This window comes from Camellia sinensis, chromosome 4, assembly GCF_055761805.1.
Source record: "Camellia sinensis isolate YWXY chromosome 4, ASM5576180v1, whole genome shotgun sequence".
Classification (NCBI taxonomy): domain Eukaryota; kingdom Viridiplantae; phylum Streptophyta; class Magnoliopsida; order Ericales; family Theaceae; genus Camellia; species Camellia sinensis.
Genome location: NC_138964.1, coordinates 145,489,425 through 145,550,372, shown reverse-complemented (window position 1 = coordinate 145,550,372; position 60,948 = coordinate 145,489,425). Strand labels below are relative to the sequence as shown.

At 38.3% G+C, this 60,948-nt stretch overlaps 1 protein-coding gene and 1 pseudogene across 3 annotated transcripts; one reads left to right on the top strand and one right to left on the bottom strand.

Annotated features, from left to right (window-relative positions):
* The first annotated feature begins 6,044 nt into the window (after positions 1-6,044).
* On the top strand, positions 6,045-6,153 carry LOC114293666 (small nucleolar RNA snoR74; annotated as a pseudogene).
* A 5,487-nt stretch (positions 6,154-11,640) lies between these two features.
* On the bottom strand, positions 11,641-15,730 carry LOC114263453 (Transducin/WD40 repeat-like superfamily protein). Of its 3 annotated transcripts, none has more exons than XM_028203992.2 (3): positions 15,420-15,730; positions 14,491-14,831; positions 11,641-12,583 (listed from the first exon to the last, which is right to left on the bottom strand). In XM_028203992.2, the coding sequence occupies exons 2-3, from the start codon at positions 14,816-14,818 to the stop codon at positions 11,838-11,840; spliced, it is 1,074 nt and encodes a 357-aa protein (XP_028059793.2). In that variant the 5' UTR covers positions 14,819-14,831; positions 15,420-15,730; the 3' UTR covers positions 11,641-11,837. The 3 variants fall into 3 exon arrangements, with proteins under 3 accessions (XP_028059793.2, XP_082722556.1, XP_028059792.2); XM_082866430.1 differs by having other exon boundaries at positions 15,079-15,717; XM_028203991.2 differs by lacking the exon at positions 15,420-15,730 and adding an exon at positions 15,104-15,409.
* Positions 15,731-60,948: the final 45,218 nt, after the last annotated feature.

Below are 60,948 nucleotides of genomic sequence, written 5' to 3'. Positions count from 1 at the left end.
TGTCAGTGTCACCTTGGCCACGTATTGGTACTCAGAAAATATATCCCCACACATTTAGACGAAGGAGACAAAAATAAATAATAATGTGTGGGATTTGAGCCACCTTTCTAAAACATTTATATAACTTAAAAGGAAAAAGTATATTGCCTACCCCAATAACTCTTTTTTGGCGGACCTTCCACCAAACAAGGCACACGAAAGGGGAATTGTTTCTTCTCGGGTTGTTAACCTTGTTGGAAGTTGGAACTCTCTACAGCTCCTCCTCCTCCTTGATTAGGCTCAAGTTTTCATATTGGTTGTAAAAAATGAATGGGAGTATTTTTTTTTATTTTTTATTTTTAAAGTAAATCTCATTCTTAAGATTTATTTTCTATTTAATTCATAAGTTGGAACTCTCTACAGCTCCTCCTCCTTGATTAGGCTCAAGTTTTCATATTGGTTGTAAAAAATGAATGGGAGTTTTTTTTTTTTTTTATAGTAAATCTCATTCTTAAGATTTATTTTTTATTTAATTCATATTCTTTTTTAATATTTTATTAGGTTTATTTGGTGTAATATGATCAAATCATCTTTGCAACTTTTTGTGCTTATTTCTATTTTGAAATTAAAATACAATTAAAAATAACAATAATTTCTTATTTCATGGAGAAAATATCTCCCTTATTCCTTAGAGAAAATCTCTCATCATTCTAAAGAAAATCTATTCATTCCAAGGAGAAAATCTCTCATCATTTTAAAGAAAATCTCTTCATTTCAGGGAGAAAATCTCTCCATTATTCTACGGAGAAAAACTCTCCCTCATTCTAGGAGAAAAATTTCTCCCTTATTTCACAGAAAAAATCTCTTACATTCTCAAAATCCTAAACTGTCTATCTTTTGAAAATCTCACACTAAATGTTGATGTGAATTTCCACATTACAAATGAATGTTGATAAATAATATCTCCTCATGGAACCAATCACACACTCAATGTTACATGAGTGTGTGAACATTAATATTACATGTGACTACCTATTTGTATTATAGAATTAATGTGAACATTCACATCTCTATGTACACACTATATTTGTGCTAGTATGACTACTGATATACAACTAACCTTCGAAAAAACAAAACACATATTAAAATACAATGTAAATGTTTACAATAAACAATAAACATACAATTAACCTTCAAAAAATTATAATTCATATCAAAACACAATATGAATATTCACAGTTTACAATTAACATATAACTACCCTTAAAAAATTGTACTCATAGCAATGTGAACATTTACACTGTAACGTGAAAATATAAAACAAAAGTGAAAAAAACAAAAAACAAAAATGATTATTTAATCAACAAACAAAAAATAACAAAAACAACAAACATAAAGCTAACATTTGAAAAAATAAAATTCATACCAAAATATATTGTGAATGTTCCCAATTTATAATTAATATACAAATACTTTTTAAAAAAAAAAAAAACAAAAGAAAACTCATGCCAATGTAAACCTTCACGCTGTAATGTGAAAACAAAAAACAAAATTAGAAATGTAAAATTGACCATTTTAATTGTTCAATGACAATAAAAATGATTACTCAACCAAAAGGTATGGACAAATTTCAAAAAACAAAACCCTACGACTTCGTGTGTCTTTCAAATTAAACCCCATAATTTCAATTGTATCAATTTAAATCTTGAATTTTTTATTTCGTATTAATGTTAACTATCTGTCTATTACAGTTAACTTATTTGATAGAAAAAAAAATTAATGCACACATGGCATATTATCATTCACTCATTTCTCTTTCTCTTCTACCTATCCACACCATAATCTCTTTTCTCTTTCCTCCATTATCTACCATCTCTTTTAATCTTTTTAATAAAATTAAAAAAAAAAAAATGAATCCCACCATCTTTTCAACCTTACTGTTGCCTATCGCCACCAACAAATTGCCGCTACCCGCACTATCGACAGTCTTCTTCTGCAACCACTAGCCCTCAAGTCCACCACTCCATACCTCTCCTGCCACCACTTCTCTCAGATCCACCATGGTTCACCCTCACACATCACCGCTTCACTCAAATCCATTGGTTTTCGCCCTCATATCTGTCATTGCCTTCACCACCTCCTTTAGAATCGTCACTCACACATTTCTATTTCCTCAGATCTGCCATCTCCCTTTGTACCTCTCTCAGATTCATTACCCCCCTCTATCGTTTCAAAAGGTGGGGAGAGAGAGAGAGAGAGACGATGATCGGAAGGGATAGAAGATCCATAAGGGTGAGTGATGAAGCGAGAGAGAATATCTTGAGAGAGAGTGAGAGATAAAGATGAGGCCATGACTGGCTCACCTGTAGAGAGAGAAAGTGTAGATGGTTGAATCTACTGCCAAAGACTGGTGTCGTGTTTGGTTTGATGTATGTACCCAATTGAGAGAGAGAGAGAGAGTCTAGTTTGGTATTTGGAGAGAGACAAGAAGGTGTCTGGTGTGGTTGACCATTAGATCAGACGAAGATTAGATTAGGGCCATTCACTGAGGGTAGGAAATGAATCAACCTGCTTGTTTTTATTTTTCAGAAAATATTTTTTAAAAAATTTTATTTTTTTATTTTTCGCGTTTTTTTATTTTTATTGATTTTTTTTAATATTTTAAATAATTTTTTTATTTTTTAGACACACTTAACATAAATATATCTAAAAAACAAAAAAAATTATAAATTTTTTTTAAAAAATTCACTAAATACCAAAAATATAAAAATATATAAGAATTCAGTATATTTTTTATATTTTTATGTATTTATTAATTTTTTAAAATATTTTTTCACAATTTTTTTACTTTTTAAATACATCTAAAAAAGTAAAAAAAAAATATTTAAAATTTTAAAAATATTCACTAAAAATAAAAAAATATGAACATCAAAAAACTCTATTTTCAAAAAATTTAATCCAAAAAATTCAAACCAAATACATTGAATGCTTTTGGCGATCATTAATTTCCAGAATTCAAAAGGAGAGAAAAAGAGAGAGTGTGTGTGAGTTGATCCCATATGTTTAATGTACTGTAGCTTTCATGATGGGTGGTCTTGATTTATTTGATGGTTGATAAATCTTGGTACTGATTTGGTGTCGACAAAATCAAAGTTGAGATAAAAATAAAATTAAAAGAACCAGTAAAGTAGTGCCACGTGTTCTATTAAATTTTATTCTATTAAAAAAGTTAACAGAACTGGATAGAGGATAGGAATTGAAATTTTATTGAAATTTTAGGGTTTAAATTGATACAATTGAAATCATGGGATTTAATTTGAAAGACATGCGAAACCCTGAGATTTTTTTTGTAATTTGCCCAAAAAGTACAGTAACAATTAATATACAACAAATTGTCAAAAAATATATATATAAAATCATTAAATAGTTCATATATATTGACACACCTTTTTAGAAAAATCTGTATATAATCAATTCCAACATAATAATGTCAAATAAACTACACAATATCGGTGACTACATAAATCGACGAAGAAACTATGATTTATATATTAAATGGTAAAAAAAGATTGTTCATCGCCGGTTTGCCATCATCTCTATTGTGAGTCCATCATCATCTCTATCACTAGTCTACATGTATAACTAACCTTCTCTTCGAAATGTTCTTCTATGGCATCATTACTAGAAAATTGACTTTTTGCGTCTATTTTTTTGCGACTGCCTATTCAGCCATGGGAAAAAATATATTTGGGACAACATAATATGAGACAAAAGTAAGTGATAGTACAAGGTCCTAATTTATGAGTGATTTTAGACCTCATTCAGCCCGTAGGAATGCAAGGCCCAATTTATTTCTCCTATTTCTTTTTAGGGCAAATTACATATACACCCCTCCAGGTTTGAAAAAATTACAGATACCCCCCTGAGGTTTGAGAAATTACGAATTCCCCCCTGAATGCTATATTTGCATAAGAAATTAGGGGGTAATTTGTTATGAAATATAAACCTCAGGGGGTAAATCGTTATGAAAATACAAACCTCAGGGGGCGGGATGTAATTTCCGAAACCTCAGGGGGGTATCTGTAATTTAACCAAACCTGGAGGGGTGTATATGTAATTTGCCCTTCTTTTTATTTATTTGCTCCATTCTCAATTTTGCCCTAGGAAGGCATTAAAACCACTAGTATCCGACATCGCTCTCTTTCTCTCGTCATCTAAAGAACACCAGTATGAATCTCTGTCTCTCTCGATCTCTTAATTTCTTACTCGATTTCGATCTCTCAATCTCTCTCTTGATCTTTGTCTCTCTCTTGTACAATCTCGTTCTCTTTGTAATAACCCCGACCTATGATTAGCCAATAAACCATGATTAATTATGCCTAATGAGTAAGTAAGATGAAATTTTGAATTAATTAGGTCAGAGGCCTTCGATAATTCGAGGATTACTGGCCGGTTACGACGTTAAACCTGTAGGGGTGAGTTTGGGTCATGACACTCTGTATATTTGCGTACGCATTATCTGACTTTTTTTAGATAATTTTTCTTCTAAAAATTTCTCTATACAAGTATATATATGAATTTATATATGTATCTTTATGTATTGATTGAATAATCATCCTTATTTTATTTTCAGGCTCTCGACTAATCCAATCATTAATCAGCAGCGGTGGAAAAATCAACTCCTTTGAGAAAATAAACCCTAACTTTCTCATTGGAGGTGAGTTCTAATCTATTTGTTTATATGTTTGTTCTGGTTTTGATCTTGTTTAGATTTGTATTGAACAACTATTTGTTAGCTTTTTGTTTACTGTTTGGAAATTGATTTCAATTTGTTAGCTTTTGTAGTTTGAATGCCATGTTTATTGACAAATGTGTTTAGTTAAAATATAGTTAATGTGTTGATTATTGTTGATGTTGTGATTAATTGCTGCAAATTTCAACATAGACGAATGGGAAATTAGTTTTTGTTTCCAATTCCAAAAACAATAGGGGTATAAACTCTAATTATTTGATGAATATTTTTCCAAAAAAATAAAATAAAAATGATTAGATGATTACAACTAAGAGCATATAGTTTATGTTAAAGAGTTGCTACAGTTTACATCTTAGAACTAGAACTAGAACTAGAACTAAAACTAGAACTACAAGACAATTGGGAATACATTATGCCTCCGTTTGGGAAGTTGGTTGGCTTTTTGGCTTTTTTGGCTATTTTAGCCTGGGCTAAAAAGCTTGGTTTGGGAATAACTTTTTGGCTTTTTGGCTTTTTTGACTTTTTTTGTGAGAGAAGAGTGTAATGATTATGGGTTGGATGTGATGTTTTGTTTGTTGTGGCTAAAATAGCCTATTTTGTCTTTTGTGGCTATTTTAGCCCAATCTTGCTTGCCAAACGAACCCTATATAATATAAGCAAAGACGTTGTAGGGTCTTTATTGATGAAAACTTCAATCTATTTTTCTCAAATTTTTGAATTTTTATAATGTAAAAATCTATGTGTCATATTATTAGTTCTAATCAATTTTTTTTCTTTTTTAATTTTAATTATCAATATGGCAATACCTTTCAAATTTTGTCCATTAATTACAGAATCTTGGAAATTTTCAACAATATGGAAACTTTCTATTTCTTAAATTGATGATGAAAATCTCAATATATGTTTCTTAAATTGTTAGTGACAATTGATTTGTAAACCACTTGTTTTTTTCTTAATTGGATAGTAAATTGAAATAAAAAATAAAATTAAAAAAATTGAGGACTTCTTGCTTTTTCCTTTGTAGATTTTTGGGTTTTTGCTGGGGACTTCTTGTCTTCCTTTGTACTTCTCTTTTCTCCTTTTTAATAAAATTCTTCTTTTATTGCTGATCCAAAAAAAAAAAAAAATTGAAATAATTTTTTTTACAATATAATAATAATAATAAAGTTTTGGCTTTTGAACAGATTGTTTAAGAGAGGATTTTTTTCTTAAACTTGAGTCCTATTTCCTCTTCTTCTAGTAGCATTTCTTCTTTAAACCACTAGAAATTTAGCATCAGCTTTGTGCTGTCTTTAGATTGTATTAACCTGATGAAAAAGCAGGGGACTGTTGCCTTCTTGTGGGAAATCATTTTTTCATTATTATTAGGTGAACCTCTTGAGTAGTTAATGACTGAAGGTTCAGTAAATGATGGGACATTATAATCAATTAAAGTATCAGGGGTTTTATTGCTTCTGTAGCCATTATCTCTGTACCCATGTCACTTCTAATTTTCCTAATTAGTCAAAGATGTTTTATTAGATCAAATATGTTGGGCTGAGTAATGAAACGCCATATGGTGTCATGAAGTTTCTCCACACTGCCAAATGTGGCCCTGGTTTTTCCTAAGATAGTATCTTTACAAGTATTATATGGTCAATTCTAGGTCAGAAATTAGCAACCCATCATTGGTGTGTGTGTGCATGTGCTATCTGCAAGCTGAGGCTAATTTGTAACTCATTTTCTTTGTTCCAGAATTCATCTAACTTCTTTGCTGAAATTTTGAGTGTGAGTTGGCTGAATGCTGTCATCATGAGAGGTATATTGATTAGTAATGGTGCCTTACAATTTTAGTAGTATGTTGTTTTCCTCTTCTCACTGTTAGACCTTTTTCTGGGTAAACTTATGGGCCTATAGCCCTCTGGCAATGGGCATACTTTCTAGAACATATTTCTCGCTTGATGGGGGTCCAGCTAATGCTCATTTAAATCTTTTTGAAGGTTGAACACCAACTTGTTTAAATCTTGCAACCTCTTGATGAATATATCTCATTGCTCCATTTCTTTTGCCTAATGAGCTATTCGGAAGAGAGTCCAGATACAACATGTCCAACACTCTTGTAAAAAAAGCTACCGAAGTAAGCAAATTGTTCACACTCTGTGTTTTAAAAGCAACTTAAAAAAGAATGAATTCCAATTAAAATTGTGTTTTAGTTTTTGTATTGTTATAGCTATCATTTGTACATGTTGAATCAATCTTCAAATGAAATGAAGTGTTTCTTGATAGTTTTGGAAGCAGCCACTTCAAAATGAAGTGTTTCTTGGTAGTTTTTTCTTCTTATACTTTGAGTTGCTATTCCAAGCTGTTTTTTTATTCACTATGTGAAAAACATTGAATTTGTAGGATATAGATTAGATAGACAGGCTGGTTTTGCAACATGTTAATCTCTGTGTAGAATATAGATTGTTTAAAATCAAGGCTCTCCTAAAAGCCTTTTATCTGACCTCTTCCTAAAGATTGTTCCTCTTATCGATCACATTAGAGGTAACCCTGCTTCTCTTATCTTTTCCAGCATGGAAGAACATTTATGGCTCAATAGTTCTGATATATGCACCTTAAAAAATAGTGAATTCATATAGTTTTTAACTAAGTTAGATGGTGAAGTCTAGAAGTGCATTAATTCATGAACTGCAATCAATGCCCATAAAGGTATTACGCATCCCTGTGTAGTAAATCCCATCTCCTACTAAAAGCAAAACAATTTACTTTTTTCTGACACTGTATTCTCTAAATGTTGTGCCCTCTGTCCTTTAATCTATTGCTATATATTTTGTTGATAGGGAAATTTTTCCAAGTTAAACTTTGACTTTACACAAGTGTGACTACTATGGATAGTCCTAAGAATGGTGTACAAATCCATTGGAGTCAAAATGTGGTAGTAACCTTTTTGTGTGGTATAGATAACTTAGCTAACAAAAGAGTCTCTCTCACTTTAGCATGCAAAAGCACGACACCAATAGAGGAGTAAGGAACGTGGTCGAAGAAAATGCGAAGAACAATGCAGAATATGAAGAAGAATAAGGGTAATAATAATGAAGAAGTTCCAAAGTAGAAAGAGCGTCACATAGTTTCATGGTCTCAAGAGGTCACTTCCTTCTCCTGTACTTCCTCTATTTTGTTCTCTTAATCGCTTGACTGGTTGGTTTGTTTGATATTTAATGCATGGATTACTTGACTTGCAGGAGGATGATATTCCTCGTGAGCAAATTCGTATTCATGGAACCGAAAAGTATAGATCTTCTAATCAATTTTCATTTTTGTCGTATTGATATGATAGGAGGTCAGTGTTAATGAATGAAATTGATGAATTTTATTAGAATATATGTTTGCAGTTCGCCTATCATTGCATCAAAATTCAAGGATAAAACAACCAAACAATGCCGAAGAAGGTTTAAGCAAAGCTTTACCTATGGCCTGCATGCAAGTTATTAACTTAATATTCCTATATATAAAAGGCATATTATGTAAATCTAGTTACATGAGTTTGTAGAGGCATGTACTTGTATCATGTAAGGCCCCGGTATCCCACATCGGGAATGGAGGGGGAGTTCCTGGGCTATAAAAGTAAAAACCTGGACCCTCATATAGCATCGAGGCCTTTTCCCAAGTGGTGAAATCCCTATTAGAACTCCCCAGTTAAGCGTGCTTAGGCTGGAGTAGTTCTAGGATGGGTGACCCGCTGGGAAGAACAAATCCGTGCGGGCGTGGCCCAAAGCGGACAATATCGATGACATGTAAAGGGTCGGGGTGTTACAAATGGTATCAGAGCCGACTCTCCGGAGTACCGAGTGTGGGCCCCTGGCGTCTCTCGGTGCATGTGGGCGGGCTTGCGAGCTGGCAGGCTACTGCACGGGGACGTGCAGCCTTATGGGGGGTGGATTGTAAGGCCCCGGTATCCCACATCGGGAATGGAGGGGGAGTTCCTGGGCTATAAAAGTAAAAACCTGGACCCTCATATAGCATCGAGGCCTTTTCCCAAGTGGTGAAATCCCTATTAGAACTCCCTAGTTAAGCGTGCTTAGGCTGGAGTAGTTCTAGGATGGGTGACCCGCTGGGAAGAACAAATCCGTGCGGGCGTGGCCCAAAGCGGACAATATCGATGACATGTAAAGGGTCGGGGTGTTACATATCATGGCTTATGAAAGGCATATTATGTAAATCTGGTTATGTTATCTAGATTTTTTAAAGAATTTTGTTAGGTGCTTGTATTTGAAAAAAATGATGTACGCTGTTTATAATAAAAAAAAAATTTGCAACAACAAAAAATTCATTGCTAAAAAGCTATTATTGTACTATTTATAAATGTCATTGAAAACTATTTGCGACGGTAACAAAATGATTGCCAAAAAACATGTTAGTATTTTTTCTTTGTTTTTTGTGACGACAAAATAACGGTCGCCATAAGTAGTTTAGGTGGTCGCAAATAATTTGTGACCGCTGCTTTGTCGTCGCAAAAAGTATTTGCCACCCTACATTCGCGTCCCCCATTTGCGGTTGCATGGGTCGTCGCAAAAGTTCTTTTGCGACTGTATTTTTATTATTTGGGACGGTGTGTTATGATCGCAAAATGTACTTTTTCTAGTAGTGTTTATTGTAAAATAATGGTGAAGGAAGATCTTTGATCAAGTGAATCCCTCAAATTTAGGCAAAGAAAATACTAAGAATAATAATTTTATATATTTACATACAATATTTTATATATATCATAAATGAAATATATCTAATAATAATTTTCTCTCTCCTAGATATATGGTATAATATATGTATATATTATAATAAAAGTTTATAAGGGTAAAGTAGTCCACATAATACTCTAATATGGAAAAAAAGGACATATTGAAATATAAGTTCAAATGTATGGGATTAGGTGGAACATAAGAATACTTTGTGAACTTATTGGGTTATAAGTCTTCTAAATGAGATTTAGGAAATTTTTTTTAGGGTTCCTGGTATTAAAATTTTATAACATAAAGGACATTCAATATTTTCATAATGTCTAATGTCTCTCAACATTGATCCAGAGAAATTTCAATCGAGAGAAATTCTTCCCAAATAAATTCTCTTAAGAGAAATTCTAGATTTTCCAAAGAATTTTTCTAAGTTCAAATCAGAGAAAATTCAAATTTTTCTCAGTTCAAATCAGAGAAAATTGAACAATACAAAGAAATTTAAACAGGGCAGAGAAAATTAAAATTTCTTTGAATTCAAACTAAAAAAATTTAGAAAAAATTGAAATTTTTCTGACTTTATTCACAGATTTCTTTGACTTTGTTCAGAGAAAATTGAATTTCTCTCCAGAGAAATTTTGGACTTTCTCAAAGAAATTCCTAACTCCAGTCTTCAGATCATCCAAAGAAATTCTGGAAACCAGAGAAATTCCAAAACAAATCATCAACACCTTCATGTACATGAAACTATACATACACAATCATATACACATATACACAATTCAATTACACATATACATATATATATATATATATATGTATACATAGAGAGAGAGAGAGAGAGAGAAATTTAGGGAACTTGTGGTGTTAACGACATAACCTACAGATGCGACGGACAGCCAAAGCTCGACTCCAGAGCTTCACGCTGCCCTTCCTTCTCTCTCTCTCTCGCTTCTCTCTTCTCTCTTTCTCTCTCTACATGGAATTTCAGAGGAGACTTGAATGAGGAACCGATGAATGATTTTCACTCTGCGTGACAAGAGGTGTATATATATAGGTTGTGGGCTAAGATCATGTTAGTAAAAATTAGTATCTCTGCCACCACTAGCTCCGCCTCTTTTACCACTGCTACTCCTTATCGTCGTCGTCTTCGCCGCCTTCTTAGCGGAAACTCCTGTTGCTGCTATTGCAGAGGAGGAGGCGGTGGCTGATCTTGTTGCTTGCGGTGGAATTGATGGAATTGGTGGTGATGAAGACTCTGATTCTTGGAAGCGATCAAATCGACTTTGGAGAACAAGCCTAGGTCATTGTCGTACATGGATTTCTTGGCAGAATCGGAGAGGTCTGAGAATGGAGTAGTTGGTAGAGAGAGAGAGAAATGATGTTTGATTTGGAAGAGTCAAATTTATCTGTAATACATGAGTGTGAGATTAAGGGACCTTAGATATCACAAAATATTATTGTGTATATCTTTCATTACTAAAAATAAGAGAGTAATCTTATACTAATTTTCTCATTTATAAACAAACCTCTCAAAATATAAAAATATTTTTTGTATTAAGATTTAACTTTGACTTAAACCTTCTTTTTCATGTCAAAATTTGACAATTAAAAATTGGTTTAGGAAAACAAATTGTATTTTTATTTTGTTTTTTACCACGTTATTATAAAATTATTACTAAAAAAAACTGATAAATTTGACAAATGCTAAAAAAAAACTTATTGTTATTGAAATAATTCAAGTGGAATTTGAATTTTATTTATTTATTTATTTTTAACTTTTAGATCCATAGTCTAAAAGGACACGAAAAATTTTAAATTTTTCTTCAAGACAAAAAGACAGTTTGAGAAAACGTGCTTTTTCTTTAGCACTTATCAAACATGATAGGCTAGGTTAAAAAGCGAATTTTTTCCCTTTTGTCACCTAAATCAGTTGAAACCATACAATAATAGCCAAAAAATTTTAATTTAAACAAAAACCACAGAGGGGTGTGAGTCACTATTCCCATTAGTTTGGACGAGTAACACATTAAATCAAAATCATATGAGATTATTTTAACTATTTTTAAATATATCCGACACATGCTGGGAAAGTATCTAATAAGTGTTGATATCCAACATAGACGTACTATCTTCTTAGAAGCGTCCATGTGTCTTAGTTCAACACTACGTGGCTTGTTTACAGGAAAATGAACTCCAATGTAGAGCAATAAGACATAAATGTTTTTAGTTTTTCCAATAAAAAAAATGTTTCTAACAAAACAAACAGCAGCAAGAGCCTTCTTCCACACTGCATCAACATCAAGAGAACACAAGTCACAAAGACTTATGGCAAATACATACCCGATCAGTACAAATACATGTTTTTGGGACAAGGAAATCAGTTCAAATGTGCCAGTTTACGCAACTATATCACTTTTTGGCATCCATATACGAACAAGCTGGTCATAAAACGAGCAAGTAGCTACCACACCGCTCTTCCTTTTGCCTTCTTGACATATCTCCCCTCTCTGCCAATCCGCTCCATACGCAAGTGATTCATGTTTACAGTAAGTTTCAATCACCTCAGCTTTTTCTCCTTCAATCTTGACAATTGCAAAACCATTATGCATACATGCCGCCAATACCAGGTCTGGCAGAGAGGGATGGTGCTTAATTCTCCAAACTCCTCCTCCTAAACAAATTGATGTTTCATTTACCGGCTTTGAAATTGACCTCACATCCCACACCCTTAGGTATTCATCGTAACTGCCAGTAAATAAGGTATGAGGGTCACTCGGGCTCTTTGTAATGCAACAAATACCCATCTTATGGATTTTAGAATTTTGGAATGCCAAGTTTGAAGGACAATCCCGTAAATCCCAACAACTCAATTTACAGTCATCTGAACCGGTGTATAGCAGTTGAGGTTGGTGTGTATCAAAAGAAGTAGCCCAAAGCTCAAATTCGTGCGCTTTCCATTCTTGTTGTATTTCTAGTTTGGAGTCTAGAAGAGAGATTATTGATACTGAACCATCTGAAAGCCCCACTGAGATGGACGTAGCTGAGGGATTCCAGTCCGTGCACAGGCACATGGAGGAACTAACTTGTTTGCTAGTAACCTCTTTCAGAAAATTCCCCGCATCAAGGAGAGCATCAGATTGTTCTGCAGATCGTAGAGAAGTGAATTTCAATACACATGATGCATATAAAGGGGTAAAAAGAAATAAAAGAAAAAAAATTTGAAACATAAGCGTTTAGAATGTCATAAATGTTATAGCTCATATATTGCTCTACAAACATATTATCTAGGCTTAATACAACAGCCTCTTTTTTGTTTTGTTTTTTTCCTCGACAGTCCTGGATGTTTCAATGAGATGTTATATGAAAAAAATTAAGAGGAAACCAAAAAGAAAAAGGGGAAAAATAAAATAAAAACAATCAAGTACATATTATGTGTCATTGTTTAATTTATATATAACATCCCCTTGTGATCCTTGTTAGCCGTAAGGTTAAATTCATGATATGAAGTCTATGTAAGTGCTTCACTTTTCATTCATATTTGACAACTTTGTCATCTCCCAGATATTACTAAACTCAATTTCTTGTTGAGCCTCTGAAATATCTCCATATTGCAAAACACAAACACATGCATATATCTACAAATAGAGAGAGGATTAAGAACAGCATCTTTATTAAAAGGCCATGTTAGGCTCACAGAAAAACAAGGAAAAAGAAAGGAAATTTCCTCATAGTGCTTACAAACATTAATCATGGCATGTTTTACAATATTTTCTTATCCTCTTTTGGCCGTACTTTTTGAGAATCAAAATGGAACCTAGTTGTACAATAAAAATACATGGTTCAATGAAATTTAACTTCGAGGGCACACAATTTTATTTTTACTTTTTCCTGTAAGCCAATTAGAAGTTTCACATGAAAAAAAGTTGATTGAAATTCCAAAGTTGAAATAATTAAATCAAGTTGATCAGTCAGTCTATCAATTAAGTCGAACTCATGAAATAGTAATCCTCAATCGTTTTGACAGTAACATAGCAAGATAATATGGGCCAATACTAGTTATGCTTTGGTTGTTTTGGTGAAAAACATTTTTCGCATTTCTAGCATTTGGAATGATGAAAAAGGAGTTATATAGCCGGAAAATATTTTTCACTTTTAAAAGGTGCAAAACATTTTCCACAAGTCTTACCAATGTCACCACTACCACCATTACCACCATGGCTGTTTGGTTAAAATGTACCAAGAAATAATTAATTTGTCTTTTTTTCCCCCCAATTTTTGTTAAGATTGAATACATACTGGTTTTATTTTTTCCATCGCTAATATATCTATCATGGTTGAACTTAAAAGTACGGAGGAAAAAAAGTTTAAAATGTAATAATTATATCAATAAGTGAAAATTTATTTTCTCAAGTTTTGGCACCGCTCAAAACAAAATCTTGGTTCCACCCTTGTTGTTGGCACTAGTTATGCTTTGGTTGTTTCGATGAAAAATGTTTTTTGCATTTTCTAGCATTGGGAATGATGAAAAAATGAGTTTATATAGGCATAAAATATTTTATACTTTTAAAAGGTGCAAAACATTTCCCAAAAGTCTTACCAATGGCACCACTACCACCGTTGCGCTGTGGTCATTGAGTAAAAAAGTACCAAGAAACAATTAATGTCTCCTTTTTTTTCTTTTTCTTTTTTCATATTTTGTTACAATTGAATACTGGTTTAATTTTTTCTTTAGAAATTGTCTTCATTCCTAATATATCTATCATGGTTGAAGTTAAAAGTACGGAGGAAAAAAAAGTAATAATTATATCAATAAATGAAAATTTATTTTTCATGTTTTGGCACCCCTCAACAAAATCTTGGTTCCACCCTTGTCGTTGATATTGATGCCACCCGATCACCACAACCACTACTATTATAATCGCTAGCACATCAGTTTCAAGATCATAACTAAACATAAGAAAAAGTTTTCTACAGAAGCAAAAGGACTGTTAATATATGATAGTTATCTAGTGAAGGACTAAAAACCAAAGAATTGGCATATGGACATACCTCCAGCTGCTGATCCATCCGAACGGCATTCTAGGTGATGAAGCCTCAAGTAACCATCTGCATCGGCTTGAGCAAGCAACGGACCAACAATGGCTCCAACCGGGCTCCATTTTATATCAAAAATTCCCGCTGTCTCCACACGGTGAAACAGTTCAAGCCGTCCAGCATCAGCATCTACATTGAAGAGCGATATGCTTCCTGATCTTCTGGGCTGATCACCCTCTTGCAGCGTATAAGTCGAGGCAGAAAGGATACGGTGGAACGAGTCATGAGGACAGAACTCCACGGCATCAACATTGCCATCTAGATAACAGTGTGCCACATCCATAACAAAATTATCCCTGTACAGTTTCACACACAAAAAGCTAAGTACCACACATGTTATCAAATTGTGAATCGTTTTGCTAAAATAGTGAATCGTGAATCAAAATATTCACTTTATTTAATATAATATATAATTTTATATATGTATTTATATAAACACTCACGTAGCGTTTAAAATGAAGTAAATAACAATATAATTATATTACATATATGTATTTATCTCCTTTTATTTCTTGATTGTGCAAACAAAAACAAAAACATAACTGAATTGCAGTGAACCACAATGTACCGTAGTGAATTGTAAATTGAATAACCCGATTCACTCAATTTTCGATTCAACAGCACAGTTAAAATCGTCATAGTCAAAACTCGAATCGAATCATGAATCATACAATTCTAACAACCATGATCTCTCTCTCTCTCGTAGTCAAAACTCAAGTTAAGATCAGTTGAGCATTTCATCGAACAGTTTATGGGCACAAGCTGAAACTGAAAGGTTTTCCAAATCTAGCATTCACAATGTGGGTTTGACATACAAACTAGTGTTATAAGAAAAGAAAGTAATAGAGTATATAAGTGACAGACCAGAGAAGAAACATAGTTACCGTTAAGTTAGTTGGAAATTACAAGAGACAACGAAAGCTCGTGCACTTAGGTCTGCACTAAACGTTGGTATATAATTACTTTACATTATTTAATTTTACTCTTATATAAACGTACTATTAATCATGTAATAAAATTATTTATAAAATTTGAACTATTAACTTTAAAAATATTAAGTAGACACCCAAATCATAAATTAATTATATTTTTTATTTTAAAATATAAAATTATTTATATTAAATAATATCATAACTATATGGGCTGGTTGGAGAGTTTTTATATTATCTATGAACAGGCTTAAAAATGAAGTACAGGCTCGATCCTAGCCATTCTATTTGAACTTAAAAAAAAATAATTTCAGGACACTTAATTCAAATTTTAAAATTTTAATTCTTATTATATTTTAGGGGAATTTTTTTTAAGGTCCCTGGTATTAAGATTTTACAGCATAAAGGACACTCAATATTTTCATAATGTCTAAGGTCCCTCAAGTTGATCCAGAAAAAATTGATCTAGAGAAAATTGGTCCAGAAAAAATTTTCTCCAGAGAAATTCTGAAAATTTCTCTAGACTTCGGAATTTCTCTCCAGAGAAATTCTGGATTTATCTCCAGAGAAATTTTGAATTTCTTTGACTTCGGAATTGTTCGGAATCTGTTTTAACCAAGTTTCTCTGACTTCGGAATTTATCAAATGTGTTTTCATAATGTGTTTTAACCAAATTTTTCTGACTTCGAAATTTATCAAATGTGTTTTCATAATGTGTTTTAACCAAATTTCTCTAACTTCGAAATTGGTCTCCAGAGAAATTTTGAATTTTGTGTTTTGTGCATGTATGCGATGGGTCTGTGATAGCTGTATGTGTGTTGTATGTTTTGTGGTGTGTAACGTGTATCCATCTTCCTCTCCCTTATCCGAGTGTGCTGCTGTGTGTCTATATCAGTGTGTGATGCATGTGATATCTGTGTCTGCAGATGAGAAATCAACCCTCCTCAACAATCCGAGCAAGAGAGTGCATGTGTGTGTGAGTTGTCTGTCTGCTAGCCGTGTTTGTGTGTGTTATGTATCATAGCTTTGACACCTCTCTGTTCTCTCTCTCCCTCTCTCTCTCTCTCTCTCATCTAGCCGGAAACAATGGTGGTTTGCTGAAAAGAGAGGAGAAGCGACGGTTGATGGCAGCGGTAGTGGCATGTGGTGATGTTGGGGTTAAGGCGATGACATATGGGTTGCTTTTGGCAGTGTGTGTGGTGGTTAATGGAAGCAGCCAGAGGGAATGAATGATGCAGAGGGCCGGCAACCATAGACGAGAAGCTAGGAAGGGAGCGATGATGGCAGTCAGCTGACGATGGTAGTGATTAGGATATATTGACTTGAGAGAGTTAATTTTCTCTGTGATATATTGGTATGGAAGTTGAGGGAATTTAGACATCATAATATAATATTGTAGATCTCTTCCATTACTAAAATTGGAAAAGGGACCTTAGACCAATTTTTTTCTATATTTTAATGTGAATTTATTAATAAAGATAAAATTTTAAATTTAATTTTTTTTTTTTTTCATATTACACCCTAATCAATTATATGTGTTCTTCAATTTCTATATCTTCTTCTTAAAGTTTTAATTATTTTCTTTTCTTTTTTTCTTTTTTCTCATTCTAAAATTCCAATCCACCCCATTAAAATTCACAATTATCATCAATATTATTATTTTTTATTATATTGTTACTTGTAAATAGAAAAAAATTTAAATAAAATTAAATAATGAATGAGAACAATAATAAATAAATAATCAAATTTAAATAAAGAAAGAAATTCAAAATCAGGCCACAAATCAAGTGAATTGATTGACAAGACAATTTACAGGATGTTTCAATCCAGCTTAATACCTATAAAAATAATAATAATTAAGTTCTCATTTATTAACTATATATTTTAGTTAAAAAGTTAATATAAGTTGTCACATTACTCTCTTTACTTTCTATATATCTTTTTATAAAAAGTTAAAAAATTATTAAAATAACATATTTCCAAATAAAACCTAATTTAGCACATAAATCTCTGACATGCTTTCAATTAGAAAACTTGCAGCTTTGAATGATCACAAAGTAGAAATGGCAACAGGCCAGGATGGGGTTGGGTATTACACTCCCTATTCCCGATCTTCAAAGGTATAAAATTTCTCGTCTTCGTCCCCGATCCCCCCGCCCCTAACGGGTATCGAGTTTCCTCGACCCCGAAAAATCCCCGACCTTTTTTTTTTTTTTTGAATTTTGCATATCCCATTTTATTTCTTTTTTTTTAAGCAAATAAAAATAATATATATATATATATATATATATATAAAAGCATAATCCAGCAATGTCCAAACATAAACATCCAAACAACAACAACAACACCAACGCGACAAATAAGATACAAAACAACACCCACACCACAAAAAATAATAACAACAACAACAACATCCAAACAACACCATCCAAACAACACCTATTTTTTGCTTAAAAAAAAAAAAAAATACCACTTGTGAATTTTGCAAAGTAGCACGTACAACCAACATTATTAACTAAGTTAACTTCTAAAATCAATAAGCATCTCTCAAAGATATTCTATGGATCCATACCCTCAAAATAATCCATGTAACATAATATCTTGACTCTCAAATGTCCAACCAAAAAAAAAAAAAAAAAATAGTACCATTAGTCTATTATAACATGGAACAATAGTTGTTCAAATAAAACATATAACATCAATATCACAATAATAAAACAACATTGTTTTCCCAAAAATCTGATATAACCACAACTTTCATCGTCTCCTTTAACTTGAATTTATGTTAAATAACAAAAGGAAAAGAAAATCAATACTAATAATAAGATGTAAAAAACGTTAACAATTAAAACAAAAATAATGACAACTACCACAAAAGTGCCACACGGCTCATCCAAGTCGATTTCATCATCATCATACACTGATTCCAATGTTGAAGTTCCTAAAAAGTAAAGAATATAAATTAAGTATTGAAATTATTCCATAGTAATATAAAATTGAAATAATAATATATAAATTTACTTGAGTACTTTTCATCTCTATAACCCACAACCAACTTTGTGCACACATTAATGTTTCTAATGTGTTTGGATGAAGTCTACTAAGATGTGGACTCACCAACCTTCCACTAGTGCTAAATGCTGACTCAGAAGCAACGGTGGATACATGAATAGCTAAAATATCTCTAGTTATTGCCTGTAAGATCGGATACTTTGGTCCATTGGCTTTCCACCAATTCAAAACATCAAAACCTGAAGTTCTTGGCAAAACATCATCTTCTAGATAATGGTCCAACTCTGATCTTACATTCTTCATTTTTTTACTTCTCTTTCTATTAATAAACAAATTATACTCTGGAAGGGTCTCTGTAATAATTTCTGGATGAATAGAAAATTCACCAACAACATCGGTCTCCATACCAACTCGGTCCTGATACTCTTACAACAAATCATAACAAATCTGACGAACCCTATCAATTTCCTCTTCAGCTTTGTCTCCATAAAATTTTTTAAAATAAAACTTCAATACACTCATCTTGTACTTAGGATCAAGTACAACAGCAACTCCAATAACACCATGTATCACTAACTAATATTTATCAAAAAATTTCACCATTTTTGATGTCATTATTCTAACCACTTCAATTTTACAAGAGAGGCATTGAGACAGTGCCATCCTAATCTCACATAAGGCTAGGAAACAAACATTGGATGTGAGATACTTACTACCAGAAAATAACTCTGTGATAGAAAAAAATATCTTAAACCTCCCACTGATCTCTCTAGCAAACTCTCATTCTTCCTCACTTGGCACGGTCTTATATTGGAGCTCTCTATTTTTCAACCGAGAAAAGACATTCTTATACAATAAGGCAGTTTGAAGCATCAAGTATGTTGAATTCCACCTAGTTGTAAAATCAAGTCCTAATTTCTTAGTATGTGGATTGCACAATTGATTGACTGTTTCTTTAATTTTTTTCTTGTCTTTTAGGTGTTGCGGTCTAATAAGCTACACTCTCCCAAATTTTCTCTACACCCACTTGTATGACATCCAGTTCATCTTTGACAATCAAATTCAAAATATGCACACAACAATGCATATGAAACAAAGTACCACCCAACAAAAGCGATGTATTACTCAACTTATCCATCAACATGGTAATCATGGCATCATTTGTGGAGCAATTATTAACAATAACAGTAGAGATTTTTTTGTCAATATTTCAGTCCATCATACACTCAAGCAAAGTATCACAAAGAATTTCTTTTGTGTGTAGACATGGAACGTAAATAAACCTAAAATACAATATTCATGAACAATTATTAATAACATGCAAATTGGATTGAATAAGATAGAACTTTTGAATGATTTGCAAATTTACAAATATATACCTCAAAATGTGACTTCGCAATGCCCATGAATCATCAATAAAGTGTGATGTGAGAGTCATGAATCCTTTCTTTTGATTACTAGCACTCCATATATCAATTGTAATTGTCACCCTACTTTTATTATTCTCCACCAAACTCAATGTCTTCACCCTCTCAAAATCATAAATCTTTAAAATATTACTCTTTATCGTATTTCGAGAAAATACTTTAAACAATGGTTAGAGTGCTGCTGAATACCATTTAAAACCAACCTGATCTACGATAGAGAGGGGATATTCATGCAATATTATGGCACATGACAACTCTTTCCTAGCAAAATCTTGATAAAAAATATAAGAATTCATTTTTGGACTCTCTCCATTAAAGTTGTTAGTTAAAGCTTTTTGCATCATGTCCATTACTTTTTTCCTAGTACAACTCTTATAGTGATCATGCAAATGCCTAGTTCCATTTTTGGAATCACCTCCAAGATGCTTATTACAATAATTATATATTGCCTTCCACACTTGTAGCTTGTTTTTCGTGCTCTTCGGGGGGTTTTAATCTCCTCAGATATGATAGCCCTACAGTTCGGACTCCCATGGTTCTAAATCTGATTTCACAAAGTGCAATGTAAAATAGATTAAACAAATGAGAGCCCAAGTCCGATAAATATTAGAAAATCCATTTATCATCAGAGATGCCAAAAATGGACTGCATTGCCAGATTTCAGAGTCACTATCTAAATATTTTTAAAAAATTTAGGAAACTCGTGACTCGTGCCAAAGGTCACTTGTCCGTCATTACCAAAGTGTCTTGGCTCGAGAATTTAGGTATGAGAGGGGAAGGTCATGAATTGAGCACCCCACTCACCCGATCAAAGATCGGCTTCTACTTATCATAATGTGATTTTTATGTATAGTATATGCTCTTGTTTTGATTTATTATGCTAATATTACTATGTGAGACACGCAAGTATAGACTAATTCGCCCACTTTGGAACGTTTTGATTTCATGTTTGTTTTGAAAAGAATTGTGATATGTGCTACTTTGAAAGAAGCTCACATTTAAGCAAATCATCCCAACTTAAGTGAAAAAAGCCTTTATCCACCGGCATTCAAGAGGTATATCAAATAAGCACTTAACCTCATGGTAATATGCTTGATATGGTAACATTAACATACATGCAATATGTTAAAGTGATAAATGCTCACCTAGTATTCAACCGAGGCAAGCCAAAATAGAAGAAAATTGTTAGAAAAATGTATGCTTTAATATGCAAATGACTAGTGCAACACATACAAAATGCAACTAATAGGCTCGGTTTACTAACATGACATATGGCCTAACTCAAAGCATGCAATAGCGCATGCATTCAATTAAGTAGTAATAACAAATTTAGGATAATGAATCGAACCCAATGTATGCAAAAATGGGTATTTACACATGGTAATGATATGAAATCAAAATATGGATGCAACCATAGTAAGCAAGTAAATAAAAGGAAGAAAGAAATGAGGGTTAGAAGACATACACAATATTACAATTTTGCCCTCATATAAGAGGGTCTGAACAAATGTCCTATTTAGTTAAATATTACAAACAACAAATGAATGAATAAGCTAAATTTAACTAATTGTACAAATTACAATACACTAATTAATCTAAGAGCTACAAGCTAATGAAATCGAACGGGAGTAGAAGAACCACACGTGCAACCGAGAACATCCTCTCGGAAACTTCTCTGTTTTGCTGCTAGATTCTGTTCTATTTGCAGTCAGAAAATAATTTCATTTTTGCCTCAGCTTCTGCTATGTTCTGTCATGAAAATGACACTGTTTGTCCAAAATAGGGTGGCCGATCGGTCTTGAAAAGTGGTCGGCCGGATGGAAGGGTGGCCAGCCAGCCACTGTTTTTAGGTATGCCTTGTTGTCACAGAATTAAAACAGAGCAAAAAAAGAGTGTTTCCAAAGGATATTTATCCTTTCTGCCTCTCCCTATCATAAAACTAATCAAGGGATGAATATAATCAGTCCACAAATCATCAATTGTCGCAAAGTCGTTGCGTGATGATCTATGAACCAATGAGATAAAAAGATCAATGAAATGAAGTGAAAGACCAACAACACCTCTTCTTGTCATGGAGTTACCTCAAGTAAACAGGTGGACATTACTTCTTGAACCATTGAATGTCACAAAAGAGTACGCAATGAGTCAAGACACAATAGGTTCAATATAACGACCGATTGAACCCGATTTAATTTTATTACATCTTTCACCATTTTTAATTCCATTTATTAACCCTTTTCATTACCTTTCCATTCTTTATTCATTTTTGTCCAAAAGTGATAATTACGTCCACTAATGAAGAGAAGTGTCAAACAAGAAGTTGTGCTTAGCATGAGAGAGATGTAATGCCCTAATAATGAACCTTTGAAGAGATTAAACCATTAAGCATGGAAGGTCTCTTTCTCATGCTTTAAACAACAATCAATTGTTTGAAACAAATCTTAAACAAAGAAAACCAAAAAAAGAGAGAGGTTGCAGAGATGATTATTACAAGTGTGAGTATATATATGAAAACTATGAAATAAAAGCTATCAACTCAAATAGATTGGTGTCTAAGGCCTAAATCACCAAACCTATGAGGACTTACAACAATACAAGCATAATAGGCAAAGCATAAACTAACACACTAAAATAACCCCAAAACTTAACAAAATAGTGTTGAAAAAGTAGTTTGAAAAGCTAAAAAAGTGAGCAAAAATAGGAGAGAATTAAAGCTAGTAAGCAAGCCAAAGGAATAGTGGCTAACCCCTCCACTTTTTGGACCTTGAAATCACATGTTTTAGCCTCTGAAAATTCTTAAAATCAGTGGCTAAAAGTTGAGAAACAAATGGGAAACACAAGGATACAAGCTAAAGAATAAGGTTCAAGGAAGGGTAGTTAACCCCTCCACCTTTGGTAGCTTTTAATAATCACAAGTTTTAGTCCACAAAAACAGTCCAAAGACAGTGTAAAAACAGCAAGAAAAGAGAAGGAAGAAGTAGTGTAAAGATGGAAAAAGTTATACTTTTGAAGAGAAGATACTCTTTTGTTCACAAACCACAAGATGTTCACTCTCGAGGGCTGAAATTTTGGCTCAAGAACCTTAGCAAGGAGCCTCAAATTTTTGGTTTAGGAAGTGTATGTATAGTATATGTATATTGCAAGATAGAGAGGGAGAGTGTTTTACAAGTTTTTGGCTCCTAACAAATTTTTCTAACCTAAAATCAAGAGGGTTGGGCTTGTATTTATAGAAAAATAGTTTTTCTCACCAAAAATATTTGTATAGAGGCAACTAGCGCAAGGCATGCGCATGGGGGGGACAGCTGGCTGTAAATATTTGCCTGTCGGAACATCTAGCCGGCCGATCAATGACTTGTATGGCCAACCACAAACAATGGCCTGCCAATCCAAAAAAACTGCTCTCAAGCCCGACTTCAAACAGACATATCTCCCTCATTCGGACTCGGTTTTAGGTGATTCTTGAGTCTAAGCCCCAGAAGTCTACTTTCCAATGGTGGTGGCCTCACATCTAACTTCTTAGTGTACAAAAAGATATGCCTAATTTAGTGAAAGATGCTCATTTCTTTCTTAACGGTTTGATGCTCAATCTTTTCCTAAACTAGTTTTCTTTCATCCTCTCATATTTCTTTCAACTCAAACCATAAATAAGATGTTTTTAAAAAAAATTCAAAGATTTCACCTCCCTTCCATTTATTTCCACTTTGTCCTTACTCGGTTTACTAAAAAGTGTAATATTTTAATCGAAATGCGAGCCTCGAAACATCGTAGAAGCATTTGAAAAAAATATTTTGAAAAGGGGGTTTTAAGGTCTAAAATAGTTTTGGTCAAAATGGGGTGTAAGGTTGAGATTAGAAGCTCAAAACTAAAGCCTTTTGCTAAAGAATTTGAATGATTGTGCAACGTAACTTTTCATCATCGAGTGTTCAAAGTGCGGCACCCAAGTCTTAAGGGCAATAAAAAATGGGGTGTCTACAACACCCCCATTGACTTGTTGTTTCTTAAAGTGTTCCTACACAACACTAGGTTTTCTTCTAGTTCCTCCACAAGTGTTAAACTCTACTTCTAAATCAATAACATTTTGATTAGAGAGAGAAGACAGTGAGTTGGTAGATTACCTAGTAGCTGGCGATGATTGTTGTGAGGCCTCGCTCTTAACTGGTACTTGAGAGTTAACATCTGACATTTTTGACCTTTACAAAAATAACACGAAATGAATAAACGGAGGCAGCATAGGATGGTCCCTGTAACCCTCCTCTATTTAGTTGTTAACAAAATATTGTAAACGAAAAGATTCTAATCTTTACCCCCAAACAAGTTTGAGTCAAGTTGCATTGTTCCTCTTTCCAAAACAAAAACAACAGTGAATAAGAAACCTCAAATAGTAATTGATTTCTTATACAATCAACAAAGTGCAAATGATATTTGTTAATCATGTTGTTTAATTTTGATGATGTTTAAAATATTAATTGAGAAGTTGTAAATAATATACATATTTTATATTATTTGACACAAAATATTTTCTGTTTAATATATATATATATTGTATGATACATTTGTTATAAATATTATTTAAATAAAAATATTTTGAAGATTTTACTATTCATGTTTTGAATAGTTCGGTTGATCACTATTCATTTTTTGACAAATTTGATGTGATTGTCTCTTTTGAGTAAAATTATATTATATCTTTTTGATACATATTGCACCGAATTCAAATTAATTTTGCATCTTATTGTATGTAGGACATGTTGGAACAATTTTCTGTGTAAAATAAATAACTTAAAACAAATCAAACAAATAAAAATAAATTAAAGAATTTATTTTACCAAAATAAAGAAGTACAAAATTAGATCAAGTCGAGTGTGTGACACTTTGTCCTTAAGACAAATTTGTCCCGCTTCAGTGCTTACAGATGAATGGTGTCTATCTCCCAAGATATAATGATCTTTTCACAAATTGTAGTAGCACTCCAAGCAATTTGTACGGTGAACCAAACCTGTATTCTAAACTCTTAGAATTTTCCTAAAACTAATATGAGGAGAATTTATGCAAGAGAGCAAATCCGCAAGGAAAACAAGAGAATTTCAGACTTTATCAGGATCTCCCAAACTGCTGAAACAAGTTTGCTTTTACAGACATATTGGTGGCTATTTGGACAGGCCGAACAAGTGCAGAATTCAAATGAATAGATCTGTTGCTAGTTTTGAACCTGTCCAAAATGCTAGCAGTTTTATAACTGTTACAAACAGTTTGAATTTACTGGAATTGGAACGGAAAAGCATTGAATAGACAGGAAAAACTTGCATTCAAATTTTGGCACAAAATTTGAATTAATTTCGTTCAGAAAAAATAAATTTCCCGCAAGAATTTCTAGAAAACATTCAAATAAATTTTGTCCAAAAATTAATATTAGAACCGACTTGACCCATAACCCACACCCGCGCCCGGCACAACTCGACCAGCCGGATGGACGGACGACGCGCACGCATGTGTGTGGTAGTTTGAACCAAGGTTCACTTTGTCCATAACTCCTCCCTTCTACAAACTTAGGGTGTCCCTTGGGGCCCAACCCAAGTATTGCCACCTAGAACTTATATACATACATAAATTCTCTTAAGTTTCCAATGTGGGACTACCATTACAAAGAAACCTATATTTTATTCTTTAATTGTCCATTCCACAAACCCGAAAACGACGTCAACTTCCTATTCACTCATAAATGGTTTTGACAAACCATCTTCACTATGTAACTTGCCATGCGGCAAGGAATACGTCACCTCTTTGAACCCATCTTAAAAGACGTGTGGGCCCCATCCAAATTTGGGCTTAAAGTTAGCCCAAAATAAGCCTATAAAACCATTTTTTTCCCAACAATCCCACACATGAATGGAATTTGACGGAGAGAAAATGTAACAACATGATCTAATTACTGAGAGTACAGAAATTGGGAATATTCTACAGAGGATGGGTAGCTTTTGGCTTTGAACGTTCCCTTGTCAAACACTATTGGATTTACTAGCTAACTAGTGAACATGATGTCTTGAACTGTTCAACGATTTGTGTAAACCAAGACAATAGAACTCACACAGTATATTACCAGACACAGTTTAGTTCTCACTATTGCGTTAATTTTGGCCCTGAACAACCTGGTCTTTCATGAGTGCTCTAGAGAATTGTAGCCCTTCATAAATCTCATAGGACCGACCTAGTTCACACTCATATAGGTGATTCTTATGAAGAGTATCCTGCCATACTCCACTAGATATTCCTATATATATGAATCATTAAAAGTTTTACTTAACCTAAAACACTGCAGACATCACTATTTCATCATAGAAATGGGTAGGAGTTTGATTCTCCAGTGATCCTTATGAGTCATACATTACTCAATTGTCCCTTTGAACCTAGATCTTGGGATCTTCAGTCAACTAAGTTGGGTTGCCATTGTGGTAACTCTTATTTAATATGCTTAAGTCCCATTCCCCTCGATGAATTCTCAATTAACTCTCTTGCTAACCCTTTGGTTAGTGGATCCGCTATGTTATCTTTAGATTTCACATATTTATTGGAAAAGTTCCATCAGAGAGTAGTTATCCCACAGTGTTATGTCGATGACAAATGTGTTGTGATTTACCGTTATATATATGTGTAGACACCCCATTTTTGACCGCCCTCAAGACTTGGGGGCCATTAATTGTTTACTTGGTGGTGAAAGTTGTGCAGTGCAACGGTTCGATTTCTTCAGCAAGAGGAACTTCAAATCCCAACCTCACACCCCTTTTTGGACCAAAGAAATTTTGACCAAAATATTTTAGACCTTTAAACCCTCTCTTTCAAAATAGTTTTTGAAAAAGTTCCTACGACGTTCTGACACTCACATTTTGTTAAATGTTGCGCTTTTCGGTAAACTGAGCAAGGACAAAGTGGAAATGAATGAAAGAGGTGTGAACTCTTTGAAAAAATCTTTCAAAACACCTTAGTTAAAGGTTTGGAGTTGAAGAAAAGAGGAGAGGAAAGAAGAAAACTAGCTGAGGAGAAGTTAGGCATGAATCCGGGTAGGATCGAAACTGAGCAGTCTTCACTAAAAGAGGCATAACTTCTTGCACACTTGGAATTTTGATGTGAGGCTGCCACCATTGGAAAGAAGACTTCTAGGGATTTAATTTAGGCTCAAGAATGACATGCAAAGGAGTCCAGATGAAGGAGATATTCCCATTTGAAGTTGGGTCCAAAGAGCAGATTTTTCTGGCCAACCAGAGGTGGAGGTTGCTGGTCATAAATGGGATTTTCTGGCCATGTGCCGGCCATGAATGGCCTATGCCGGCCACCTGCCATCCAAGAGTGACCCTTTCCGACCAACAATGGACATGTGCCGGCCATCAATGTTGGCTTGCTGGCCATTGATGCAAAAAGTCAGAATTTTACAGATATTTGTGTTCCAGCTGTTCCAGTTTTCCCTTTTGGAATATTTTCGACCTGAAGCCTCAATTGTCTATATATAGAGAGCATTCTCTATTGTTTTAAAGGTTAGAACGTTGAGGAAGAAAAATTTTGGGAGCCTCTCTCTTTACATTTCTCTCTCTCTCTTGAACCTTTGTGCATAAGTGCATACAAGTGTAGATACACTTCTCCTTTTCCTATACATCCTTGACCAAAGTTGGTTATCTTTGAGCTGAGGTTCTATAAGGTCTTCTTGGAGCTCTTGAAGGTGATTTTTCTTGGTTTTGTTGCCTAAAATTATGTTGTGCTTCAAGAGGTATAACTCTCTCTCTTTAAGCTTGTTTTTCATACTTGCTTTGCCATCTTTTTCCACCATTTCAAGGCTAGTTTTTGGCATGTAAAAAGTTCTGTTTTTTAGTCCTAAAAGTGGTGGTTTGAACCTTTTTGAGTTAGGGGGTTGTCCCCCCTTTTTTGCTCTTTAGCTTATTAAGCTTTTTGCACCATTTCTCATCACCTTCAAATCAAAATTTTTGAGCCTTTTTACCATTAAAACTCAGAGGTTTTTTAGTGACAAAAACCATGTTTTGAAGTCCAAAATGGGAGGGGTTGGCCTCCCCTCCTTGTGTCTTGTTTGCAAGTGTAGATAGCCTAACATGTGAGCATGTCTTTCTACTTTTTTGTGACTTGATCTCAGCATATTTTTGTTACTGATTTAGCATGATTTAACTCTGTTTTGAGCCTTCTTGGTCATATGAGCTTTGTCTTGCATGGTTGTAGTGCAAATGTCTTTACTAGCTTAGTGTTTTAAGGCCTCTAACATGTTGTGCATGTGTTGATTGCATGTTGTAGCATCATTTTACATGTGATTTCAGTGCATATAGCTCTATCACACTCTCACTTATTTCACTCTTTCATTGTTTTTGAGAGTTGTGTTTTGAGCCTTGTTTGTAGCCTAACGTGTGAGCATGTTTTTCTTGCCTTCTATGCTTCAATCTTAGCATGTTTTAGCTCTGATTTAAGCTGGTTTGCTCATTTGAGCTTGATATTGCATGCCTCTAGTGTAGTACTCTTCACTAGTTTAGTGTTTTGGCTTTTGAACATGTTGCGCATGAGTTGCTTGCATGTTGTAGTATCATTTTTCATGCCATTTCAACACTGAAATATCTGCAATCTTCCTCATTTCTTCACTTTTCCATTTTCTTTGAGGGTTGGTTAACCTTAAGGTTGTGTTTAAGCTTGAGATAGAGCTTGTACTCAATGGTTTTAACTCTCTTTTGAGGGTTCCTCCTAACCAAAGGCATGATCTCTCTCATGTCTTGAACCATCTTTTGGTTGACCCCTCTCTCATTAGAGGACACTCACCTTGGAAAAATTGACTAAAGAATGGCTTGGTAATGCTAAAATGTGTAAACAAGAATTGAAGAAGTAAAACATAACTAAGATAAGCATGTTGTGTTGCATTGCATTGTGTTCAATCGGACATTATATTGAACACAAGGTAGATTGGTCCATTTCATACTCAAAGTGATGAAATGAGCCAATCTCCTTTGTCTCCATCACCCTTGATCATGCATGATAGGGTGGTGGTCCTTTGAGTCTTGTTCTTGAGTATTTATTGAAAGTGTACAACTTGGATCTTTGGCCATCATGCATTGAAAATACTTGATTGGTGGTTTTGGATCCAAGAGTGCCACCTCTTTGATGTTTTGAGATGATAAGGAGGTGCAAAGTATAAGCATATCCTTGAAAACCCCTAAATTTTCCTCTGTTTGTGCTCTGTTGCAGTGTGGTGATTCAGCACACCAATGGCCGGCAGTGGTCCACTGATGGCCGGCAGTGCCTCTCTTTGGCCGGGAGATGGCCGACAGCAAGCTTCCATGGTCGGCAGGCCACTGGTGCAATCCTTAACATTGGTTTGGTAAAGTGGAGCAGAAAGTTCCTGGAGTAACCCTGCAAATAGAGCCTCTCGAGAGCAAACCAGTGGGCTTTTCGAGGCGAAAACCGAGTGCATGCATATTTAACTTCCTAAAGCAGAGCTGAGGTAGTATAGTTAGTGCTTTACATGTTTAGTTAGCATGGTTTTGTAATTTAATTAATTAGTTTGCTAATTAGTTAAGTGTTGCAATAATTAAGTAGCTTAGCTTAGCTATTTCTTTATTTTGTTTTGTAATAATTAGTCTAATTAGTTTAAATAGATTAGTTTGATTAGCTTAGCTTAGAGTAGCTTAGCTAATTATTCATTCGAACCCTCCTTCGAGAGGGCGCAATGTTGTAATAAGTGTGCGTTTGTGTGTACATGTCTTCCAATCCCACGTCTTTCTCCCTTTTACTTAACCGCTTTCGATGGTTAGTTTAGGGCACGTTTTGATTAGCATACCTTATATTTGCATGTTTGCATCATTCATTTGTCTTGCATGCACCGAGGCTCAGCGCATCATTCAAACTACATTGTTATTTCAATACACTTATTTGAATACGTGTTTCAAAACATGTTATCAAATTGTTGCATTCATATGCCATCTTAGATAGCCGAGCTTATTAATTGCATATTGCATGTATTGCATTAGGCATTGCCAACCTAGTTAGAATCATGCATATTTCTAATTAGCTTTTGTTTTAGCTTGGAGTACACTGTAAGTTTTACGCTTTAGCATACTTGCATGAGTGTGAGTGTTGCCATGAGACTATGTGCTTAAATGATTAACTACTTGAATGCTTGCGGATGGAGGCTTGTTGCTTGAATTGGAATAATTCGATAAATGTGAGTTTTAAGCCCACTTTGTGAAGTGGCAAAATCATATTTTAAGCCCATCATGTTTGATAGCAAATCCGCGCTTTAGTCCACTTGAGAGTGGCATTTTCAAACCATTTTCGAAAACAAGCATGAGTTGTTTTGTTCCAATTCTCGCGATGTAGTCTACACTTGCTTGTGTGCGTCACATAGTAAAGTTAGCTAATAACCGAAATAAGAACACATGAGGTTTATAAAACAACATATCATGCATAGTAGAGACTGATCCTTTGATTGGGCGAGCGGGGGTGCTCAGTTTAGGACCTTCCCCTCTCTTACCTAAGTTCCCGAGTCGAGGCAACTTTGGTGATGACGGACACGTGGCCTTTGGCACGAGTCAGGATTTCCTAAATTTCTCAAAAATAAAATATTTAGGTGGCGACTCTGTAATCTGGCAAAGCAGTCCAGTTTTGGCATTATTTGATTTAAAATTTGATTTTCCAAAATGATTTGCCGGATTGGACTCTTTGGTGTTTATCAGTCTCACATTGCACTCTGTGAGATTAGATTTAGAACCGTAACAGGAGTCCGAATTGTAGAAGACCAATTCGCGCCTCTCCGAAAGGGAGGCGCGCGAAGAAAATCGAGTCTACAATATGACTTTGTGCTCTACCTATTGCTGATTAACTATCACAATATATGCAAATAGCAGGCACTGGTTTTGGCCACATTGGAATATCTTCAAGGAAGTGACGAAGCTATTCTGCTTCTTCCCTAGCTTTATCTAAAGCTATGAATTCTGATTCCATGGTAGACCTAGCAATGCAAGTTTGTTTGAAAGATTTTCAAGATACAGCTACCCTACCAAGAGTAAAGACATACCCACTGGTGGATTTTGAGTCTCTAGTATTCGATATCCAGTTTGCATCACAGTATCCTTCAAGTATTGCTAGATATCTAGTATAATTTAGTCCAATATTACGAGTAAATCGGAGATATCTTAGAACCCTTATAATTGTTTTCCAGTGCTCTACTCCTGGATTACTCGTATATCTAATTAATTTACTTACTGCATAAACTATATCCGAGAGAGTGCAATTCATCAAGTACATTAAGCTTCTAATAATTTGGGCATACTCTGATTGAGAAATACTTTCCTGTACATTTTTAGAAAGAAACAAATTAATATCCACAGGTGTTTTAGCAAGATGATCATCATATTTGCTAAATTTGTCAAGTATTTTCTTAATGTAATGAGATTGTGGGAAAGCATAACCTTGTAATGTTTTGGTAATTTTCATACCAAGTATTACATCAGCAATCCCTATGTCCTTTATGTCAAAATGTTTATTTAACATTTTCTTGGTAGTTTTAATCATGTCATTATTACTACCTATAATGAGTATATCATCCACATAAAGACATACTATAACATAACCCTTGCTCGTGTTTTTTATATGAACGCATTTGTATTCATTAATTTTGAATCCATTTGACATCAGTGCCTTGTCAAATTTCTCATGCCATTGATTTGGCGTTTGTTTTAAACCATATAATGATTTTACCAGTTTACACACTTTCTTTCCTTTTCCTGAAACAGAAAATCCTTCTGGTTGTTCCATATAAATTTCTTCATCTAACTCACCATTTAAGAAAGCGGTTTTCACATCCATTTGATGAATTTCTAGATTGTACAAAGATGCAATGGCAATTAGCATTCTAATAGATGTTATTCTAGTAACTGGTGAGTATGTGTCAAAGTAGTCAAGACCTTCTTTTTATCTATATCCTTTGACCACAAGTCTTGCTTTGTATTTGTCAATTGATCCATTTGCTTTCATTTTTCTCTTGAAAATTCACTTGTACCCAAGAGGTTTACAACCTGGTGGCAAATCCACCAATTTTCAAGTGTGATTTTGCAAGATAGATTCAACTTCACTATTGACAGCCTCTTTCCATAAAGGAGCTTCAAGACTGGATATAGCTTCTTTGAAAGTTAAAGGCTCATTTTCTAACAAAAATATTAGAAAATCTGGATTAAAAGATTTTGAGGTTCTAGCACGTTTACTACGCCTAGGTTCTTCTTCCTCATTTTGATCTATCTCTTACTTTTGTTCTTGATCATGACTAGTAATAGCATCATAAGATCTTTTATTAGTACTAGTCTCTTGTCCAGTCTTGTTTGGAATATATGTTCAAAGAACGATGCATTTCAAGATTCAATAATAGTATTTACATGCATTTCGAAATGTTTTGACTTATGAATCAAAAACCGATATGCACTATTATTCTTGGCATAACCAATGAAAATGAAATCAACGGTTTTAGGACCTATCTTAGTCTTTTTAGGACTAGGAATAGCCACTTTAGCCAAACACCCCTACACTTTTAAGTATTTGTAGGATGGTACTCTCTCATGTCACATTTCATAAGGTGTTTGATTTACTTTCTTCCGGGGTACTTTGTTAAGTATATAATTAGCAGAAAGTATTGCTTCCCCCCACAAGTTCTGAGGTAATCCAGAACTGATTAACATGGCATTCATCATTTCTTTTAAAGTCCTACTTTTCCTTTCAGCAATTCCATTTTGCTGAGGTGACTAAAGAGCGGTGATTTGATTAATTATTCCATATTTTTTTACAAAACTCACCAAAAGGTGATTCATATTCACCACCTCTATCACTTCTAGGTTTTTTAATTTTCTTACTAAGTTGATTTTCAACTTCATTCTTATATTGAATGAAAGTTTCCAAAGCTTCATCCTTGGTTCGAATTAAATAAACATAACTATACCTAGTATAGTCATCTATGAAAGTGATAAAATATTTTTTCCCACCTCTAGTTTGGATTGATTTAAAATTACAAATTTCAGAATTAATTCAAGTGGTTCGGTACTTCTTTCAATTGAATGGAAAGACATTTTAGTTAATTTTGCCTCAATGCAAATTTCACATTTATGATTTAAATCAATGTCAAATTTAGGTAAACATTCCATATTAATTAATCTACGCAAAAATCCATAATTAACATGTCCTAGTCTACCATGCCACAAATTTGAAGACTCAAGCAAGTAAGAAAAAGATATATTATTATTAATAACAGAGGGGACAACAGTCATTACATATAGTTTGAAAAGGTCATCAGACATGTAACCTTTTCCTACATACATCTTATTCTTAGTAAGTACAAATTTATCAGTCTCAAACACTAGCCTAAACCCATTTTTACTCAACAGAGATCCGGAGACTAGATTCTGCGAATGTTCGGTACATGCAGCATATTGTTGAGAGTGAGTTCCTTTCTAGATGTCATCTTCAAAATAATCTTTCCTTATCCTTCAACTTTAGAAGTCAAAGAGTTGCCCATAAAGAGTTGTTCGCCATTGTCAACCATAGAATAAGATGTGAACATCTCTTTGTCGGCACAGATGTGACGAGTAGCACCAGTGTCCACCCATCATTCTTTAGGATTTCCGACAAGGTTTGCCTCGGAAACAACTGCAGAAAGATTTATGTCCTCAACACCATTGGAAATTTTGTCCATCTCCGTCATATTGGCTTGAGCAGGCTTCTTGCTTGATCTTCCTTTGCGTTTGTGTTTGCGTTTGCGTTTGCGTCGACAATCTTTGGCCCGATGTCCCTCTTTGTCACAAATATAACATTTTCCATTGAACTTGTACTTCTTCGTTTCCCCTCCTTTAGAGCCTTGTGAGGAACTTTTTCCAGAATACTTTCGTTTATTTGCTTTTGGAGCATGTTCCACTACATTTGACTTAGACTCTATTGAATGCTTACTAGCCCGCTTCTCTGAATTGCGATTGTCCTCCTTAATCCTCAAAAGCACAATCAATTCCTCTAAAGTCATTTATTTGCACTTGTGTTTGAGATAGTTCTTGAATTCCTTCTAGCCTTGTGGTAATTTTTCAATAAAGGCAGCAACATGGAAGGATTCACTGAGAGACATGTCTTCTGCATGAATGTCATGCAGAATGAGTTGGAGATCTTGAACTTAGCTTATCACAATCTTAGAATCAGCCATCACAAAGTCCAGAAATTTGCCTACTATGAATTTCTTCGAACTAGCATCTTATGTCTTGTATTTTTTCTCCAAAGACTCCCAAAGTTCCTTTGCCGTCTTGATAGGAATGTAGACGTTGTATAATGTTTTGTCAAGTCCATTCAAGATGTAATTCTGGCAAAGGAAATCAGCATGTTTCCAGGCATCGACCGCAGCAACCACTTGCCGATCGGTTTCATCCTCTTTCAGAGTAGGAGCATCCTCACAGAGAAAACGTGCCAGGTTGAGAGTAGTAAGATAAACAGCATTTTCTGCTGCCATCTCTTAAAATCAGTTCCTAAGAACTTCTCTGGCTTTTCACCGTGATTGACTGGCACAGTCACAACAGGAAAGGAGGTTGGAGCAATTGCCGCCACCATATTAGTACTAGTTTGAGCATTAGTTTCAGTAGCCATGAATTCTAAATTATAAAATAAAATTATAATTAGAATTTTATACTACACAGAAAATTTAAACCATAAACACATAATTTAATTCTGTAAAAATAAAAGAAACAATAAATGTAACTTTTATTTCCAATTAATTTGTAAATAAAATAAAATTTTATTTAAACCAATTAATTCCACATAGAAAAATATTTTTGTAACACTTCAAAAATTAAAATACTGGAAATAGAATTTTAATTAATGAAAACTTAGAAATTATTTCTGAAAAACAAAATTAATTTCTGACCAACTTCACAAATAAATATTATGAATTGTTAATGACTATCAGTATATTACTACTAGTTGTCAAAGAAAATAAACTGTATATTATTACTATTTTTCAAACAGTATATTACTACAATTTGTTTTTCCAACCAGAATATTATTTTGTAAAATTACAGAAAATAATTCTTGTAAGAAGAAGAAAAAAAAAAGGAAACAAACGAAATTTTTTGTTTAAGCAGAATAATTTGAATCTGTCTTAAGATTGTTGGAACAATCTTTTGTGTAAAATAAATAACTTGAAACAAATCAAACAAATAAAAATAAATTACTCACATAATTTATTTGACTGAAATGAATAAGTACAAAATTAGATCGAGTCGAGTGTGTGACACTCTGTCCTTAAGACAGATTTGCCCTGCTTCAGTATTTACAGATGAATGACGTCTATCTCCCAGGATATAATGATCGTTACACAAATTGTAGTAGCACTCCAAGCGATTTATACGGCAAACCAAACCTGTGTTCTAAACTCTCAGAATTTTCCTAAAACTAATATGAGGAGAATTTATGCAAGAGAGCAAAACCGGAAGGAAAGAAAAAGAATTTCAGACTTTATCATGAGCAACTATTTTATATCTATGGGAGCCGAATAAAGGGCAGAGTCAGAAGCGTACGCTTCGAAGAATGGACATTTGTTCAGCTCTAATCTGCACGATTAGGAGGCAGATTACAATTAACAGGCCAAGTAACTATGGGGCCGAATAAATAAGCAGTTTGAAAGCGGAAAGTGGACCAGGCCCTGAGGCCCTGTAAATGAGTATAAATAAAGGAACAACAGTCAAAAAAAGGTATGTGAGAACTATTGTGCTTAACTTAGAATATAAGTAATCTTGAATGTAGACACTGACTTGCCCGTTGGAGTGCTAATTCTGGCACCTCCGACCGGAGTATTTATTCCTTTTTAGGTGACCAAAAGAGGATCAATAGCGTCCCCCAGGATCAGAAGAGTATTTTCAAACCACTTCTCCACAATTGGCGCCGTCTGTGGGAATACTCAAACACATCCATGGTGGGCATAACGGAAGACCCTCCGATAGTCACTAATGAAAACACACAGAGAGACGACCTCACTCCAACAAACATGCTTGGACCAGAGACTATCCCTGCAAGACGCGCTTTGAACTTCACCTCACCCTCGACTCCAGAGCATGAGGCAATGCAGGCGATCATGGAACAAGCAAAGCAAAATGAATAGAGGTTGAAGAACAAGATCTCAGAGAACGAACGTCTCCGTCAGGATTTGGCCTTAGAAGTGGCGAAGTCCAAACAAGCTGTACGCCAAGATCCAGAACGAGTGGTGAGGGCAGGTGGTCGACGATCTCGAGCCCGACAACAAGACACTGATAGCGACTCTGACTCATTATCTCGGGAGCCCAAGAAGAAGGGACGATCTGAAACTTTCAGTGTGGTTATGTCCAAAACCCAACACCTTCTGTTCTTCAAGTGGCCATCGAAAATGTTAGGACCTCCTGACACGAGAAGACGGGATAAACGGTGTGAGTATCATAAGAACCATGGCCATGATACTGAGAGTCGTTATGCACTGAAGGATCACTTGGAGGAATTGATACAAGATGGCCGCCTACAACAGTACGTCCGAAAAAGCAACCCAACCAAAGCAATAACCTTAAGACAGGATTCACCTCCGCTCGGCGTGATCCACATGATATACAGCCTGCCAATGTCATCGGCGGTGCATACGATTCAGTCGAAGCCCGATCTTCAAAGTCAACTCACTCCGACTAAACGGCCCCATGAAGTTGCAAGCATTTCTTTTGATGATTCAAATCTGGCCGGAGTGACACTCCCTCACATCGATCCCTTGGTAATTGAGTTACGCGTAAACCGATTCACCGTTGAGCGCATACTCATTGATCCGGGGAGCACATCAGAGGTTATGTATTACAAGACATTCACCAAACTCAGCTTCTAAGAATCAGATCTCTCTCTGGCTTCTTATCCATTATTCGGCTTCAACGCCAATCCAGAATACCCATTGGGGAAAATCACACTACTAGTCCGCGCCGGCTCCCGAACAGTAGACGTAGAATTCTTGATCGTCAAGCTGCCATCGTCGTACAATCTCATTATGGGGTGAACTTGGTTGCACACCATGCAAGCCATGCCGAGTACATATCATCAGCTGCTACGCTTCCCGACAGAGCACGGCATTGAGCAAATCCGTGGCTCCCAGAAATCGACACAAGCATGTTATCTCCTTGCTAAAAAAACACCAAAAGAGCTGCAGTTGAATTCTATTGAGGTGCCAGATCGAGAGAGCCTCGACTATGTTGGGCGGCTCCCAAATGAAAAGGCCACGGAAGGCTTAAACCGAGTTGAAATCGATGGCAGCCCAGACAAATTCTTCATGGTCGGCGCATCCCTGAATCAGGTTGACAGACAGTAGCTTATCTCTTTCCTGCTTAGCAATATCGATATCTTTGCATAGACTCCGTATGAGATGCTGGGTATAGATCCGTCTATTTCACAGCACCATTTGAATGTTGATCCTAAGTGCAAGTCGATTATTCAAAAAAGCTGGTAGTCAGCCGTAGAGCACATTGCCGCCGTCGTTGAGGAGGTTGATAGGCTGCTTGAAGCCGAGGCAATCAGGAAGTGACCTACCCTCTATGGCTCTCTAATACAGTGGTGGTGAAGAAGAAAAATGGGACTTGGCGAGTGTGCGTCGATTTCACGGATCTGAACAAAGCCTGCCCCAAGGATTGTTTTTCCCTACCCAGAATTGACCAACTTGTGGATGCGACGGCACGCCATCAGTGTATGAGCTTCCTCGATGCTTGCAGAGGCTACCATCAGATCGCCATGCATCCTGAGGACCAAGAAAAAACTGCATTCCTCACCCCAAGAGGAACATACTGCTATAAGGTTATGCCTTTTGGGCTGAAGAATGCAGGGGCAACTTACCAAAGACTGGTCACGGCTATATTCAAGGAGCAACTCGGCCGCACTATGGAAGTGTACATTAATGACATGATGGTCAAGTCCAGAGAAGAGCAAACCCATCTAGCCGATCTAGAAGAGACGTTCGGCATCTTACGCAAATACAAAATGAAGCTGAATGCTTCCAAATGTGCGTTTGGGATCGGCTCTGGCAAATTCTTGGGGTACATTGTCAACCACTGAGGAATCGAAGCCAACCCAAGGCAAATCACAGCAATCCTAGAACTCGGCTCCCCTCGATCGGTCAAGGAAGTTCAGAAGTTAATGGGGATGGCTGCCGCACTCAACAGGTTCATCAGTCGGTCCACAGATCGCTGCCGACAATTCTTTCATACACTACAGCAGGGCAAGGCTTTTGAATGGACCACCGAATACGAAGCCGCTTTCAACGGCCTCAAGACCTACCTTCACTCAGTACCATTCTTGACAACACCTGCTGTTGGTGACCCGCTCATTTTGTATCTGGCAGTTTCAGACCGGGCCGTCAGCGCTGTACTGATAAAGGAAGAGCTGGGAGAGCAGCGGCTAGTGTATTATGTGAGCAAGGCAATGGTGGATGCTGAAACACGCTACCTTCCGTTAGAAAAAATCATCCTAGCCCTAATCATGGCGGCAAGAAAACTGATGCATTACTTCCAGGGACATAGCATTGGGGTACTAACAGATTATCCTCTTCGATCAGTACTACGAAGTGCAGAAGCATCAAGACGTGTTTCAAAGTGGGCATTTGAACTCGGCCAATACAACATTTAGTTTCTACCTAGAACCTCAATCAAGGGACAGGTGCTTACCGACTTCTTTGCCGAATTCACTAGGGGTCTTGCCAATTTCAAGTCCGATGAGATTCGACCGAAGCCGAACTGGAGAATTTATGTTGGGGACATTTGGCAGTTGTACTGTGATGGATCATCCAATCAGCGGGGCAGCGGAGCCGGAGTTGTAATCATGGCTCCCGACGGCGCAATAATTGAGCAGGCCGTCAAGCTCGATTTCGAAGCATCAAATAACGAGATCGAATACGAAGCCCTTCTAGCTGGTTTGCGGAATACACATCTTCTGGGTGCTCGGCGTTTGCTTGTATTTTGCGATTCAAAACTGGTGATCAATCAGCTCAAGGGAGAGCACCCAGCAAGAAACGACCGTATGGCGGCTTACATGAAAACGGCCAATTCGTTGCTGGCAAAATTTGACCATCATGAATTGAACCAAATAACGCGTGATCAGAACACACATGCAGATGCCCTTGCTTGCCTAGCCTCCGCCATTAATTTAGAGATTAAACAGACCATCGAAGTAGGTTTCATCCCGGAACCGAGCATCGGCCTTTCGGAGGAAGTTCAGGTCAATGTTACAGAATCTGAACCGAGTTGGATGGATTCCATTGCTGCATTTCTGTCTTCCGAACAGCTTCCAGAGGACAAGAAAGAAGCGCACAAGCTGCGAAACAAAGCCCTGCGATACTACTTGGATCCGCAAGGAAGGCTTTATAAAAAATCCCGCTCTGGTCCATATTTGGAATGTGTGCACCCTGACAAAGTCGAAGAGCTTCTTGCTGAAATACATGAAGGCAGTTGTGGTGCCCATTCTGGCGGGCGCTCTTTGGCCCATAAAGCTATAACACAGGGGTATTATTGGCTGACAATGAGATCTGATGCCGAATACTATGTAAAGAAATGTGAACAGTGCCAGAAGTTCTCCTCGTTAACCCATTTTCCTGCTATAGAGTTGAGCTCTATCACCAGCCCCTGGCCGTTTGCCCAGTGAGGGCTTGATATCGTAGGACCGTTGTCGAGGACCCCAGGTAACAAGCGATACTTGATCATCGCCACAGACTACTTCACAAAATGGGTCGAAGCGGAGGCATTAACGCACGTTTGAGATTTCGATGTCAAGCGCTTTGTGTGGAGAAATATCATAACGTGATTCGGCATTCCAAGAGCCCTTATCGCAGACAACGGCACCCAGTTTGATTGTGGCGTCTACCGAGAGTTATGCAGCAAATATGGTATCAGGCCTTACTTTTCTACGCCGGCTTACCCACAAAGCAATGGTCAAGCCGAAGCCTCTAATAAATCCATCTTGGATGGCATCAAGAAGAGGCTGGAGAAAGCTAAACGCAAATGGGTCTAAGAATTGCCGAGTGTATTGTGGGCTCATCGAACTACGCTGAGGCGATCTACTGGAGAAACGCTGTTCGCTCTGTGCTTTGGAACCCAGGCGATTATACCCTTAGAGATTGGCCAGCCAACCATGAAATCTCAAGTTTCTGATATGGGCCGAAACGACATGATGTTGGCACTGGATTTGATTCTATTCGAAGAACGAAGAGACCGTGCACTTGCGTCAATGGCGCGGTACCAGCAGCAGCTTGCCAAGTCATATAATCAATGTGTTTAGTTGTGCCGGTACACACCAGGAGAGTTGGTCCTGAGGAAGGTACTTTCAGCTGACAAGAAACCGGCTGATAGAAAATTGGGTCCTAACTGGGACGACCCCTATTAGATTGATTCGATTGCAGGAGTAGGGGCATATCGGCTCAAAGACATGTCAGGGAGGAGTCTGCCACGGCCTTGGAATTCTACATATTTACGTAAATTTTATCATTGACCCGACTTGTGGGGCATGACACTTGTTCTAAATGGTTTGCCATATACATCTCATTTTTTGTAATACAAAGATCGCTACTTACTCACTTCAAAATCGAGTTCAAGGGTGTTCCAATAAAAGCCTCTGGATTCGGAGCGCCCTTCATGGATATCACGATTGACCAAATAAGTCTCCGGATTCGGAGCCCCATCGGCGCACGACGTCCTTGGGCCGAAAAGCCTATGGATTCAGAGCCCCATCAGCGCATGACGTCTTTGGGCCGATTAAGCCTCCGGATTCGGAGCACCCTTCGTGGATATCACGATTGGCCTAATAAGTCTCCGGATTCGAAACCCCATCGGCGCACGACGTCCTTGGGCCGATTAAGTCTCCGGAATTTAAGTCCCACTGGCCAAATAAGCCGCCAAATTCGGAGCGCCCTTTGTGGATTTTCGGGTTGTGCGTAACATAATGATGCTGATTAAATACTTAATGTAGAATGCTCTCATTTCGAGCCAGCTAAACCCTTTTATACTTCGAAACATATAAACATTCGGAATGATGTTTATACAATAAAACACAAGCAAACACGTGCGTGCCGAATGAAAGTCATAATGAAAGTCATGAAAGTTACAATAAAGCACATGCAAGCACTTTTTATACAGAATCGCCCTCATCCTTACTCTGTTCAACCTCAAAGGCGGAAAACGAAAAATGCTTTCGTCGGTAGAGTGGCGATGCCGAATCAATGCCCAACGCTCGGAGAATTTTTGCGACTTGAGATACCTTGATCCAACCGTGCTTAAAACCGCAATTTTCACATCGGCAAACCTCTTCAGCGAGTTTCTCCTTGGTTTTCTCAATTCTGATCTTTTGGCCGTCATGAAACCTTTTTCATAGGCCGCGGCCCTCACAGTCCCAATCGCGAACATACTAGCCGTGGTTCGATTGGCAATAGCATCACTTATCAGCCTTTGAGTCACTCTCTCTTCCACAACCGGATTGGGTTGGCTGGTTGATTGAGACTTGACAGACCTGATTTTCCTTAGCTCACGCTCGGCCTTCTCCGCACGAGCTTCTAACTTCCGAATGCATTCATCTCTTTGCTCTATATCGCGCCGAGCGGCGCGGAGACGCATGCCAATTTCATAAGTTGTGTACAGGCCCTTCACCGCCCCGTGAACGCCTTCGCGAAACACTTCGAAGTCTTGCTGACCTACCATCGACTGCTGGACTTCGGATGGAAAAATCTGTCAGGCGAACTCGACTGCTACGTTTGGATCTCGAACGATCGATTCCGCCTCTGTCATTGGTCTATTCCCCACGAAGACCGCAAAACTCAATGGGCACAGAGTCGCGTCGGATTCCCTTCCAGAACTGGGTTGAGGAGCTTTTCCCTAAGGCTGCTTATCCCTCATGGGTGACCTACTTCGATGACGAGGAGATTGGTGCCTCTCCCGATCCCTCGAAGTCCTACTCCCCGTGCGTGACGGATCACCACTTCGATTCATGGCTCCTCCCAGCTCAGCTAGCATCTTCACCTTGCCTCTGCTATTGAAGAAAAGTCTTTGTGACATTCGCACTTGTTTAATCTTCCTCAAAGAACTGGACTGAGTTACTAACTGAGCATATAAATAGGACCCCCGTTCATAAAGTACACGCCCATTTATTTCCTACGCAGGCAGCACCTCCGAGGCAATCTCATTAATATTGAAATGTCAACAGCCCAGTGCCGACTGAGTCATATGTCCCGATCGCCCCGTCAGCCGCTGTCATTCGACGTTTAATGTTCGTGAACCAGCTGGGGCAAGGGCAGATTCATCAATCTAGTCGGCTTGAGTGCCCGAGCCACTCCATGAATCGATTTAGCAATACGACTCATGATGTGTTATTCGGCGTTTAATGTTCGTGAACCAGCTAGGGCAAGGGCAGATTCATCAATCCAGTCGGCTTAAGTGCCCGAGCCGCTCCACGAATTGATTCAACAATACGACTATAAGTAACGTGTTATTCGGCGTTTAATGTTCGTGAACCAGCTGGGACAAGGGCAGATTCATCAATCCAATTAGCTTGAGTGCCCGAGCCGCTCCACGAATCGATTCATCAGTACAAGATTCATAAGTTCGTGTTATTCGGCACCTCATGAATTCAGCAATACGACTCATAAGTAACGTGTTATTTGGCGTTTAATATTCGTGAACCAGCTGGGGCATGGGCAGATTCATCAATCCAGTCAGCTTGAGTGCCCGGGCCACTCCACGAATCGATTCATCAGTACAAGATTCATAAGTTCGTGTTATTCGGCACCTCATGAATTCATTTTGTTGATTAAATCAGATCCATAAATTTTGTTCTAATTGCTGATTCTCCTAATTACGTACTGATACAACAAACAATACAAGCAGTAACTTGAGTACAATATTAGATTTTCATTCATAAATTGGGCGCTAGCAGCGGACATTTTACATTTGAAAATCCAAAAATGATGAAAATCCACTAGACAAAAACATACATTGAAATTGAAAATACTTAATAAAACTAATGTCTCCCAAATCAATCCTCGGGATCAGACTCAAGTGGCTCAACGTCCACTTGCTCCTATCGAATTGGCATGGCCAATGTAACTCCAGCAGCAACAAGGGCTTTGAGCTACCCGTGTTTGAATCCTCGATTCTCGAATTTGGGGACCTCTTCTACGTAGTCCTTAAGGGCGGCGCTCTTTCTAGCCTCGAGCGCCGCAGAAGCCTCAAAGTTGGCTTTTTCCTTGGCCTTCCTCAACCCTTCTAACTCAGCCTCCACCTTAGTAAATGCCTCCCTGGCTAACTTGAGCGATTTCTCGCACGCGTTCGCCCTCTCCTCAGCATCGACTCTGAGCTGGTCAGCAGTTTGAGCCCTCTTATTCTCAGCTTCGGCTCGAGCACTTTCCATCGCGGCTCTCATTGCCTCGAACTCGGCCCTGCTCCTCTCACCTTCAGCTTCCGACTTCAGATGGCCAATTCTTTCAATGGCTTCATGCTGGCTGCGGCCTAGTTCGACTATCCTTCCAACCATCTACAAAGCAAGGAGTTAGGATCATCACATACCAAGAAATATCGTATGCAAACCAAACCAAACAAGGAGTAAAAAAGATCAAGTTGCATACCAAAAGGGCTGACTGGGCAGCTAACGCTATAGCTACCAAATCCGGCTCTACTCGAAAGGTGGCCTTGTCAGCCGGCAACGAAGTTTAGGTGGCCAAGCTCAACGTTACAGTTGGATCCTTCAAGGTAAACGCGTCAGAGGAGATCGGCGTGTTTTTGATCTTCGGTTGAATAACGAAAGGAGCAACCACATCCGATTCCTCTAGACGAGGTTGTTTGTCAGCAGGGCTCTCCTCTGAGCCGGCCTCCCCCTCGGCGGTACGTTTTTCGCCCCGCTCTTCTTGAATCGGCCTTTCTTCTGGGATCTGCTGTTCGGCCACCTTATCCGACTCGGTTGAAACAACTTTAGCTGTCTCTTTCACCATAGCGGGTTGTGAAGATTCAATTGGGGCAGGCCCAGAATGGCTGGCCTCAGCTTTCCGTCGTGCGGCCATGCGTTCGACATTTCTCTTTCGTGCCATATGCATTAGCTTTTTCGCAGCCATGCCTTCAGAAAAATCACTGGGTAGATCTCCCAAATCTGTAAAAATATCTCCGAAGGAAAACTCCGCCCGACCTAAAGTGGACGGTGAGTCAGGCTGGTTAAGACCGACTGCCTCAAACGCCAAGTTTAGAGCCTCGTTGACCTCTTCAGCCTCCGCAACAAACTCTCTCATTTGTTCGGCAACTACCTCGACCATCGTCTCTGCGTCTTGCTTCGAATCAGAAGCTTCGAAACCAATTTGTCTGAGGATCTTGAAGCTGTGGAAGATAAGAGCCATAAGGTGATGTTCGCCGGATGGGATCGGGATGTCATCCGTAGCTGAGAATGTGGTATAAGTAGGCTCGTACCGCAGAAGTATATGGGCGGCTCTCCCTTGCTTTTGTATGTTTGGACGGCCAAAATACTTTAGTACAGTCTTAATCTCTGCAAGGACTGCGTCGTCAGCCGAAGTCTGAATCTTCTTCAACTTATTGCCTGCAAAAACGAAAGATTAGACTTGAAGAGAAAGCCGAGTAAAAGAAAGATCAACAAACATAAGGAGTTACTTGGCCACCTAGTTCACCCCTCTTTCTGGGAACGGGGTCTAGGCGATCTTCGCCCTCGCCGAATTCCCAGTTGCCGCGGACATTGACCATGACATCGTCAACTCGTTTGCCAGAACTGGCAAGCATGATTATCAAGTGATGGTCGGTGTCCTTGGCCCTGAGAAAGTAGTACCCGAGCCGACCGGAGGATTTGGCCAGAGCGTAGCAGTGCCGAATCGCTGGAACGCCGAGGTTGATCCTAAGGTGCTGGTTCAGTTCTAGGGTTCCCATTATGATTCGAAAGAAATTCACATTGGGTTGAGAAGGAATCAGACCCCAACGGCGGAGGACGACCCTAAGAAATGGGTGTAAGGGAAAGCGAACCCCGCCCTCCGCAATGGATAGGAGAGGAAAGACGATGGTATTTTGGTCCTCCCTCTCCATATCAAGGGTATTGTCCGTCACTAGAGATATATGGACATCATCAGGGATAGAGAAATGTCTATGGAACCCAGAGATACGACCCTCGGAAAGGAGGTCTTTCAAATGCTTAGCCATTCTAGTAAGGATTCGGGTATTCTAAATCAAAAATGAACACGAAAAATAGGATTACAAATAAGAGAAGAAAACTTACGAGAGGTAAAGGAGACACGGAGAGACGGGAAAAAGTTGCAGAAGACGCGAGATAGAGGAGGAATTCCGGCTGACAATCCAGGAGGCCCTAATATTCAAAAAGTGTGCATTCGAGGAGACTGGAGTTTCAAATCGTAATAAATGCAAAAGATGCACGTATGAGGTGGGAACGTATAATGATGACCGAAAGGCCTGTGTTCTGACATACACATTGGGATAGGTGAAGCTGCCTAATTTATGTTTCACTTGACTTTTCAAATTCGAAACCAAACACACCAATTAAACTGCTGTCAATGGGGAGTTTGGGGGGAAATTGTGGGAGCCGAATAAAGGGCAGAGTCAGAAGCATACGCTTCGAAGGATGGACATTTGTTCGACTCTAATCTGCACGATTAGGAGGCCAATTACAATTAGCAGGCCGAGTAACTATGGGGCCGAATAAATAAGCAGTTTGAAAGCGAAAAGTGGACCAGGTCCCGAGGCCCTATAAACGAGTATAAATAGAGGAACAACAGTCAAAAAAAGGTATGTGAGAACTATTATGCTTAACTTAGAATATAAGTAATCTTAAGTGTAGAGACTGATTTGCCCGTCGGAGTGCTAATTCTGGCACCCCCAACCGGAGTGTTTATTCCTTTTTAGGTGACCAAAAGAGGATCGATAGCGTCCCCTAGGATCAAAAGAGTATTTTCAAACCACTTCCCCACAATATCTTTTAAATATATTATGCAATATAATATAATATAATATAATATATTACTAGGTAGGTAGTACATATTTTACATATATTATAATAAAAAAGAAGAAAAAGATGGAGCAAATCATCTCATATCTTTCCTGTTTGAATTCAAAGTTTTGAATATTATAATATATTATTTATAATGTTCAACTTACCCACAAGAGAAAAAAATGGCTCCATGTTTGAAAAAGGGAAAAAGATGGTTATACTTTTATCATCATTTCTGATGAAATAATGTAGAGAGAAAAGTAAAACTCTGTATATATTATTGTAATAAATTAAGACAATGACTCCTATATTTATAGGAGGAGAGAATGTACACTAAGTAGGAAGGTTACACTAAATAGGAAGGTGTATCAATCACACACACTAAATATGGCATGTACAATAATCACTACCAATCAACAATATATAACTATATATATATACACTAACAACCCCTGCAAACTCAAGGTCGATAGACATCAACCAACATGAGTTTGGAAACTAAGTCGCTGAAAAGACCAGGGGGATGAGCCTTGGTGAAGATATCAGCAGAGGCAATAGAATAAAGATGGACGGTGCCACGAACAACATGCTGGCGGATAAAATGACAGTCGATCTCAATATGTTTAGTGCGATCGTGGAAAACATCATTATGAGCAATTTGAATGGCACTTTGGTTGTCATAGTAGAAAGAGGTAGCATCAGTAGAAGCGACACCCATGTCAGCAAGGAGCCATCGGAGCCATAGAAGTTCTTGGGTAGTATCGGCAAGAGCTCGATGTTCAACCTCAGTACTAGAGCGAACAGTGAGAGTCTGTTTCTTGTTGCGCCAAGAAATAAGTGAATCCCCTAGGAATAAGTAAAAACCAGTAGTGGAGCGACGATTAATGGGATCCCCCGCCCAATCAGCATCAGAATAAGCATAAAGCTTGAGAGAAGATAAAGAGGAATAGTGAAGACCATGAAATAGAGTGCCCTTGAGATAGCGAAGAATGCGAAGCAGGGCATCATAATGAGGTGTGCGAGGAGCCGACATATACTGACTGACAATGTGGACAACATATGAAAGATCAGGACGAGTAACTGTAAGATAGATAAGACTGCCTACCAACTGTTGGTAGAAGGTAGCATCAGGAAGAAGAGTGCCATCAAGAAGAGTAAGATGAGTCTAAGGATCAACTGGAGTAGAAGCAGTTTTGTAATCAATAAGTGTAGTTCAAGCGAGAAGATCAGAAGCATATTTGGCCAAAGAAAGAAAATAGCTAGATCAGTCATGAGAGATTTCAAGACCCAAGAAATAATTGAGAGTACCAAGATCCTTCACCTCAAAGTGGCGGCTAAGAAACTATTTGAGGCAAAGAATACCAGCCTCATCATCTCTGGTGATAATCATATCATCCACATAAAAAGAAAAGAGAGTGGTGCCTTGAGTAGTGGTGCAAATAAATAAAGCCGAGTCATAGGAGCTAGAAATGAAGCCAAAGTCATGTATAGTAGCACTGAACTTAGCAAACCAAGCACGAAGAGCTTGCTTGAGTCCATATAAGGCTCGTTGCAGTTTGCGAACTTTATGGGCTGGAACAGTAGACCCAGGAGGAGGTTGCATATAGACTTCCCCAAGAAGATCACCATTGAGGAAGGCATTTTTCACATCCATGTGAAAAAGTCCCCAATTATGAGCAGAAACAACAGCAATCAAGGTATGGATAGAAGTGAGACGAGCAACAAGAGCAAAAGTCTCCTCATAATCAATACCATGTTCTTGAGTGAAAGCCCGGGCAACCAAACAAGCTTGGTAGCAACCAATAGATCCATCAGAATGAGTCTTGATTTTATAGACCCATTTACACCTGATCGCAATCTTACTAGGGGGAAGATCAACAACATTCCAAGTATAAGTTTTGTCTAATGCCTGCAATTGATTAGTCATAGCTTGTGTAGCCCGACTTTTCCGTGCCCCCTTTCGAAAGACGAAAAAGCCCTACAGTATCAGACTCTCGCGGTTCTAAATCTAATCTCATAAGTGCAATGTGAAATAAATAATCACCAAAGAGTCCAAATCCGGCAAATCTTTTAGAAAATTGATTTTGAATCAAAAATGACAAAAATGGACTGTTTTGCCAGAAACAGAGTCGCCAAGTAAATATTTTTTTGGGAGGAAATTTAAGAAACCCGTGACTCGTGCCAAAGGCCACGTGTCCATTATCACCAAGATAGTCTCGGCTCGGGAACTTAGGCACGAGAGGGGAAGGTCATGAATTAAGTACCCCCGCTCGCCCGATCAAAGATCGATCTCTTCTAACCATGATATGAATCTTATTTACATTATATGCTCTTGTTCCAATTATTAGGCTAGCATTACTATGTGATGCGCACACACACAAGTATAGACTAATGTGCCAAAGTTGGAACATTTGATTTCATGTTTGTTTTGAAAATTGTTTCGAATATGTACCACTTGAAAAAGTGATCGCATATAAACATTACTCAAATTATTCCAATTCAAGCAACTAACCTTCGTCCGCAGGCACTTAAGCAATTAGCCTCATGGGAAACATGCTAGACATGGTAACATCAACATGCGATATACTAAAATGAGTAAAAGTTCACCTAATACTCCAAGTCAAAAGAGAAACTAGTTAGAAAAAAATGCATGATTCCTAACTATGCAATATGACGATGCAACACATGCGACATGAAATTTACTAGGCTCGACTATTAATATGGAAAATGAAGCAATTTGATAGCATGCGGTCTAAGCACGTAATCAAAAAAATTATTTAAACGACAATGCAAGTTAGAATGATGAACCGAGCCTCGGTGCATACAAAACAAGTGGATGCAAACATGAAGTATGCTAAACAAAACATGAAGCCCTAAACTAACCATCATATGCTAGTAAATAAAAAGGAGAAAGACGTGGGGTTGGAAGACATACACATTATTACAACATTCCGCCCTCACACAGGAGGGTCCGAATGAACTAACTAGATAACTAATTATCTAGCTATTACAACAACAAATAAATAATTTAGCTAAACTACTTAACTAATTATTACAAACCGAATGAATTAACGAATGAACTAATTAATTAACTAATCTAGCTAATTAAAATAATTACAACACGAGACGAATTAGCTATTCTAATTAATTAATTACAAAGCCACTATTTTAAGCACAATACTAATATACTTATAACACGGATCCCGAGGATCGATTGAGGGCTCATGCATGAATGTGGTTTCTATCCAAAAAAGCCAGTGTTTCTGCTGTTAAGTGCCTCTGTTGCATAGTAGAACACTTGCACTGATTTCCACCTCCAGACCAACTCTATTCTGCTTCAAAAGGACACTACTTGATTTTGCACTGGCGACCGACAGAGGGCCTGTCGTCCACTAATGATGGCCTGCCGACCACTAATGACTGAACTTTCCTGCTGCAACAGAGAGCAAATAGAGCAGAGACAGTGAATTCTCAAGGGTTTGTTTGCACAATTTACCCCTCCTTATCATTTGAACAGCTCAAAGGAGTAGTAAGTTTGATTCACAAGCCACCAATGGATGCAATTTCATTGCATGATGGCTTATGAATCCAATGTGCACGTTCAATGAATGCAACAAAACAAGACTCTCAAAACCACCTCCCTATCATGAAAGATCAAGGGGAAGTAGTTGACAATGAATCTTGAACCGTTTTCATCACTAATGAGTATGAAATGACTCAAGACTCAAGGGCTCAATTAACATCCCATTGAACCCAAACCAAATTATTATCTTGCTTTTTTTAGCCTCAATTTTATTCCTTCATTTTAGATTACTATCCATTCTTTAGTCAACTGAGTCCAAAGGTGAATTTAAGTCCTCTAATGGAAAGAGGGTTCAAACCAAGTGTTGCTTTGGGCATGAAAGAGACATCATATCGTTAGTAATAAACCCCCAAAGGGATTAAACCATTAAGCATGACATATCAATCTCATGTTTAAACAAACAATTAATTTGAAACCACTTTCAAAGCAAAATAAAAGCCAAGAAAGGAGGGAGGTTGCAGAGGTGATTAAGAGTGATCACAAGTATGGAAAGCCATAAATAAATACAATCAACTCAAATAAGGTGGTGTCTAAGGCCTAAAACACCAAACTCATGAGGACAATTACACTACAAGCATGCAAAACAAAGCTCAAATGCAACAAACACTTAAAAATAGTCCTAAAACAGTCCTAAATAAGTCCTAAAACATGCTGGAATCAAGACAAAAATAGCTAGAATAATAAGCTAAAACGAGGATCATGCTAGGCTAGTAAGCAAAACACAAGGAGGGAAGTCTAACCCCTTCAATTTTGGACTTCAAAACATGATTTTAGCCACTGAAATAACTTTGAAAATCAGTGTTTAAAAGCTCAAAAAAAGATAGTGTGAGGGTGGGAAACACAAGGGTAAAGGCCTTGAAAACAAGGTGTAAAGAAGGGTGAACCACCCCCCAACCTTTATTGGCCTTAAAACCCAACTTTCAGCCTGAAAATACAAAGTTTTTACAGCCCAAAAATAGTTGGAAAATAATAAGAAAAAGAGCAAATTCAACAAGTAAAGAGGCAAAACTTTGTACCTCTTGAAGAGGAGATCACTTTCAAGAAATAAAACAAGGCAAACACACCCTCAAGAGCTCAAACAAAGCTCAAAGATACCTCAGCTCAAAGATGGAGAGGTTTGGTTAAGAGTGTATAGGCAAAGGTGAAGAAATTTGCAAGAGAGAGAGGAAAAATTTTGCTCCAAAATTTTTCTAACCTCAAAGAAAGAGGAGAGGTCCTCTATATATAGAGAAACATGAACCTCTTTCAGAAACATCCAACCATACACGTAGGAGCAGATGCAAGCATCTGTCAAAACAGCAGGCACAATTGCTTCAAAATATCTGCAAAACGCATTGGTGGCCGATACGCCACATCAGTGGCCGGCAACTAGAAGAAGTGGCCGGCAGCCCATATTAGTGGCCAACAAGCCACCAAAGGTTGCAGGCTTGAATCCAAGGTTTTGGTCCAAAACAAGGCAACAAAGGTGTAGGGTTTGAAACACTCAAAGCTGTGGTATTCCACTGAGGACTTCGAGCACTTGACAAGCATATACACGTATCATTGGGTGTGCAAGCAATGACGTCCAAGTCGTAAGGGCCGTCAAAAATAGGGTGTTTACAGTTGCCCTCTTTGACAGAACTCGGAGTCATGAAATGACATGAGTGAATGTCAAAGCCCGAAGGCAACCCATTCTGACAAAGCCGTAACACTTAGACAAACAATCAAGATAGAAATAAAGGGTTGCACCGCAGGCTACTTACGTATCTCTTTGCAAGGAAATAAACCAGCATAGTTTTGGGGCAAGATGCAAATGATATGCACAAAAAACTTTGAAAGTTGGACTCACAAGCTTCGCGAAGCCGGCTATTTTGAAAACTCATGATCATGCAAGATGATGCAATAAGCAATAACAAATGCCAATAACAGATGCGATAAGCAAGATAACGAGATAATAACATATGAATAAGCAGCTTCAAGCTTCAAACCAACACAGGCTTTCTGCAAAAAAAGATATAAAACACACTTTGACCATGCCAAAACAAGAGACGAGGAAAGAAAACACAGCTCAGGGTTGTGCCTCGCGTGTCCTGAGAAATTGAGAAACAAAAATTGCTTGGGGTCGTGTTTCATATGTCCCGAGATAAAAATCACTCAAGGTCGCGCTTCACGCATCCTGAGAAATAGAGGAAAGAAAACCACTCGGGGTCGCGTTTCATGCATCCCGAGATAAAGGCCACTCAAGGTCGCGTTTTACGCCTCCTGAGAAACAAGAAAAATCGCTCAGGGTTCGCGATTCATGCATCCCGAGATAAAACACGCCTACGGCCACACTTCACGCGTCTTGAAATACAAGAGAAATCGCTCAGGCTCGCGCTTCATGCGTCCCGAGATAAAACACACCCAAGGCCACACTTCATGCATTCTGAGATACAAGAGAAACAGCTCGGGCTCGTGCTTCACACGTCCCAAGATAAAACACGCCCAGGCCGCGCTTTACATGTCTTGAGATACAAGAAAAACTGCTCGAGCTCGCGCTTCACATGTCCCGAGATAAAACACTCCCAAGGCTGTGTTTCACACGTCCCGAGAAACAAGAAAAATTGCTCGAGCTTGCGCTTCACGCGTTCCTAGATAAAAACACGCCCAGGGATGTGCATCACGCATCTTGAGAAACAAGAAAAATTACTCGGGCTCGCACTTCACGCATCCCAAGATAAAACACGTCTAAGGTCGCGCTTCACGCGTCTTGAGAAACAAGAAAAATTGCTCAGGCTTGCTGTTCATGTATCTTGAGATAAAACAGAGAGGTGTGCGATAGATGCACAAAATGAATAAATGCGATAGATGCACAAAGTGACTGAGTTGATACAATGACAGTGCATATTCCATGTAAAATAGACAACCGACGTATGATGTTGATTTGAAAGCATATTCTATGCAAGAAACAAATGCATGTTCTATGCAAAATTGACAACATATTCTATGCATGAATCATAAATAATGAAAGACATGCGTGCAACATGCATATATGTGAAAATGCACCTTCTATGCAACGGAAGAGAACAAAGACATAATTTGACAAAATAAATGAAATGATATTCAATGACAACCTCCGATTTATCTCTCGAAGGAATTACATGTTCAAAAGGATACACCTCGTTCATAGTAGCAAGTGGGACACGTTTATATCGGAATGCAGCTACAAGCTTTCGAAATAGAACCTTCCATACACTATTCAGAAAGTAGAAGCACAGAACAGCACCAGGACCTACTTGAGAGCCATCGGCCACCTGCCGGCCACAAAAAAACCTTGTCGGCTACCAATGTGGCTTGCGGGCCATTAATGGCAAATTCGGGGCAAAATTGTCCTTTTGCTTCGGGTCTTTAAGTATAGGGCTCAAGGCTTCATTTCCTTACTTCTTCAAGGCCGAAAACCCTCCCCCTCTCTATCTAGACACTTACTCTCTCTAGATATGTGCTTTATACGCGTTTTCCAACGCCCCACACAAACTTTTTTCGTAAAACCCACTTAGTCCTCTATATTTTGAACCGATTAGATTTTGATTTCGTCATTTTTTCTCAGATTTTCACCACTTTAGGCTTGTTCCCCTCGAGTTTCTCTCGAGTTTTGTGAACTTTCCCTGGTGTTGACTTTTTCTCCCATTTTCTCTATCCCAGAGTTGACTTTTTCTAAGTTTACCCTATTTTCTCCATTTTTCTTCACTTTTAACCTACTTTTTCACCCATTTTCCAGATGGTAGATAAGATTCCTCACGATGGAGCTCCTCCAAGGGTTCCACCTGTGTTTCCACCTGTTGTCGAGGTAGAGGAGCTAGCAGTTACTGAGGCTAGTGAGGCGACTGAGGGCATTGAAGCTGACCTTGAGACGGAGTTTGCGCTCGAGTTTGAGCCAAAGCCGTTACCATTGAGAGTGCAGCCTTTCGATCCGACGACATATCATCTCCGCACGCACATATTACTACCTGGAGGCATTAGGCATTTCAGCAATTTTGCTTGCGGCGTGCCAGAGGACCTCTTGCTAAGGGAGTCGGTCTCACACCTTTTATTCAGCGCTACTGAGGTATGAACTCTATTTTCATGCATTCATGCCTTTCTTTTAACTGCATTTCTCACGCTGCCTTTCATCTGACTGTACTTTCATCATTGTCTTTTATTTGATTCATCTATTCTTTGCCATAGAGAGACTCCCGTGCCTATATGGGGTAAGAAGCAGTGACGGCGAGGGATTGGTACGACGAGCTTCCTGCCGAGGTCCGCGACATCATCGATGAGACTAGCTTTGGCCTTTTCTACTCTGGCCTGACACATGTCATAGCAAGTCGTCCTCTTTTAGGGGCGCTAGTAGAGAGGTGGTGGGACATCACCAACTCCTTCCACTTCTCTACTGTCGGAGAGATGACAATGACTCCCTACGACTTTGCTATGATCACAGGCTTAGGAGTAGGGGGCGATCCGATCCCCTTTGACACAGACATGGGGGAGTGGGAGGCTACTTGGATCGACCTGTTGGGAGCGCGCCCACCTCTGTACCAGCCAGCCATGGTGAGACACAGTTAGTTCGCCAATCAGTTCGGCGAGAGCGAGCCTAAGATGCTGGAAGAGATGGAGCAGTATGCCCGGGATTTCTGATGTTTGTCCTCGGTACCACCTTGTTTTCGAATAAGTGGAACACTGTGGGTTTATATTTGTAGAGCGCCCTGGTGCCCCCGGTACGCTTCTAAGACTAGGGAGGAGTTGGCCTCGCCACCCTATACGACTATATGAGCTCCACCTCCTACCTAAGGGGAGAGTAGATCGGAGGCTACTAGCGAGCCTGGGAGGTATGCATTTCAATTCCCTCTTTGCACTTTACACTTTCTACTTCACATTTTCTACTTTATATCTGTTCAACACCTGTGCTTTCAGCTTTGCACTTTCTGCATCTGTTCATGCTCCATGCTTTCTGCTTTGCACTTTCTATATCTGTTCATACCCTATGCTTTCTGCTTCGCACTTTCTATATCTGTTCATGCCCTGTGCTTTCTACTTTGCAATTTCCTTGTAGCTATGGGTTTATGTGTATTTTTCAGCCCTCGCTCCAAAGCCTATAGAGGAGCTTCCCCTGGTGGTTCCCTACTTGAGATGATACGATAGTCGGTGTCGGCGCTGGAGTCGCGAGTCCTTTGCCTTCTTCTGCCATTACTTTGATACTGTGGCCGCCCACGAGGTAACCCGAAACACAGTCATTTTTGCTTTAACAACTATTCTAATTCACACTTTGGCATCTGGCAGCAACTAATAATCTATACACTCTTTGTTTGCAGATCGCGTGACAGCCCTAGGCCATGATGTTGGCCGGAGTGCGGGACCAGCACGCGAGAACCTGGGACACATCGCGTTTTCGGATTCTGCTGGAAGGCCCAGTCTGCTAGGCTTGGTTCTTGAGTGAGAGATTCGTTCGCCAGATTGTGGGCTTGCCTAATCCAGTCGTTTCGATGCCATCTCCATTGTCTATGAGGACAGCGAGTAGCCTATCTATTGACACAGTCATACAGTTCATAGTGGGCTTGGACGCTGACTTCTTCAGAGGAGAGGGTGATTACACAACATTTATTCAGACCCACCTTATGCCTCATCTGACAGGGGCTCACGCAGGCGAGAGAACAGGGCTCTCGTGGCGAGCGAGGTGACTCGGGCGACTAGGGCCCATACTAGAGGGCCTCTCTCCGTGGAGCAGATTATCTGTTGGCCGGAGCTTCCCACTGCGCTCACATACTGGCATCCTACTGGGACTGCTTATCAGATTCTGATTAAGCCGACAGAGGCAGGGAACGAGCTTGTCGGGGTTTGAGGCTCGTCCCAGGTATGGACCACACTTTACCATTTGCACCCCACATTTCATTTCAGATATGTTTATTGCAGACATTAATCATCCAAATACATTTGTAGGCATCTATAGAGTATACGGGGAGCCTCCTCGAGCTGGTGGCTTCTTTGATGGGTATGGTGCAGAGGAGGGAGACGCTGCTTGGTCTCCACGGTATCTATGTAATTCCCTTCAGTTTGCGCTTCATGTTATCATATTCTCACTGATACATCAGCATTTCAACCGTAGTCTTTCCCAAACTGCACTGATACATTGCATTGGTACACTGCATTCACACACTGTACTCATATTATAGCTGATTTCTGCATACCACTTATTCTGTATACTATGCCTGTATCTGATACACACATTATAACTGATATGTTAACAACTATTTTTTCTAGATTCCATCTGCACCAGTAGCACCAACACCAACAGCAAGGAGGAAAGAGAGACAGGCCCCAGCTCATGACTGAGATCTGAGCTGCGGTCGAGGCAGAGATAGGGGCACCCGAGGCCATAGCAGTCCTTCAGAGCCCATTTTGAGTGACAACGATGCTGAGACGAGTGACTCTGAGGAGGCAGTGAGTCGACATTCTAAGTCATCCGAGAGTGGAGATGATGATGCTAACTCAGGGTCCAAGAGCGGAGGTGGCGCCGAGGTGGACTTTGAGGCAGAGAGTGGAGACGATACCGGCTCTGGTTCAGAGACTGATTCCGACAACGGTGCCGATGAAGATAGTGCTCGCAAGTCCTCTCCTGCGAAGAAGAGGACGAAGAGGGCCTCTCAGGCCTGAGATGACCGGCGCTGATTTTTTTGTACTTTTTTTGCTTAGTTTCTTTTTGTTTGGTAGCATTAGCACATGTATAGCTTCAGATAGATTTTATTTTTGCTTTTGAAACTTGTACGCCTTTTTTGTAAAAACCATGATTGGAATAAAACCTCACATTTTTTTTTTCCGCAAATGTGTTGTCATTTTGCATCATGAGAACCATATTTGCATGAAATGGAAATGGAATTGAATTAACCAAGAGAGTGCTTGATTGAAACAATGTTCTTAATCGGGTAATGAGCCGACCAACAACTAAAATACAAAATACAACATACAACTCGATAAACAAAGCAAAATAACTCAAATACAAATAAACACACTTGTTAAAACCAAAAGACTCAAAACAAGACCTTAAAACACTCCAAGATCGAGACAAAACACATGTTGCCAACATTGCCCAGCACACAGGTGGACGGCAGGCCAAAAAGAGGAACTACTGGCCACAAAGAAAAGTTGTCGGCCAGAGGAGGGGGCTTGCTAGCCACAAGAGGTAGCCTAGCCTACCGGCCACCAGTGTGAGTAACCTCTAGATTGTTGACAGTTGACTTCCACTCACAGCCTTATCTTCTACAAACGGTTCAGCTTCATGACTTCTTCTCCAGAACCTTATTTCAGCTGTAATTTCTTCCACAAATGTAGATATTCCTTGCCGAGAAGCTCACGGATTGGATAGCTGCTTTAGACGGCATGGAAAAGGTAAATTTCTTGGGTTTCGGCATAAATGTACTTTTTTCGTTGAGCCGTACCCCACTTTGGTTTCTGTTCCTCCATGTCGCGGCCCGATGCTGGGACCCAATTACACATATAGTTCACTTCGGGAAAAAAGAAATATGCCCGACACTTGAAGAATTTCAGGCATTAATGGAATCCTGGCGCCACAAGAAATCATGCCTTAGCCCCATTTTGGCTACGCCCAAGCTTTGGGACGGATGTGGGGGCTCATTTTACACGAAGCTCGGTCTTTGGCCCACAACAGAGAGCTGGACATACCCAGCTTGATTCACCGATTCTCCGAACGACAGAGGCGACCTTCTCTGGCGAGGTTTTCGGCAACATGCCCTCTGCTTATGTATGCTTGGACATTTCCTTCTTGCCCCTAGTTTCGGCGGATCCAACATTCGGTTAATCGAAGTGGCCTAAGGTTTGAAAGGAGGTAAGAGTTGTATTGGTTTGGCGCTGGCCGAGACCATGACAGGCTTAGATACCTTTCATCGGCGAGAGATTACCAGATTCGCGGAGAGTTCATTACTTCTTAAGGTATTGTTTCCCACCCTTTCTTATATGTGTTTCTCACATCACTCGGCACTCAGGCTCTATATTTCTCTCAAAGCCCTTTTCTTACTTTTCTTTCAACATACATCTCTCTTTTCTTTCATCCCTTCCCAGGTGTGGCTTATGGATAAGCTGAAAGTAGTGGACTCTTGCCCTAAGTACTCAGCTCGAGGTTATTTCTTCCACCACCAACTAATGGATTTCCCTAACGAGGGATGGTGGTGCAAATGGATGTACAACATGTCTGCTGTTGACATAACTTGGCATTGTCCCTGGCTTAATCTGACCGAAATGAGTTACAGCATGGCTCGGCAGCCTGGCATACAGTTGATCGGCCTTACGCATTGCGTGTTCTATTTCCTTTCCAGTTCAGACGTTAGTTTGGGCATGATCAGACCTGTCTAGAGGAATGGGTAAAGTACCCGATTTCATTCCCCATCCGTGGTTCACACTTGGCTAGGTACCTCACTGCTTGGAGGACGAGAGAGCTTCTGACCCCTGCCCCTAGTTTCAGTTATGCCATTTTTGGCGAATACTTGGCTTGGCTCAAGGAGGACGCAGGAGCACCTGACTCACCTATGCCCCTAGTTTATTGCTTTGACCTTTCTTTTTAAGTTTTTTTTTTTGATATAATAAAAGCAACTTTGATTTGTATCAGAGAGTTGGAGAACTTTATGTTGAAATCAACGGAATTAAAGTTGTAAGCACTAAAAATTTTACTTTTGGTCCAAAAATTGTCTAAGTTGTAAGAGGCAAAATTTTGAACAAAATCAACTTCTATTAAAACTTTCCAAAGCCATTTTCGAAAAGGATCACCACTTGACACGCACAGAATCAATCCTTAAGATATACAACCCCAAATTGAAATATCAGAAATGCCCCTGATTGAACACCACTACTCTGCATTGTAACCAGCTCTTCTTTCCAGAATGAAGATCATAACCGAACTCTCAGATAAAGAACAAATAATGATGACATGATCAGATACATAGACAGGACAGTTGAGTTGGAGGTGATTACAGCCGAGCTTCAGGATGAAGTTGCATCCGTATCCCAAAGATGGGAATCAGACCTTACGTAGTTTGGTTCAAGTTCACTCGAGTATTAACTCTCTCCTTTTGTGCTCTAACTTTAGCTAAAGTCGCCCTTTAGGGTTTTCAACCTTGCAAGCTCAATTTTTCGTTATTTCTAATTTTTTCATGCTCTAACTTTTGCCTAGGTTGCCCTTTCAGGTTTTCAGCCTAGCGAGCCTCTCAGGGATAGTATTTCTTCAACTGGTCCATGTTGATCGATTGTGAAAATTCCAAGCCATCTAAGTCCATAAGAATAACAGCTTCACCTGACCAGATAGCTTTGATGATGTAAGGACCAATCCAAGTGGGTCTGAACTTGCCCTTAGGGTCATGAATGAAAGCTCGGTTGTCTTTCAGCACCATATCTCCCTCTTTGAGATTCTAGGACTTAACTTTCTTGCTAAAATCCCTGGCAATTCTGCGTTGGTAGCCCTAAACATGATACAATGCCTTCAACCTTCTCTCATCAAACAACATCAACTCCTCAAATATGTTATGTTGTCAATCCGCTTCTGATATCTGACACTCAACCATAACTCACAGCGACGGGACTTCTATTTTAATTGGCAAAACGGTTCCCATCCCGTAGACAAAAGAATAAGGAGTTGCCCCTGTAGACGTCCAGATTGAAGTTCTATAACCCCAGAGTGCGAATGGAAATTTATCTGGCCAGTCCCTGTAGGTCTCAACCATCTTCTGAAAGATATTCTTGATGTTCTTGTTGGCGGCTTCAACAGCTCCATTGATTTGCGGCCTGTATGTAGGTGACTTATGGAAAGCCAAATTGTATTTCTCTAACAAATCTATCACCTCTTTCTTGAAATGGGAGCCATTACCTGATATGATCTCGTTTGGGACTCCGTATCGGCAAATGATATTGTTTCTGATGAACTTGGCCACATGCGATGCTTTCAACACTGTGTAGGACTAAACTTCCACCCACTTTGTAAAGTAATCAATTGTCACCAAGATATATTCATGCCCATTCAACCCTTTTGGTGTGATTGCACCAATAACGTCAATTCCCCAGACTAAGAAAGGCCATGGCGAAGTCATGTTGTACAGTTTTGGCAGCGGGATATTCATGCGATGAGCATGAATTTGGCATTTGTGGCATCGCCGAACAAAACCAATACAATCCTCCATGTTGGACCAGTAGTAACCTTGCCTGAGAATCTTCCGAGCTAGCATCACTCCGTTCATGTGCACTCTGCACTGTCCTCCATGGATGGCCTCCATCAGGCGCTTTGATTCCTCTTCTTCGACACACAACTTGTGCATTCCCAGATGACCTCTTTTATATAGTTTACCTCCGCAAATGATAAATTGGACAGCTATTCACCGTATTCCCCTTTTGCCCTTGGCATTTTCCTCCGGTGGATAAATCTCCTTTTCCAAGAAATTCCAAATATCGAAGTACCAAGGGTTTTTGTCTTGCGCTTCATCTATTGTGGCATTAGTTTCATAAGCCGATGTGTATTTCTGCTCGATGATAATTAGGCGCATTTGGACTCCAAGTGGGATGTCTACCATAGAAGATAGAGTTGCTAAAGCATCAACGAACCTGTTGTTCTCTCTCAGTAGATGCGTGAAAGTCAACTTTTCAAACCTAGGAATTAGAACGTCCAGGGTCTGGTGGTAAACCTTCATCTTTTCTTCTTTGACTTTCCAGTCCCCATTTGCTTGAGAAATAACTAAATTCGAGTCCCCGATAACATCCAACCTTTTTGCCCCTAGTTCTAAGGTGGCTTGTAAACCAGCGATACATGCTTCATATTCTGCTTCATTATTGGACACCTTGAACCGAAGTTTGAAAGCTAAAGGTATATGGGAGTTGTCGGGTGCTATCAGCAACATACCTATTCCATAACCGTATTGATTAGTTGCTCCGTCAAAGTATATCGTCCAAGTCTCCTCCTCAACTTGCAGAATGGCTTCATCTAGGAACAAGTATTCCACCGCCTCATCCCTTTCTACTGGGTGATCTGCCAGGAGTTCCGCTACAGCTTTTCCCTTGACCGACTTGTAGGTGACATATTTGCGGTCAAATTCGAAAAGGAGAAGCAACCAATGGGCTAGCCTACCCGTAAGCGCCGGTTTCTCAAAGAGATATTTGATGGGATCTAATCTCGAAACCAAGATTATAGAGTGAGCTAACAAGTAGTGCCTCAACGTCCTGGTAGCCCATACCAAGGCTAAGCAAGCTTTCTCTAATGGAGTATAGCGGGTCTCATAATCCAGCATTTTCTTACTCAAATAGTAGATGGCTTTCTCCACCCTATCTTCAGATTCTTGAACGAGCATGCATCCCATAGTCATGTCTATCACTGACAAGTACAGAATCAAAGGCTTTCCTGGCTCTGGCGGTGATAACACCGATGGATTTTGGAGGTACTACTTAACCTGCTCAAAAACAAATTGAC

Coding starts and splice junctions, on each gene's coding strand:
- LOC114263453 (XM_028203991.2), bottom strand. CDS start 15,204: ATGATTCATGATTCGATTCGAGTTTTGACTATGACGATTTTAACTGTG. Junction 14,832..15,103: donor TCAATTTACAATTCACTACG/GTACATTGTGGT, acceptor GAAACTGTACAG/GGATAATTTTGTTATGGATG. Junction 12,584..14,490: donor GGATGGATCAGCAGCTGGAG/GTATGTCCATAT, acceptor TACGATCTGCAG/AACAATCTGATGCTCTCCTT.